Source organism: Leptodactylus fuscus, chromosome 3, assembly GCF_031893055.1.
Source record: "Leptodactylus fuscus isolate aLepFus1 chromosome 3, aLepFus1.hap2, whole genome shotgun sequence".
In the NCBI taxonomy this organism is placed as follows: domain Eukaryota; kingdom Metazoa; phylum Chordata; class Amphibia; order Anura; family Leptodactylidae; genus Leptodactylus; species Leptodactylus fuscus.
Genome location: NC_134267.1, coordinates 19,970,877 through 20,035,272, shown reverse-complemented (window position 1 = coordinate 20,035,272; position 64,396 = coordinate 19,970,877). Strand labels below are relative to the sequence as shown.

The following is a 64,396-nucleotide window of genomic DNA, read 5'->3' as shown; positions in this document are numbered from 1 at the left end:
CCGTTGAGATGGCACCAGACAGGATTTCTCCATGTTCACGAGCCATCCAAACCGCCGAAGCAGGTCCATGGTGACCTGTAGGCTGGAGAGATTGTCCGTTCTAGAGGGCGCTTTGATCAGCAGATCGTCCAGTTATGGAATCACCACTATCCCCCGAGAACGGAGGATAGCTATGAGAGGGGCCAGCACCTTGGTGAACACCCGTGGAGCGGTAGCCAAACCAAAAGGAAGAGTGACAAACTGGAAATGTCGCCAACCCACCGCAAACCGTAGAAAACGCTGATGGCCCTGAATGATGGGAATATGGAGATAAGCGTCTCGGATATCGATAGACGCTAGAAATTCGCCCATTTCCATGGAGGCAATAACCGAACGTAGAGACTCCATTCGGAAATTTCGAACTCGAACAAACCTGTTGAGCATCTTCAAGTCCAGGATGGGGCGGAGGGAGCCGTCCTTCATTGGAACAGTAAATAGGTTTGAATAGAACCCCTGGAATCATTGAGAAATGGGCACGTGCACAATTACCCCCTGCTCCTGAAGCCTGGCAATTGCTTTGAGAAAAGTGGCTGCCTGAGCGGGGAAAGAAGGTAAAGAGGAATGAAAAATCCTTTCTCCTGGGAGGTCGGAGAACTCTATGGAGTAACCCTTTGAGACCACCTCTCGAACCCAGGCGTCATCGACCCAGGCGAGCCACAAGTCCTGGAAGGCAAGCAGACGTCTTCCCACTCGAGAATTCCCGGATGGGGGCAGCCCTTCATACAGAGGAGGGCTTGGCAGTTCCCGACCTTGCAGGATTAGAACGGGGATGCCAGGCTGGTCTGGGCTTAAAAGAGGGCTTCTTAGAGCGCGACTCCCTAGCAGATTGTTCACTAAAGCAGGACGAGGAGCCCTGAAAAAAACAACCGCTGGGAGCAGCTAGAAGACTAGGCAGGCTGCCGCCTAGAACGCCTCTGAGGTAACAGAGCGCTTTTGCCTCCCATAGCTTCAGAAATAAGTTGCTCCAAACCTTTCCCAAAAAGACGGCCCTGTTCATCCTGAGAAAAAGGTAACGGAACCACAACCTTTTTAGAGGCAGGCTCCGCGTTCCAGGAACGGATCCAAACCGTCCGATGCATTGCCACAACATTACCCGCTGCCTTTGCTGAGCGGCGAGCCGCTTCAAGGGACGCATCACAAAGATACTTAGAAGCATTAATTATCTGATCCACCAGAAGCAGATTGTCATGCAGAGCAGATTCATTGGCCAAACCAGCTTTCAACTGTTTGCCCCAAGCAATACCAGCCTTACTAACCCAGGATGCTGCAAAAGCGGGCCGCAAGGTGGATCCTGCTGCCGCAAAGGCCGACTTAGCCAAGGGTGACCCCATATTTTTGCATAAGAAAACGAAAGGTGAGTAACAAGAAATCACATTGGGGGGAGGCCACCAGGGCCACAAAAAGGAAATCATCCATGTAATGCATGATCGACCGAGAGCCCGTTTCATAACGTACCACCCACTCCAAAAAAAAAAAAGATGAACATCTCAAAAAAAGTGGCACGAAATTGAGCACTCATCAAAATAGTAAAACTAGCTACCACGCACCCCAACATGTCCGATTTTGCCAACAAGGCCCCCTGGGCAGCCTTGCGAACCACTGTGACCAACCTGTCAAAGGATACATAAGACACAATAGCATCCTCCTTAGGAATTCCGTCTTTTGGATAAGACAAATGGTGAATAAGTAGTAATTTCCGAGTACAATCCCTAAGGGGGAAACCCTCAAATTCGGTAGAGGGTAAGAACCAAAAGGGCCCCGCATGCGACTTAAGTCAACGTCTTCCTGAATTTTTACTCTCAGCACCTCAGGGTGGTCCCCAGCCAATTCTGAATTGGAAGACAGAACCCCTTCCCTACGAAACAGGAAAGGAATAAAAATCTGTCAGGATATTTATCGAGCCACAGCCACATCTGCTGTACGCTCACTGGTGGTGCTCCCATCCCCTTGCCTAACCGTTGGCTTTGTGGGTTTAGAGCATTTTGCCACTGCATGGTTGCCGCCACAGGTGGAGCACTCTTGTGGCCACGACGACTGGACCGGATAGACCTGGGAGAGCTGCTGGACGAAGAGCTCACGCAATCGGGCGACCGCTGGCTACGAGACCTGGATCCCTCAGACCTCCGACTCCTTCTAGATGACCGGGAACGATGGCGATCCTTTCCTTTATCTTGTGGTGTCTGTGCCTATGACTCTCCGATGATGAAGAGGTGACAGAAGAAGATCCCCTGTCCCTCTTGGCGGATGACCTGGTCCTCTCACTCCCTCTGGGAACTCTCATCTCTGGAAAACACAGCATGGCCTGGAAAGGTGGAATAGGGGACACAGAGGAGGAGGAATCCCCCCCACGCAAAGCACTAGTCAGCGGCAAAGCCGGCCCCTGGGATTCATCAAACGCAGCAGAGGCAGCTACGGGTACTGAAGATGATGCCACTACAGATTCTCTACCACCCATAGCAGCTAAAGCGTCCAGCACAGCAGAAGGGCAAGCTAAAATGGCCCCCGAAGCGTTATGCTGGAGGGGGCGGGGCTTAAACGCGACAGGAAAATAGGCCCCTCAGAACGAGAGTAAAAAAGTACGCCTGTGACCTCTCCCCGCCACCTCCTAACAGGGGAGGCGGTGCTCGGACTCAGTCTTACTGGTGGCCTAAAGCGCAGAGACGTTCTACTCCCAGTCGGAGGAGACACTAGCGTCTACGAGGCCTCCTGCCGCACGCTTGATAACAGGCGTGACGGGAAGGCCTCACCCTCCTTGTTCCAGCCATCCCAGAGGGCCGCTACTAATGAAGACTCGTCACCCATACCTCAAGAAAAAACACCCGGCCATGTCTACGATGTATACAGGGTGGCCATAAAATAACCTCAGGTGTTAGGAGTCGTGTGCAGACTGACTCAAGGACAGAAGTGCCTGAAAATTTGTATGTGTGCAAATCAAGGCATGGGGAAAGAATGCCGGGAACGCCACAGCTGCCCTGAGAGCTTTTCATCATTTGAAAAACCTGCATACAGGTGCTGGCCCAATGTCTGTAACGTCGCTGAGACAAATGATGAAACGTTTTAAGGCAACTGGGTTACTAAGTGTGCAACCAGGCCGCGGCCGACGACCTGTACGCACCGACGTCGTGGAGGATATTGCTGCAGCTGTTGAGGAACAGAGCGCCAGTAGTCATAGCGGTAACTGCAGTGCACGCAGTGTTTCCAGGCAATTGGGCCTCCCATACAGTACCGTGTGGAAAGTTCTGCAAAAAGCCTTGCGGGCATACCCATACAAAATTAGCCTTCATCACCAACTGCTTCCTCGTGACAATGACACCCACATGACATTTGCATTAATGTTTCTGGCCAGAGTGGAAGTGGATACCAATTGGCCATGGAATATCCTGTGGAGCGACAGCGCATTTTTACCTGAATGGAACGGTCTACACACAGAACTGTCGCATATGGGCCACCGAAAACCCGCGTACACTTGAGGGGGTTCTGCTGCATGGTATCATAGGCACCAATTTCTGTTGCTCCCACCAAATACCATCATAATAAATTAATTCAATTGTTACTCCAATTAAATATAAATAAACACACAACACAACAAATTTCTTTAGTGGATAATAATTGGCCACGGTGTTTATTAAGGTAACTTTATAACAAGAATTCAACTATAAATAAATAAATTAAATAATTAAAAACCAATATAAATAATTTAATAAATAACCAAATAAATAATCATATTAATAAAATCAAAGTCCAATCAGCATAAGCTGGTCGACTAACCACCTTCAATAAACACCATGACGATGATTTCACAGATATATTTTTCTATAGGGTGGGAGGGCTGAGGTCTTGCTTGAAGATCTTGACGCGAATGGCCCGAACAGCTGATTTGCCGGCTTTTTATTTTCAAAATTCGCGCCAAAATGCCACAGACCTCCAATCAGCTGACGGGATCCACGAACAGCTGATTCCAGGCCACGCCCACTTCGAAAATTCTCGAAGACCCCATCAGCTGAGGTGGATGACCTTAACTTGAACCCTGACACCCTGAGGTTAGTGAAAATAGGCGGGAAAATACCTGACAGAGAATTAAAAGGGGAAATATTAAATGACAGGAACATTAAAATTATTTAAAATTAAACTTTAATAAACTATTTCTATGGTGCCATGATACCATGTGTCCCCCGAGCAATTATTGCTCTGGGGGGCCCTGTCATTCGTCCAAGGTGACCGTTTGGTGTGGATTCACCTCATTTGGTGTGGGTTCACCTCATCGTTCATGATCGGACTGTTCTTTTTCGAAGATTTGGGCCCAACTGGGGTTGCTACCTGTTCCGTCACAGCAGCGAGGTACCGGACAATGCTAGAAACAGTGGTCGTTCCCCAACTCCAACAGCGGCAGTGTCTGCAGACGATCCCCTTCATGCAGGATGGAGCCCCTCCTCACATCGCAAATCCTGTGAAGAACGCTCTTCGTGCACATTTTCCCGCTGACAGAATTTTGAGCCGCTTATTCCCTACAGCGTGGCCACCGCGCTCTCCGGATCTCACTCCTTGTGATTTCTGGTTGTGGGGACACTTATCGGGGGAATGTCGAAACCCTGCCTGACCTCAAAGACCGCATCACGTTGGAAGTGCGCAGCATCTCACCAGAGATATTACACGCAAGCGTCGAGCACGTTCTGCATAGGATGACCATGCTCATCATGCATGATGGCGGCCACATTGAACAGTCATGTTAGTCAGTAGTCCAAATGGGACATCCCCAAGTATCGACAGACGGGTTTTGCGCCGCGTGCTCACTATACAGCGCCACATTATCCCCTGGTGGGGAATTTTGGTATTAAATTTTTTTCATGCCGTCCATTTCCCCATGCCTTGATTAGCACACACACAAATTTTCAGGCAGCCTGCACATGACGCCAAACACCTGAGGTTATATTATGGCCACCCTGGTACAATAAAGTATTTTGAAGATCATTTATCATTAATATCTTTTTTTATTCCTTGATTAATTTTAAAATGTGTACATGTGTAATAATAGTATGTTTTTAGGTTTTTTTTGTTTTTTTTTGTACCTTGCAACTGGTGAGAGCTTTGCTTCCCTACACTTCTAGTTCCTGCTGGGGAAGTCAACAGTATGCTACATTGTGGGACATCTTACATCAGTGATGGCGAACCTATGGCATTTGGGCACAGGCAGTTCTATATACTGCTGGAAAGCCTGTTGGCTTTCCCGATCTGTGCCCCTGGTAAAGAGCTAGCAGTGCCGGTACCGTAGCTCTTTACAGTCAGAAGGGCGTTCCTGACAGTCTGTCAGAAACGTTTTTCTCCACAGCAGCGCCTATCGTGCTGTACAGTGTGAGCCGGAGGAACGCCCCCCTCCCGATAATACTAGTCTATGGACGAGCAGTGTGAGCAGAGGGAGGGGGGAGTTCCTCCCCGCTCACACTGTACAGCGTGATAGGTGCTGCTGTGGAGAAAAACGTACCTGACGGACTGTCAGGAACGCCCTTCTGACTGTAAAGAGCTACGGTACCGGGACCGATAGCTCTTTACCCGGGGAACAGACCGGGAAAGCCGACAGTATGCTGAATTCAGTGCACTGTCGGCTTTCCAGCAGTATATAGAACTGCCTGTGCCCCGGATCATGAAAGGTCCTCTTTAACTACAAAAAATATTTCTCTGTGATCCTCATGGACATTGGGGCATATGGCCAAACCAACGACTCCACAGTATTCGAGAACTCTGCTATGGGAAGGAGGGTATACTCTGGAGGATTACAGCTGCCACAACCAAGACCATTTCCTGGAACAGATGGACCTCCAATGCCCTGTGATCTTGTTGCAGGTGAGGCCTTCCAGATGTGTGGAAACTTAAGGCCAAAGCTTGTCATGTGTGAACTATTGAAATGGATCTTTTACTATTGTCTTTCCAGATGACACGTAGAATGTACTTACGGCATACTAACTACAAAATGAAGAATCTTCATTCGGCCCATCTAATTGGTATCACAGGGAGGTGATGAAGTGGAGAAAGCCTGTGTTGTACGGCACAATTTCCTATTTCCAGAGAGCCTCTTCCAATGAATCCAGAGGAGATGGACTCTACCCTGAAAAGTCTTTATTCTTCAGGAACACGGTACTGTTTTATATTTTTTAACATTAATTTTAGAATTTAACTTTCATGTTAATTTTGGATATCCTTTTTTGCTATAATATTGTCTTTTTTTCCTAATAGTATGTCTTTGGAGTGTGGGAAGAAACCCACACAAACACGGGGAGAACATACAAACTCCTTGCAGATGTCGTACTAGGCAGGATTCGAACCCAGGACTCCAGCGCTGCAAGTACTTGTCTTGTCTTGTGTTTTTTTTTGTTTTTTTTGCAGCTCTCTAGACCAACCTATGTTTAGCGAAATGTGCAGTGACTTCACGTGACGCTTTGGTGTTCAGGTGGGAAGGAAGAGAGGTGCAATTTATTTAAGCTATCTATATCTATACTGGGACTTTGTGCCTGTGGCTCCTGTCCAGAGTGGAGGAAATGGTGAAACCTGAAGTGTGGGAGGAGGTGGCTGCCTGAAAGGGCCAGAGGAAGACCATAAGCTGCAGCCATTGTGTCGTCATCTCCTGAAGATCCAGGAGCTCCTCAACCCTGGAGAGCTTGTAAAGCTTCTACTAGCGCACTGTCAGGACATTCTCCAACTTGACATCACTATATCGCACCTGCTACCTCGAACATGATGGGGACAGAGATGGAAGCTGAATGGTGAAGCGAGGAATGGACGGATCCGGACAATGTACTATACCTCCCTCCACCTGGTATAGTACTTGGAATCCAGAACAGTAAGGAGGTATGTAAGAGCAGGAGAAAACATGGCCGCCTCCACTGCTGTTGTATATATACCTAACCATCCCGTCTGCACTTGTGCATGCTTTGTATACATATGGATTTTAACGGGAGCATGTCTCCGAAATAAAGTTCACAACTTTTAATATAAAGAAGTCTCAGAGTGCTGGATATCCACTGCCATTTCCTCGCTACCTTACCAGAAGGCTCTCCGTGCACTCCTTAGATTCTTCTTGCGGTCTCGGCACATCCGACAAGTAAGCTAATTGGAACATTATTATTTTTTTCATATATTGCATGGCTGTGATCATCTTTTTTTGCAAGGACTCCGCTGTACACACTGCTGGCCACTAGGGGTCTCCCTTCCTCTTTCTTTGCCTTCCACTTCCTGTACTGTGTATTCCGTCTCCAGCAGTAGAAAGATCTAGACGAGATACAGGAAGTGGGGGTCCGTGCGCAGAGTGTACACCCTGTCTGTCCTCCGCTCCAGGCTCCGGCAGGTAACTGGAGACCTCTCTGTTTAACCCTTTACAGTGCTAACTAAGCAGCTCTTCCTCAGATAGTTATGGAAATCTGTTATTTACACTGTGCACTAATCCCCCTCCCATCTGCCTGCTGGCTGTCTCCATTATCAGCAGCCTACAGACTGTGGACAGCTCTCCTGCTTTCTCATGTAAATTTCCCCCAGGAGAAATCTGCCCCCTGCAGGCTGTGAGTTATCAGCTGATTCCTTATTGTACTGACTGTCACAAGAAGCATTAGCCCCAGGAATGATCCATGACTTGGCTGCTGTGAATTGGCTTGTCCTCACTGCCCTCTGATTGGTTAGTCTTCAATGCACTATGGCTGTCCTCACTGCTCTCTGATTGGGCAGTCGTCAATGCACTTTGGCTGTCCTCACTTCTCTCTGATTGGTTAGTCGTCAATGCACTCTGGCTGTCCTCACTGATCTCTGATTGGTTAGTCGTCAATGCACTATGGCTGTCCTCACTGCTCTCTGATTGGGCAGTCGTCAATGCACTCTGGCTGTCCTCACTGCTCTCTGATTGGTTAGTCGTCAATGCACTATGGCTGTCCTCACTGCTCTCTGATTGGGCAGTCGTCAATGCTCTCTGGCTGTCTTCACTGCTCTCTGATTGGCTTAGTTTCCACTTTGGTTTTTGCAGCATGGCACGTGAAGAACTACAGTTTATTGACTTCTCATCGCATGTGGCGGTTTGGTTTTCAGTGTGTGCTACGAAGCATACACTGAGTTACCACAGGCTGTACAGTGCTGTGTTGTCAGGAGACTGCCATGTACAGCGGATGAGCTGCAGGCTGGGACAGTATGGTGAGAGGGGCTTAGCCCTGAGTTGCATGCAGGAGGACTGTGGTGTTGGCTAGCACATGGCCATATATTACTGGCCACTACTACTGTACATACATTAGGTCAGTGACTGTCTGCCCTCTTCTGCCAATATGCACATTGTACATGTGGGAACTGGAGAAGATGGATCGGGCACTGTTATAAATCTGGTGTAGTATAACTTTGCACTAACTGGATAGACACCTGATAACTTGCACTTTTTTTTCCCCAACAGAATGCCAGCGTGTGTAGTCGAAGGATGTTCACCAGCATCACGAGGTGCAGATTCCGGGGCCATACTACATGTGTTTCCCAATGATAAAGATATGATTAGAAAATGGTTATTGGCAACTGGACAGCAATTCGAAGATCTGGAGGATTTCATAAGTCGAATATACAAGGGGAAAAAAAGCGATACGTACAGAATGTGTTCAAAACACTTCAGCCCTGAATCGTACATGTACAAGCCTGAAAGCAAGAAAAGGAAATTGACCCCGAACGCTGTTCCAAGTATATTTACAAAGCCCACCGATTCTAAGGACCCTTCCTCTGAAGGCTTGCCGCCATCCAAAATAAGAAGAAAAAATATACCCAGCACAATTTCAGGCCACTTAAAACCCGGTGATCGCTGCCCAACCTGCTCCCAATTGATTCCACACGGTTTGTCTTTGCCGCCCAGTGAAGACGTTGCAGAAAAATCAGTCACACAGGGCAACAAAGCAAAAGGACTTCATCCAACCTATGGAATCCCAAGCCAATATGGTCAGGAAAATGTTCAGAGTATCGGTGTAAAAATTGGAATAATTCCGCACGGTTCATCTTTGCAGCCCAGTGCAGGAAATACAGAAACATTGATAGAACATGGTGGCAACGCAACAGTATTAAGCCATAGAGCTACAAGCCAAGAAACCATTCAAGGTTTTATTAGAACGAAACAATCTGATGAATTGGTTCCAAATATTACTTGGCATCCTGGTGAAGGTATTGCAATAAAATCGGTGCAACAGGACAGTAACGCAGCAGTACTTCCCCCAGCCTATAGAACCACAAACCAATATGTACAAGAAACCATTCAAGGTCTCACTATTAAAACGGAACCTGATGAATCTCAAAATTTCACAATTAAAACTGAACCCGATGATTTTGTTCCACTTGGGACTTCTTTGCAGTCCATCGGAGGCATCTCCGAAAAATTGGTCGAACAGGACGGCAAAGCAGCAGTACTTAACCCGACCTGTAGAACCACAAACCAATACGAACGAGAAACCGTTCAAGGTTTTACTATTAAAACTGAACAACCCGATGAAACGCAAGGTTTCACTATTAAAATTGAACAACCTGATGAATTGGTTCCACTTAGTTCTTCTCCGCAGCCCAATGAAAAATTGGTCAAACAGGACGGCAAAGCAATGGAATTTCATCCAAATCCAACCTATGGAACTATAAACAACTGTCTTCAAGAAACTGTTCAAGGTTTTGGTGTTAAAATGGGAGAACTCAAAGAATCTCAGACTTTTAGCTTCAAAACGGAACAACTTGACTATTCACTTTCGCATGGTTCTTCTTTGTGGCCCGGTGAAGGAATTGTGGAAAAGTTGGTTGAACAAGACAACAAAACGATAGAATTTAATATGACCTATGAAGCTACTAATGGTTATGTTGAGGAAACTACCCAAAGGGTGAGCATTAAAACGGAACAACCTGATGAATTTCAGAATTTAACTATAAAAACGGAACAACTCGATGCATTGATTCCGCAGGGTTCATCTTTGCAGCCCGGTGAAGGAATCGCGGAAACATCAATTGAACAAGACAACAAAGCAACAAAATGTAGTCTGAGCGACGAAACCACTTATGGATACGTTCAGGAAACTGGGCAAGGTGTAAGCATTAAAGTGGGACAACCCAATGAATTTCAGAATTTTAATATAAAAATGGAACAACCCGAAGAATTTCAGAGTTTTAGTCAAAAAACAGAACAACTGGATGAACCTCAAGAAACATCCAACGAGATCCAATATTTTTTGTCTGAGACTGGTCAGGAAAAAACGTAAGAAACAATGGCGGATTATATTTCACTCATCAGTATGTTCTTTCTTGAGGAATTCGTTGATCGAACGCCAATGATATTCGGGGCAAATAATGAAAATGGCTTCATAAAGAAAGTACAGCTTTCCAGTTCTTGACAAGACTACAAAAACGACCACAAACAAATTTGCCTCATTTGTCATCCTACAGACCTGGAGTTCCACCATAGTGCCTTATTGACGTACAACCTATAAGATATTTCACTTGGAAAGGAGCACGTGAGCACTTAACTACTCGCTAGGAAGTGTAGGAGCTTTACAGCTTCTGCCTGACCTTCCACGTATGAAGTAGTCGGGGTCTGACTGTGGAAAAATAGAGGTGTCCTAGTCAATGGTTTGGCCTACCAACTCTTCAGTCCTGCTTTTGATATTGCACAAAGAACCATCGGCTGATTCTTGATGGTCCTTGAGGGCCCCATCTGCAGGGACGACCTGCAGGGCCACATCTCTCTCCAGTCAAACTTTGATTTGTTTGGTCGGATTGTAGTACAATCGGGACTTTAAAGGATTCTACCTTTAGAAAGGCTATTAGTCTCTTACCTTTAGATGTGATCTCCGCTGCGCCGTTCCTTAGAAATACCGGTTTTTACCGGTATACAAATTAGTTCTCTCGCAGCAATGGGGGCGTCCCCACTGCTGCTCGAGAACAGGCTCCAGCAACGCCTCTATCTTCGGCTGGATCCTCCCCTTCTTTCGTCGTCTTTCTTCGGCGTCACCTCCGACGCCTGCGCCGTTGGCTCTGCCAGTGAGACACTAGTAGAGCCGACTGCGCATGCTGGCCAGCAGCCATAGTTCCGAGTCCGCAATTGCCTCGAAGTCTTCACCGAACTGCTGATACTTACCTGTCTGTACAGACCCTTCGAAGCCTGGATGACTTCACTCGCGCGTTGGAGGGCCGTACAGATGTTACTGAGCATGCACAGTACGCTCTGTTCGGCGAAGACTTCGAGGAACGTACTGCGCATGCGTGCAATTGCGGCCTCGGAACTATGGCCGGCATGCGCAGTTGGCTCGACTAGTGTCTCACTGGTAGAGCCAACTGCGCAGGCGTCAGAGGTGATGCCGAAAGAAGGGGAGGATCCAGCCGAAGATAGAGGCGTCGCTGGAGCCTGTTCTCGAGCAGCAGTGGGGACGCCCCCATCGCTGGCGCCCGCCCCTATCGCTGTGAGAGAACTAATTTGCATACCGGTAAAAACCTGTATTTCTAAGGAACGGCGTGCCGGAGATCACATCTAAAGGTAAGAGACTAATAGCCTTTCTAAAGGCTATTCTGTCGTCTTATCCACAAAAAAAGGGTTTTAATGGTAGAATCCCTTTAAGGCGTTAGTTGGTTGAGTGTGGGTTCGGATACCGGAGTCCTAGAAGATCCTTTGTGCTTGGAAACCTCACACCACTGGCCGTTCCCGATCTACTAGGATACATGCCACAAAGTTGTCTTTTGACTTGTGTTTTCTATTGATGCTGTAAATTATTTCATAGTGTGAACTATACCCTAGCGGTCTGTTCCATTTTATTTTTTTTAAATATATGTAAATATTATTTTATTAAGCCAAAAATGTCTTAAAAAAAGTTTCCTGGTGCCAAAACACAGGCAGCAATAAAAAGTGACGTTACAAACAGGATATTGGATAGGTCATTGGTAGGGGTGTCTTGCTTTAATTGCTTTTTATCCAAATTTTTATAGGATGTGAAAAAACAAAACTGAATTGTCTCTTGATTTTTTTTGACCCGCTTAGGGGGCGTTCACACTACCGTCGGTGTCCGACAGGTAGTGTCCACTTAAAATCTGGCACTGACATTAGGAGCGGACACTAGCTGTGTCCGTGACACCTGTCATTTATTTAAATGGGCATCGGGTGCGTTCTTTTGCACTCCATGCCCGTCCTTTCCTGTCCGCAGGTAAAGATGTCCAACTTCTCAAGCGGACAGAGGAACCCTACATGTCAGGTTTTTCTGTCCGCTTGAGAAGTCGGACATCTTTATATGCGGACAGGAAAGGAAGGGCACGGAGTGCAAAAGAACGCAACCGAACACACACACATATAGACGCACACACGAAAATACAGACATACGTCTCTCACATTCTATAGTCGCCATTAGTTGCAAGTAAAGATTTATTATTTATATCATCCTCTATACATTATCCGGTCCATATATTGTGCACACGTGACATCATGTGTGTATATGACAGTGTTATTGTATATACTCCTATATATACACGAGATATCTGTGTGTACTGCTGTACATACATACTCTATATATACACAAGGCATTACATAGATAGAAAGCAATAGACAGGAGACGGCACCAGAGATTTCATATCCATTGTGCTGACAGCTGCAGGTCACTGTATTGGCCTCTGTTCACACATGCATCTATGCCACAGAGCTCTGATGACATATCCCACTGATGCCTCATTAAAATGGCGATGGTAGTGATTCCTGTCGCTATGACAGGAAGAATAGTATTGGTTGCTGTGGTTCCTGCCAAATCTGCCAGTGTAGGCTCTGAACTCTGATGGTGGTGTGAATAGAGCTCTAATACATGCTGTATGGTTAAAGGGGTTCTCCAGCCATTACTAGCCATAGGATCAGCTATTAATATCAGATCAGTTGGGTTGGATCCCCAATACCTCCACTGATCAGCAGATATTGGGAGCTACCAGCATCAGAATTACACAGTGTACAAAGTTAACTGAAGTTCCAGCGGAGCCCGATATCAGCTGATCAGTGGGGGTATCAGGGGTCAGACGCCACCAATGTGATACTGATGACCTGGCCTTATGTCTAAGGCTGAGTTCACAAGGGATTTTTAGGGCTGGATTTTGACGCAGAATCCGCGTCAGAATCCAGATCAAAATACCACCTCCCATTGAAATCAATGGGTTCCTTTTTCCACGAGCGGTTTGTTGCCGTTCCCAGAAGAGAGAAGGGATATGCTCTTTCTTCAGGCGGATTCTGCGGCCGGACGTCCACCTGAAGACACTTCCGACTAGGCCCATTCATTTGGGCCTAATCCAGAGCAGAGTGCTGCGACTGGATACTGATGCACTGCAGCGGCATCCAGTCACAGTTGCCCACTTTTTGATCCGGAATCTGAGGGCGGCCTCCGCGACAAATTCTGGACCAAAAAAAACCCCGTCTGAACTCAGCCTAAGGGTTGGAGATCCCACAATACAAAATGAGACCTTCAGTGGTGAATGACACAAACCCTGTTACACCCTCCATAGGGGGTCACCCGCCCCCAAGTGGACAACTCGCTTAGATATTGTCCAAAGATAGCACAAACATGGCTACCTCTTCCTAAAAAGAGCACCACTCTTGTGCACAGGTTGTGTGTTGTATTGCAGCTCAGCTTCATCCACTTAAATGAACTGAGCTGCAATACCAGGCACAGCCAGATGTGGTGCTGTTTTTGGAAGAAAGCAGACATATTTGTCAAATTCGGGACAGATGTAAATAAGAACGGTTCAGTTCCAAGACGCACCCTCTTATACGGAGCACATATTGCTATCTGTTTTTGGGAAAGTTGGGTGACAACTTATATGAACAGCTTCAACTATCAGAGACATCATCCAGATTGCCAAGGTTAAAGGAAGATTACATGCAAAACTTGTATATTGTGTTAGCGGGAGGGGAGGAGCATGACACAGGAAGCCTCCATGTTATGCTCCACCCCTCATGTCCTGTCCATGTCACTTCCACCTGGAGAATTCTGGAAATCTGATGAATCGTGGAGTGCTATGAGAGGGAAGGAGGGGGCGACACATTTCTTCACATATCTTAGACAGTTGAGGCTGACATATCAGTCAGCACCCAGCTTTCCCAGAAACTGATACCACTAAGAATTAACTGAATAAAATCTGACATTAACCATGATAGATTTTTTTTTTTTATGCAAGAGTCCCCTCAACGTGTCTGTAACTTACATATCCCCCCTCCCCCCTTCTTGCTCTGCTCTATGTCATCCGCCTGTTGGTCTTCCTGGAATTATAGGACTAAGTTGATAACTTGGTGTTACCATTCAATTATCAATAGCCAAAACTGATTGGATGGTGATTGTAGCTTAGGGTAACACCCACTTGTCAATTTATTATTAGCTTTCCAGGAGGAATAACAGAGGAACAGTGTAAAAGCTTCTATGTACTTGTTATATGGCGAATCCATGTATGTACTACAACAGACATGTCAGGGAAGGTGACGGGTCCTCTGTACAGTTAGTAACAGTGCACACTATGATTGTAATTACACGCAGCATGGCTGCCATGAGGTTAGTGAAGGGTTACGGCTGTAGATATGTCAGTTCTAAATAAAGAGGGGGTTCATCTACCCCAGGGGAAGAGGAACACCCATCTATTAGGTAAGGTGCTTATCTATAGCCAGGACCATGTCCACGTCCTATTTCCCAGAAAAGGAGGATTTTCTTTATTAAATCTAGAAGCGGTGATGGGATCTCTAGACCTCCAGAGCAGGGGCCACGAGCGCTCCTGACATTTGGGGTTACTGATAGTAAGAGATTCTCTGTGGATTAGGAAATCTGACAGCCGCTGTCCTTCTGGGGCTTTATATCCGGCTCCTTCATAGGCTTCACCTCATCTTCTTTCTTTGGTTTGGCCTGGAGAAGAAATAAAAAAAAGTGGAATATCAATGGTGAGAAGATGGAAACATAGACCTTGTACATAACAGTAGTATTACATATAGCAATTCCAGACACGTCTATATGGGGTTATTACACTGTGGGGTTATTACACTGTGTAACTGCTCAGAGTCTCTGCACTCACTGACAGTATATAGAGATTGCAGACACCTCTATACCTGCTTATTACACTGTGCTCAGAGTCTCTGCACTCACCGAATAATAGTATGAAGAGATTAGTCACCTAGTTTTATATACTGCTAGAGAGCCAACAGTGCACTGAATTCTGCACACTGTCGGCTTTCCCATTATGTGTCCCGGGGCTAGAGATATTGCTGCCATTACCGATATCTCTTCACTGTCAGAAGGGCGTTCCTGACAGTCTAGCTGGGCTGTGAGGAACGCCTCTCCTGACACTACTGTCCATAGCTCTGTACTGTCAGAGCGGGTTTTCCTGAGCAGTGAGGAACGCCCCCAGTACTAGTCTATGGACGAGTACTGTCTGGGAAGAGAGTGTTCCTCGTCATTCAGCATCATGGCTGGTGCAGTAAGGAACACCCGCTCTGACAGTACAGAGCTATGGACAGTACTGTCAGGAGGGGCGTTCCTCACAGCCCAGCTAGGCTGTCAGGAACGCCCTTCTGACAGTGAAGAGATAGCGGTAATTGTACAGATATCTCTTCCCCTGGGACCCACTTATTATATTCTGGTGACTGTAGAGACCCTGGAGTATAATAGTGAACCTTGCAAATATCTGTGATATGGGTCCCATGAGTTTCGCCCATCACCACATGAATCAGGAGAGACCTCTCCTGTATACATAGATATGGCGCAGACATGACATAGAAGAATCTTCATCTTACACCGTCGTCCTTTGGCCTCTTTGTAAGGTCGAACCCTGCCTGTGTCTCGGCCGTCCACTGCGGGCTCATGGCTGGGAACTCAAACGGCACCGGCTGTACCAGACCATAGTTTGCCTTCAGCTCCAATTCTGGCGCCTCCGGAGGAACTTTCTGGAAATAGCTGGAATATAAAATGTATATGATGTTGGCCAATGATGACATCACTGCTTTTATAGTGGACGGAGGCGCTACTCAGATCTAAGCCCTATGACTTACATGAATCCATTCTCCCGCTGACATTTCTCTAGCGTATTCTTAACTTGTGTGCCCAGTTTCCTGAAGAAGAGGTGTCCCGAGGGTTTGGCTGTGGTTCCGGGGCCTTTGGTTTGTCCATATTCTTTGCACAAAGCCTCGGCCTTGCCATAAACTTCATGGGAAAGAGTAAGGTAAAGTAAGTTAAATACAACCCTTAAGTGACCATAACGACACTTTATCAACAGGACAGGGGAAATAACTGTCAAATCGCTGAGGACTTGAATGCCTGCCTGCATGGGTATTGGAAGTGGCCCCATAGAGCTGATCTGTTTGGGGGCCGCCTGTCAGCTCCCTGCCTATCCTAGCAATAGACCACACAACCCCTCCAACCAAGTATGTAATGTATGATTGCTAGGATAGAAAATTGTGTAAAGAGAGGGGAGGAGGGGGATGCAGCTGCAGCATGGCTCTTTCTCCAAGACTGTATGCTGTGAGAGGGGAAGAAGTGCAGAGATACTGCATTAGTGTTACAAAGTCAGTACACGGTCTGCTTTGGACTGTTTGTTAAGGTTCCCCAAAAAATAAAGAGATTACAGGATTTCCCAGAATCCAGCAATGCTGAAACCACAGTAATCATTGTCCCTTGTGTTCCCCAGAGATGAGGAGCATCAGAAGTGTTGGGTAAACTTATATGTCGCTTATAAGACTGACACACACAGAAGAAACTAGACTCACATTTCTCAGATTCTTGCAAGGACCTTATTGCTTCTCCACACTTGTCACTGGCAAGGAGAGTCTGACCATGGTAGCAGAAGGCCTGTGGGGGGCAACAGTGGTTAATACCAAATGTATATCAGGAGGCTTTTTCACCCTCTAATAGTCACCCCTCCACTTATTTCAGCCCAATTGGAATGTTTTTCTCTATCCCCCACGGTTCCTGAGTAATAAGTTCTAATGTCAAGTTGTTGGTGTCAATGAGGAGCAGGCAAGAGGTTTGTGTCTATCAGCTCCAATCAGAGGTAGACGGTGTCAAAACTTTTTGACTTATCAGGCACCAAAACTAACATCACCGTTTGCTCATGAATGGTGTGGACTAGAGAAAAAATTCCAACTGTGCCAGAATCAGGAGAAGTTATTAAAGGATGAGATAGAGGTGGTAAAAGATCCTCTTCAAAGGTGTTGGCCTTAGGAGAGGATGAATGTCAGATCCAGCACCCCACTGATCGGCTGTGCTCAGCAGCCACTTTTACGGACACTACACAGTGGACTGAGCCAGAGGCAGACACTGAGCAAAGCTGAGTGGAGTCCCGGTTATAGGCCGAACTGATATCGATGGCCTACCTTAAAGGGATTCTATCATTAAAATCACATTTTAGGATCACACTTAGGAATAGCCTTTGGAAAGGCTATTCTTCTCCTACCTTTAGATGTCTTCTCTACACCACCATTCGGTAGAAATCCCCAGTTTTCTTCTGTATGCAAATGAGTTCTCTTGCTGGGCGGTCCCCAGCGCTCAAACAGCACCAGGGGTGTCCCCAATGTTGTGAGAGAAATCTCCAGCGCCGCCTCCATCTTCTTCAGGAATGGCCTCTCTGCTAGTCTTCTTCCGGAGCTGGATTCAAACTTCTACGCATGCGCAGTCGTCTCTGCCATCTGGACTCGGGCAGAGCCGACTGCACTTGCACGCAGCCATTATTTTATGGCCGCTTACTCCAGCTTATTATGTAAGCGGCCACAAGAAAATGGCCGCTTACACCAGGCGGGCATGCGCAGTCGGCTCTGCCCGAGGCCCGATGGCAGAAACGACTGCGCATGCGTAGAAGTTTGACCCCAGCTCCGGAAGAAGACGCACAGAGAGGCCATTCCTGAAGAAGATGGAGGCGGCGCTGGAGAGTTCTCTCGCAGCATTGGGCCCGCCCCCAGTGTTGCAAGTTAACTCATTTGCATACAGACAAAAACCAGAATTTCTACCGAATGGCGGCATGGAGAAGACATCTAAAGGTAGGAGAAGAATAGCCTTTCTTAAGGCTATTCCTACGTGCGATCGAGAAAAAATGTGATTGAATCCCTTTAAAGACAGTTCATCAAAATGCTGGACAACCCCTTTATTTGTATGCTTATGCAGGGGATTTGGAGCTCTGTGTCAGTGCAGGATTTTTCATGCAGTCCTGCCAGGATATCCGGGCTATTATTCGGGATCGTATACTTACATACGCCATGTAGAAACACATTTTCAGCTGGATATAACTTCTCCACTTTGCTATGTACACCGGGTCCAGACTAGAAAGTGTGTGATCTACCAAAGAAGGAAATTAAGTGGTTAAAAAAAACCAGGAAAATGGTGAAATGTCACAAAATTATAAGGGGGGCGGCTATGGGCCCTCCAATGTCACCTACAAGAAGGGCCACTAGGTGTGCAGGGAGACCACAGGAAACAGCTGAGCGCTCACATTTGGCTGTTTCTGGCAGCCCCATAGATGTCTATGGAGAGGGGCTGACTATGCATGTCTCACTCTGCAGCCCTTGACTTGGGGCCCAGACATCACCCCCCACAATTATCAAAATAATAGTCATTGCTCGTAGCTGGGACAAGATGATAGGAAGATCCTAAAGCGTTGGTCAGTAGATTTTCCTGCTCAGTTCAGAGATGATGTGGTGACTATCGCCGTCTAGTGGACACTATAGGAATGGACGCAGTCACAGCTATAGGCAAGACATCAGGGCAGACCCCTGGACAGGGCCGGGGCACACAATGCACTTACCTGCTCTCTGGTAGTAATTTGCCGTTTCGTAGGCCAAAGCTGCGATCAGACCCGGATTGTGCTTCAGTTCTATGGCCCGAGCGATGGTCACTGCACAGGAGGAGAGGACACGTCATGTGCGGGGTTACTTATAGAAATAATGTTATTTTAACACCAGTTTTGTGTCTGAAAATGGCGATGATTAACATGTGACATATCGCTATATACAGAGATCTGCCGCAACGCTGCATAATACAGACCTCAGCTGCTGCCGAACATCATCATACACACCTCAGCTGCTGCAGAACATAATAATACACCTCAGCTGCTGCAGAACATTATTATACACACCTCCACTGCTCCAGAACATCAATGTTCTGTATAAATGCCCTTAGCTGTGTTCTTTTACATAGTAATGGAACACTTTGGTGATTTCTAATAATGTACACTAGGGGGTGCTCTATCCCATGTCTATTAGTTTTGTCCCAGACTGACACAGTATTGCGGTTATATGTACAACAGTCATTATATAATACTGCAGATACAAGATGGCGGCTGACTACCGTACCTTCCTGTGCCTCCGCCTGACACTGGATGACATAGGCATCGATCACCCGGCTCTCTAAATCCCGTCCTTTCTCCACTGGGGTGATCAGTTTTGGAATATGGCTCTCCTAAGAACACAAAGTCACGGTAAGTCAGTATGTCACAACGTCAATCACAGTACAGAGCAGGAACCAGAGCTGTGACGTGTCGTAAACACGATTCTGACAGCTGTACGGGGCCCACTTCCAACACCTGTACTATACACAACACAGGGCTGGGAGCAGACAACGCCATGGCCTATGTGACACAACTGAAAATCTGTCTTATATTCTAAGTTCTTCAAAGTAGCCTCCTTTTGCTTTGATTACTGCATTGCACACTCTTGGCATTCTCATGATGAGCTTCATGAGGTAGTCACCTGAAATGGTCTTCTAACAATCTTGAAGGAGTTCCCAGAGATGCTTAGGACTTGTTGGCCCTTTTGCCTTCACTCTGCGGTCCAGCTCACCCCAAACCATCTCGATTGGGTTCAGGCCTGGTGACTGTGGAGGCCAGGTCATCTGGCGTAGCCCCCCATCACTCTCCTTCTGGGTCAGATAGCCCTTACACAGCCTGGAGGTGTTTGGGATCATTGTCCAGTTGAAAAATAAATGATGGTCCAACTAAACGCAAACCGGATGGAATAGCATGCCGCTGCAAGATGCTGTGGTAGCCATGCTGGTTCAGTATGCCTTCAGTTTTGAATAAATCCCCAACATTGTCACCAGCTTGGCCCCCCCACACCATCACACCTCCTCCTCCATGCTTCACGGTGGGAACCAGGCATGTAGAGTCCATCTGTTCACCGTTTCTGCATTGCACAAAAACACGGTGGTTGGAACTAAAGATCTCAAATTTGGAAGCACAGATTTCCACTGGTCTAATGTCCATTCCTTGTGTTCTCTTCTGCTTGTTGCCTGTCCTTAGCAGTGGTTTTCTAGCAGCTATTTTACCATGAAGGCCGGCGGCTGCACCAAGTCTTCTCTAACCAGTTGTTGTAGAGATGTGTCTGCTGCTAGAACTCTGTGTGGCATTGACCTGCTCTCTAATCTGAGCTGCTGTTAAGCTGCAATTTCTGAGGCTGGTGACATGGATGAACTTATCCTCCGCAGCAGAGGTGACTCTTGGTCTTCCTTTCCTGGGGTGGTCCTCATGTAAGCATGTTTTTTCTAGCACTTGATGGTTTTTGCAACTGCACTTGGGGACACTTTCAAAGTTTTCCCAATTTTTTTGGACTGACTGACCTTTATTTCTTAAAGTAATGATGGCCATTCGTTTTTCTTTACTTAGCTGCTCTTTTTTTGCCATAATACAAATTCTAACAGTCTATTTAGTAGGACTATAAGCTGTGTATCCACCTGACTTCTGCACAACACAACTGATGGTCCCAACCCCATTTATAAGGCAAGAAATCCCACTTATTAAACCTGACAGGGCACACCTGTGAAGGGAAAACCATTTCTGGTGACTACCTCTAGAAGCTCATCAAGAGAATGCCAAGAGTGTGCAAAGCAGGAATCAAAGCAAAAGGAACCGAGAATATAAGACAGATTTTCAGTTGTTTCACACTTTTTTTGTTAAGTATATAATTCCATATGTGTTACTTCATAGTTTTGAAGCCTTCAGTGTGAATCTACAATTTTCATAGCCCAAACTTTTGATCTGTACCATATATTATATATCACACACATTGGAGTAGGAAACAGTGCCCCTAATGTCTGGGTCTAGTATTGCAGCTCAGCTCCATTTATGAGTATGAACTAGCATGCACAACCCCTGGACATTATATACTTCTGGACACAATTGTAGCAAACCCTCAGCTGGGAAAATGCAGGTTCTCATCCTCTCCCAGCTGTCATTTCTGTGCACGTTGGCATTACGTTGGCATGACACCGTATTTACAGAAGCCACAGTGGAGCCATTTTTGTTCATATTGCACAGATCCTGTATACAATGGATCCCACTGAGGTATATAATATATCCAGGAGATTTGGGGTTTTGTTTGAGCTGGAATAGCAGAGGAGACGTCGCCATTCTCCATCAGTCTTGGTCACTAGCCACGCACTCAGGGACTGTCCAGGCAAAGCCTTACCTTTAAATGGCTGAAAATACCAGCGGCAATCTTCAGACTTTTATGGACTTCTTTGGCTTCATCTTCTGTAATGCTGCAACAGCAGAAGAGATGTCATGTTATATAGTGAATGGTGTGACAATGTGAAGCAGACCGGGTCACTTCCCCCCCTGTTTAAGGGTTTTTATAGGACTTTTCAGTGACACCCAGGACCCTCACAGATCAGCTGTATGAAGCAGCAGCTCCCACTTCACAGGTTATAAGACAATCACGTTCATCAGTCTCAAGGCCTAGTCACAGCTCAGTCCCATTCAAGTGCGATACCAAGCATAGCCACAACACAATGTACAGCAGTGTGCTCTCCAAAACGCTGCAGCCCCTGTAAATAGCTGATCGGCCAGACCCCTGCTGACCTATCCTAAGAATACCTTTACAGGTTTCATTTACATCCTCCTGAGATACACTACAAGACTGATCTGTGACTGCTATGGACCAAGGAGGTCAGGCAACTACCCCACACACAGTGGTCACATGATCACAGGGACTGCAGCAGTGCCACTTCCTATACCTTGTACATTAAAAACTAAAAGAAATAAGAACAAAAGACAATGTGTTATCACAAGGCCAGATAGCCGATACTCACTCTTCCTTCCCGGCCAGCCGTGAAGCATACTTGCTGTACCAAAGACCCAGGTTAAAGCCCATCGAGATCAACTCAAAAACTGCATCTTGTTGAGCACTGCAAAGAGCAGAGAAAATAATGATACACAACGGCAGGAACGCCTGATACAGAGCAACGAATCCCCTGCGTGGACAGAGAGTTACATGACAAATTTCTATCTGCTTGGTGCCACCACTAGGGGGAGCTTGCTGAAGACAAGTTTCTATAGCTCCCATTGAACTGTATGATGTATGTAAGCTCCCTCTAACGGAGGCTGCAGACAGATAAAATATTGTTCTCCTGTCACTAATCTGCTTATTTATATCGGGAGAGAGTTTTTAAAAATGGCGTCTTCTCAGAAGCTGAGCTGGAGGGTCTCTGCCGGTTTACACATCAGGGACCCTGCAGCAGTGCCTGTGATCAGTGACAACACTGATCACAGGCACTTATCCTCTCAGGTGCCATGACATCTGAGAGGTTGTTTTACATTGACTTTTACCTTTCTGGGGTTTTTAGCAGGACCTGCACAAAACCTGGCAGAGATTTGGTATGGCCACTACCTTACCGACCCACAAAATGCAGGTAACCTGTCAATTTTACCACTTAGTGAATGCAGTAAAAATAAATCTTGTAAGAAAATGATGCAACTGCTGTTTTTTCACAATTTGACCCCTTCTTAAATTTTTCCCCTTCCCATAATACAGAATAAGAAATGGCGCCATTGAGAAATACAATCTGTCCTGCAAAAATTAAGCCCTCATAAGCTATGTCAGTGTCATAACATTATGATGGTCACACCCAGAAGCAGGTGGTACCTTGGCACGTTGCCCTGCAAGGTGTCGGTCCATTTGAAGTTCTGTATGTAGCGCAGTTTATTGTCTTGGGTTCCTCCATCCAGCGAGTTAATAAAGCCTAATGTTTAGGGAAAAGGAAGCAAAAAAAATCATATAAGACTCCGACATCCAATCAGCCTGCACCTTATTAGTAGGTTTCTATTTGAACTCCTCCCACAGATGGGTGTAACTATATCGAGTAGATGGCACAGGAGCTGTAACGGTCAAGATAACCCTGATCCTGACTGCTGTGGTCAAACAACAATGGAGAATCCTAGGGGGCCCACCCGTCAGTGCCCTGGGTTGTAATAGTTATATGGCTATTACTCCAAATTCAGACACACTGATGAAAAAAAAATCATCTGAGCTGCATCTACAACCAGTGGACGTGTGGTATGTCCATAGGCTTATGGTACATACCAAAGATATGAACTTGTATGTGCCCCAAAATGGTGTCATTGAAAAATGCAGCTAATCATAAAAAAACAAGTCCCCATAAAGCTGTGTTATTAAAAAAAAAAAAAAAAAGTTATGGCTCTTTAAATAAGGAGACACAAACAGGCTCAGTCCTGGAAGGGTTAATTGGCATTTTTGGGGGGCTTTGTTGTGTGTGTGGTTTTTTTTTTTAATTTGTGAGCCACATAAAAAAAAAAAAAAAAAAAAACTCCAATCCCTCAGTTTTTTCACTCACCAAGTAGTAAGGAAAAGTAGGCGTCCGAGGCGGTCTTCATCATCTCCGCGTTACAGGTGGCGTCCGTGAAGAGTTCCAGGAGTCGTGCTCTTGACGTTCGTAAATCACTAGAAATGCGTATGAGAAATGTAAGAAATATTGTCAGGAAATTTACTGACATACACCTGACCGGTGATGGACATTGTATTTTTAGAATGGGCGGAGCTTTGTTTTTCAGGTTACAGATCTCCATATCCCCCTGCTCCATTCACACAACCATAGAGATCCTGAAGGATCAACAGCATGATTGTAATCAGCAGGTCGATCACTGATGGTCCACCATAGATCGTAGGCCATGTGCTACTTTTTCAACTTTCTCTGTATCTAAGGATGGGAGCCACCAACTATGTACCCAGCTGATCAGCCTTGTAGACCACTTTAGGCCTGTGGCCTACAAAAGGGCAGGTCACAAGTTTAGGTTGGTGCAATGACATCAGCTCGCCTATTACTTTTGGGATAATGTAAAATGTAGATTTTTCACCACCAACTCCAGCACTTTTCATCCTTTAATAGTCCCCCTTCCACTGATTTTGGCACAGTTGGGATTTTTTTTTCTCTAGCCCCCAGTGCAGTTAGTTTTGGTGCCAGATATGACAGGTTCTGTTCTGTCAAGTGGGCGGTGTTAAGCAGGAGCAGGCAAGGAGGCTGATTCTAAGTTCCTGATTGGACAGTATCAGAGAGCTGTGAACACATCCCCTTGTCGTCTGCCTGACACCCCCTAACTGGAAGTAGAGAGCTTGTCATATCTGCCACCAAAGCTATCTGCATGGATTGCTCAGGAATGATGGGGGCTGGAGAAAAAAAATCTGTGTCAGAATCAGTGGAGGGGTGGCTATTAAAGGATAAGAGCTGGGGGTGGTGATGAAAGGTCCTCTTTTGAGAATACATGGGACACTATGGAGGCACTGTTATTTTTGGGGCACTAATAGTGTTGCAGTACTATTTTTGTCCTGGGGCATTGTCTGTACACATTTGTTTCTGGGACTCTTAGTCACATTGTCCGTCCACTAATACCATCCACATTTAACAGGACTGGCAAGCTTTATGGGCCACATCATTATGGTACCCCCAAATTTTGTAAACCCATTTGCAGAGATTGTTCTTACTCACCTGCACATCTTCGATGCAGCTGGGGTGGAGGCGACACCGTAGAAGTTAAAGGAGACCGGCGCTGTGGCCTTCAGTGGGTTACGATGGAACCAGTGAGTCATTTTGCCGAGTTTGTTCCTTTACCAAACCGTAAATCTCCTGAAGAAAAATGTTGGCGTTAGAGGGAGACCAAGAAAGATCTGTAGGCACCAAACCAAAAGTGGCAGCTAGTGGGCGCTATGATGGTCAGCAATGCATTGGGGGGGAGGGAGCGATGACTCAGAATGTGAGATATATGGGGCTGTGTCTACGAGATCCTACTCCACGTCACCATCTTCCAGGTCTGATAGAACGGGAACCAAAATGTGCCCAATGAGTGGCGCCAAAGATGGGACACTTGGTGCTAAGTGAGTGGATGGGTGGCTACTTGGACAAGAGACTGAGAGCACTCAACGGAGGTAGGGGCAGATGCCCCTACTCAGATGACCTCAGTTCAAGAGACCCCAGTGAAAGGTTCCCTTTAAAAATTGTAAGAGATGGTCGACCCCATTTGACGGCCATATTGGAAAAATGGAACAAAACCAAGAGAACGTGTTGTATTTCAAGAAATTCTGGGATTTCCCCTCCCCCCATGACTTTTTCAGAAGCCCTGTATTATGTAGATGTGAATGACGCCCTTGTCAGCGGGGGGCGTTGGTTATTATAGTGGGCCGGAGACATGGCCGTGCCGGGGTCCTGGGTACACGCACACAATGTCTTTACTGTAATCTTTTCCTTTTCTTCTTCCTGGATGAATTATGACAAAACTCAGCACAAAGCCGCATTGATTCCTCCGCTGGTCGTAACGTACACTGGGCCTGGTATGACGGGACGGGAATGTCCCCGACGTTACAGAAAGAGATTATTCAGGACTTGGATTATAAATATTAAACAGACAAAATATTATTAATTCCATAAAATTCTGCCGGGACCCCGGAGTCAGCACCGGCAAATGTCACTATGGACTCAAAGGGACCATAACATGTATAACGTACTTCTCATATGTACAAATATGCCCCCTCCATGCAGTGGTGCAATGGATCATCCCCTGTGGCGTAACTACAGGGGTAGCAGCTGCATGGGTTTTTGTTTATTTTTCTTAATAGGCCGTTATCGGCTTGAGTTACTCCTGACAGTAACAGGCCCTATTTACTTACCGATTCTGTGGCTGGGGATCAGTAAGTGATGCCAAAGGCCCCACAAACACTATTATCATACTCAGGAGTCTTTTCAGACCCCCGAGTATAATGATCGGAGGCCCGGGAGAGGTAAAAGAACATAACAAACTGTGTCACTTACCTCTCCGGGCTCCAGGCAGGCTTCGGGCCTAGTTGTGTGTTTACATGAATGGGGCCTGCATCCCGGGTCATGTGACGTCCGGACGTCATTGAAGATGGCCGACGCCACCGAGGACTGCAGCCAAACCGGGGATAGGTAAGTGACAGTGGTTTTTTATGTTTGTGTCTGAAAAGACCCCAGAGTATAAAAATTTTTCATGGGTGTCCACAGTGGGACATAATACTGTGTGCAGGGGCCACTGTGGAGCATAATACTGTGTCCAGGGGCCACTATGGGGCATAATACTGTGTCCAGGGGCCACTATGGGGCATAATACTGTGTGCAGGGGTCACTATGGGGCATAATACTGTGTGCAGGGGCCACTATGGGGTATAATACTGTGTGCAGGGGCCACTATGGGGTGTAATACTGTGTGCAGGGGCCACTATGGGGTATAATACTGTGTGCAGGGGCCACTATGGGGTGTAATACTGTGTGCAGGGGCCACTACGGGACATAATACTGTGTGCAGGGGCCACTATGGAGACACAATACTGTGTGCAGGGGCCACTATGGGGCATAATACTGTGTGCAGGGGCCACTATGGGGGATAATACTGTGTGCAGGGGCCACTATGGGGCATAATACTGTGTGCAGGGGCCACTATGGGGCATAATACTGTGTCCAGGGGCCACTACGGGACATAATACTGTGTGCAGGGACCACTATGGGACATAATACTGTGTGCAGGGGCCACTATGGGGCATAATACTGTGTGCAGGGGCCACTACGGGACATAATACTGTGTGCAGGGACCACTATGGGGCATAATACTGTGTTTGCCACGAGGCCCCACCATTCCTAGTTACACCACTGATCATCCCATCATTAGTACTGACAACTCTATTACCGGAGACTGGCCTGGATTTTAGGTTTTGTCCCGCTGTCCCTGGTGGCAGAAGGAACGTCGGAGCTTCATCTCATCAGTGTCAGCAGCTGAGTACAGCTGTGAAGTATTAGATTTATAAACCATAAGGACAGCAGGAGCCATGACTTCTGTCTTGTGGCTGGATATGTTTCACATCAACTGTAGAAAGTATATAAGAGAACTAGAGGGGTCTACAAGGACCTTCACTGCCGGACCCTGCAACGGAAAAATCATGTAGCTGCCCCTTTAAGATGTCTACACCCAGGTCAGTGGAGTGCGATGTGTATGACTTATGTCTGCTTCACGTGACTGTTCACACAATGCCTGCAGTACCTGCTGTCATCTGACCTGTATTTCCTGATTATTCTTATCGTCATGTTACTGTAAATGTCACACAGGCTTGTGAGATCCATAGGTGACATAGTAAGTGGCCTGTAACAGGACTATATGGTCCAGCATTATGTACAGTCTAACCTGGATAATATGGCAGTTAGAAGATGGGGCTCTCTAGGACCCAGGGCCGCCTGGTCAACTAGTGAAAGTGATGATGTCACTGGTGATGTCACATGAAGAGGGTAAGCGGCCAAGAAAAATGGCCGTGGGCATGTGCAGTCGGCTCTGCCTGATGGCAGAGCTGACTGCGCATGCGTAGAAGTTTGAACCCAGTGCCGAAAGAAGACGCAAAGAGAGGCCGTTCCAGATGAAGATGGAGGCGGCGCTGGAGAGTTCTCTCGCAGCATTTGGGTACGCCCCCAGTGCTGCGACAGAACTCATTTGCATACCGAAGAAAACCGGGATTTCTACCGAACGGCGGCGCGGAGAAGACATCTAAAGGTTCTTAAGGCTATTACTACAGCAGAAAGAAAAGGTATCCAATAATAGGATCCCTTTAAGGAGCTCAAATACCAGGAGAACATGCTGGCAGTTGTAGTGCCAGAGATTGCCGACCCCTGGTCTAATAACTACATATGGGAAAGTCTATGGGACACAAACCAGTGGAATTTCTAGGCTCGGCCACCCAAAGACAACGTACAATATAACAGATCTGACCGTATCATTTACTGCGGCCATAGGGTCTGGCAAGTAAGTAAATAGTGAAGGTGCACCCAAGGGGCAAAGTGACAAGCGAGACTGAGGTGATCAGTATTAGGGGAGGGGGTAAAACCTGACAGGTGGGCTATCATAAAGCCTGGTCTCTTAAAGCAGCACAGCCAAACCTGAAAATCAGGTCACGAATGATGTCACCGCCGCAGAAGTCCTGAAATAGTAACTGTGCTAAGTATATACCAATGACATCACCGCCCCGAGATTCACATTTCTAGGGAGTTACAGTGAGGATAGACCATGAGGCCGGTGGTAAATCCCATGAGCTCCAATCATAGAGAGACTTCACATGTCACAGATCTGAACGGCTGCTAGAAAAAGAAAGTCTATAATACAAGTCCGCTGTATATGATAGAAGGTCACCTATCAGCAGAATTCAGAATGCAGCTCCGGAGGCACCTGAAGAATAGATAAACTGGTATATTGGTATATATTCGGACCCAAATGATGGAGAGCGAACACTAGAGTAAACCCGCCATAAAATCAAAATAAGGACGAGGTTTACATCTGTATTATCAATTCTGTTTCATCAGAAGGAGAAAACCTAAAATAAGGGAGCACCCAATAGGTCACATGATGGACACCGTCGGGTCAATCTCTTTTAGAACCTTCCCCAGTCATCTAAACATCCATCTAGTATAATACAATAGAAGATAAGAAAGGAGGGGGATGCAGCTGCAGTTTTTCTGCATCAGCATGCTGTGAGAGGGAGGGGGAGCTGTCCGCTTAGCAGTGAATTTATAGAAAGACCTAGAGAAGGGCAAAGACAACCTTTTTGGCTACTAAACCTAAGGCCAGCAGCACACAGGATTTTTTTGGGTATGGAAAATGCAGTTGGTATGTCAGCCATGTTTCCCAGACTGTACAGACTGTAGACTCAAGGGACTACTGCCCCTTCATGATAACAGTACAAGACAGTAGTCCCAAGTTAGGCATAGGCAGAAATCCTCAGAATCGTAGATAACTATAATACTGTGAGTCCAGGTATATGGACAGGGTGCAGGACAGGAAATACAGCGATTATATGGACTGAAATTAAAGGGATCCTATCACTCAGACACAATTTTTTCTAGGTACCACGTCGGAATAGCCTTAAGAAAGGCTATTCTTCTCCTACCTTTCGTTGTCTTCTCCACGCCGCCATTTGTCTACAATCCTGTTTTTTCTCGGTATGCAAATGAGCTTTCTCGCAGCACTGGGGGCGGCCACCAACAATCAAACAGCACTAGGGGTGTCCCCAATGCTGCCAGAGAACTCTCTCCAGCGCCGCCTCCATCTTCTTCAGCAGCGTCATCTTCAGCCTCTTCTTCCAGTGGCGTCTTCTTACTTCTAGGCCTCAGGCAGAGCAGACTGTGCATGCCCACAGGCCACGAGAAAATGGGCACTTGCACAGTATTGTAAGCAGCCATTTTCTCGTGGCCTGTGGGCATGCGCAGTCTGCTCTGCCCGAGGTCTAGAAATTACAAGCCACCGCTGGAAGAAGAGGCTGAAGAGGACGCTGCTGACGAAGAGGGAGGTGGTGCTGGAGAGAGTTCTCTGGCAGCATTGGGGACGCCCCCAGTGCTGTTTGTGCGCTGGGGTCCACCCCCAGTGCTGCGAGAGAGCTAATTTGCATACCAAGAAAAACCAGGATTGTAGGCGAACGGCGGCATGGAGAAGACAACGATAGGTAGGAGAAGAATAGCCTTTTGGTACCTAGAAAAAATTGTGTCTGAGTGATAGGATCCCTTTAAAGAGGACGGATACAACCTCTTCTGACTCCACCTCATTGCACTGCATCTAATTCCGGTACAGTTGGAATTTTCTCTCTAGCCCCCTCCGTTCCTGAGCAATCTGTAAAGTTATTTTCAGTGCCTGAGATGTTAACTAGACTCCCTGATGTTAAGTGGGTGGAGTCCATTGGGTTGTGTTTCTGACACTATATGCCTTTGATTGGAGCTCTGAGTCACACCCCCTTGCTTGCTCCTCCCTGACACCATCCATTTGACATTAGGGAGTCTAGCTATCATATCAGGCACCGAAACTAACAGCAGTGATTGCTCAGGAATGGTGGGAGCTAGAGAAAAAATTCCAACTGTGCCGAAATCAGTGGAGAGGCGGCTATTAAAGGATGGAAAGATCTGGAGGTTGTGTATGGTTCTCTTTAACAATGGTGACATGCATGGCTCTGCTACATCTCTAGGTGCGGTGTACTGTGTGTGATCTTTACTCGGCACGTGATGTGATGTCATCGCTGGTTAATTATAGTCGCGTTCACTAGGATGTTGTAAGAACAAGTCACCGCCAAGCAAAGCACTTTAGGTCAACACATTTAGCACTTAGCACATAATACAATAGTATAAGTGATAGATAAAAAAACACGTCAGACGCCTGGCAGACCCGGACAGCAGTGTGCGCCACGGCCCGGCCATTCACTAAGCCTTTATACAAGCTGTCTGAGATTAGAAAACCATGGCTGTATTCTTCTAGAAACATCACTGTCCCCGTCATGGGCTGAGCTGCAATACCAACGACAACCTACAGATAGGGGTGGCGCTGTTTGTGTCACTTTCTATTAACCACAGTGCACAAGCTTTTTATTATTCTGAATATGACATCCCTAACCACCATTGTTATTCTTTGGGTTTTGATTCTTCACCATCTTCAAAACCTCTGCCTTCTGTCCCTGAATTTATACAATGGTGTCTCTATTCAATGACAGCAAGCAGAGATCTTAAAGGGGTTTTACAGAATCCAAATTGAAGTTTCATAACCTTGACCTATCCTGCACTGTGTACTTCTTGACAAGACTAGGCCCATGCTTGAAGTGTTGGTTGGACGTCGGGTTCCTCTGCTTTTTTTTTTTTTGTCTCACAACAGACAACGTGTATATGTGAACAGACCCTAAGGCCTTATGTACTTGGCCATATTATGGATATATGAGCCCATATTATTGGTGGCTCTGAGGCGGAGTCTAAGATCGGTCCACAGCAGTCTCCTTTCTGGTCCGATATTAGACTCCGCTTCCTCACAGACGAGCCTCTGGCAGAACCAGCGTTGATTGGCCGAATGCTGTACTCTGTATGGCATTCGGCCAATCAACACTGGTCAATGCATTCCTATGGGAAAAAGTCAGCTCCCGCATATCGCAAGCTGACAAGGATCTCGACCAGATAGAGCCCCAAAGAGCTGTGTAATTGACATTCCCACCTAAATAAAGGTAATCCCTAGCTAACCCTGCCTGTACATCTATCCCTGTCTCACAGTCACATAGTTCACAGTCTCATATGAACCGGATATTAAATCCACTGTTCGTATACATTGGAGGTCACCTGAATTAGCCAGCCAATTACTTTTTATGATTTTTTTTTCGATGCCTCTGTTGTCGTAGTTCCTGTCCCACCAACCCTGCACAGTTATTGGTGCAAAAAAAAGCGCCAGGGAAGGTGGGAGGGGATACGAATTTTTAGCGAGTTTGCCAACTTGTGTTTGACTGGAATCGAACATCTCGAACAGCCTGATATCTGATCGAACATGTACTCGGTCGAACGCTGATCGCTCATCTCTATTAACCAACAAAACAATGAAGAGAAAGAAATTGATCCTGATACCACCAGATGCAAAAGAATTAGCAATAATACCATCGAACAACAAGGAATAGACCACCATAGGAATAACTAATGATACCTATGTCCACCAAGGGACGGACCATGGAACCGGCGTCCAACAAGGAATGGACCATGGAACCGGCGTCCAACAAGGGACGGACCATGGAACCGGCGTCCAACAAAGGACGGACCATCGAAGCGGCGTCCAACAAAGGACGGACCATCGAAGCGGCGTCCAACAAAGGACGGACCATCGAAGCGGCGTCCAACAAGGGACAGACCATCGAACCGGCGTCCAACAAGGGACGGACCATCGAAGCGGGGTCCAACAAAGGACGGACCATCGAACCGGCGTCCAACAAGGGACGGACCATCGAAGCGGCGTCCAACAAGGGACGGACCATCGAAGCGGCGTCCAACAAGGGACGGACCATCGAAGCAGCGTCCAACAAGGGACGGACCATCGAAGCAGCGTCCAACAAGGGACGGACCATCGAAGCAGCATCCAACAAGGGACGGACCATCAAACCGGCGTGCAACAAAGGACGGACCATCGAAGCAGCGTCCAACAAGGGACGGACCATCGAAGCAGCGTCCAACAAGGGACGGACCATCGAAGCAGCGTCCAACAAGGGACGGACCATCGAAGCAGCGTCCAACAAGGGACGGACCATCGAAGCAGCGTCCAACAAGGGACGGACCATCGAAGCGGCGTCCAACAAGGGACGGACCATCGAACCGGCGTCCAACAAAGGACAGACCATCAAACTGGCGTCCAACAAGGGACGGACCATCGAAGCAGCGTCCAACAAGGGACGGACCATCGAAGCAGCGTCCAACAAGGGACGGACCATCGAAGCAGCGTCCAACAAGGGATGGACCATTAAACCGGCGTGCAACAAAGGACGGACCATCGAAGCAGCGTCCAACAAGGGACGGACCATCGAAGCAGCGTCCAACAAGGGACGGACCATCGAAGCAGCGTCCAACAAGGGACGGACCATCGAAGCAGAGTCCAACAAGGGACGGACCATCGAAGCAGAGTCCAACAAGGGACGGACCATCGAAGCAGAGTCCAACAAGGGATGGACCATCAAACCGGCGTCCAACAAAGGACGGACCATCGAAGCAGCGTCCAACAAGGGACGGACCATCGAAGCAGCGTCCAACAAGGGACGGACCATCGAAGCAGCGTCCAACAAGGGACGGACCATCGAAGCAGCGTCCAACAAGGGACGGACCATCGAAGCAGCGTCCAACAAGGGACGGACCATCGAAGCAGCGTCCAACAAGGGACGGACCATCGAAGCAGCGTCCAACAAGGGACGGACCATCGAAGCAGCGTCCAACAAGGGACGGACCATCGAAGCAGCGTCCAACAAGGGACGGACCATCGAACCGGCATCCAACAAAGGACAGACCATCAAACTGGCGTCCAACAAGGGACGGACCATCGAAGCAGCGTCCAACAAGGGACGGACCATCGAAGCAGCGTCCAACAAGGGATGGACCATCAAACCGGCGTCCAACAAAGGACGGACCATCGAAGCAGCGTCCAACAAGGGACGGACCATCGAAGCAGCGTCCAACAAGGGACGGACCATCGAAGCAGCGTCCAACAAGGGACGGACCATCGAAGCAGCGTCCAACAAGGGACGGACCATCGAAGCAGAGTCCAACAAGGGACGGACCATCGAAGCAGAGTCCAACAAGGGACGGACCATCGAAGCAGCGTCCAACAAGGGACGGACCATCGAAGCAGCGTCCAACAAGGGACGGACCATCGAAGCAGCGTCCAACAAGGGACGGACCATCGAAGCAGCGTCCAACAAGGGACGGACCATCGAAGCAGCGTCCAACAAGGGACGGACCATCGAAGCAGCGTCCAACAAGGGACGGACCATCGAAGCAGCGTCCAACAAGGGACGGACCATCGAAGCAGCGTCCAACAAGGGACGGACCATCGAAGCAGCGTCCAACAAGGGACGGACCATCGAAGCAGCGTCCAACAAGGGACGGACCATCGAACCGGCATCCAACAAAGGACAGACCATCAAACTGGCGTCCAACAAGGGACGGACCATCGAAGCAGCGTCCAACAAGGGACGGACCATCGAAGCAGCGTCCAACAAGGGATGGACCATCAAACCGGCGTCCAACAAAGGACGGACCATCGAAGCAGCGTCCAACAAGGGACGGACCATCGAAGCAGCGTCCAACAAGGGACGGACCATCGAAGCAGCGTCCAACAAGGGACGGACCATCGAAGCAGCGTCCAACAAGGGACGGACCATCGAAGCAGAGTCCAACAAGGGACGGACCATCGAAGCAGAGTCCAACAAGGGACGGACCATCGAAGCAGCGTCCAACAAGGGACGGACCATCGAAGCAGCGTCCAACAAGGGACGGACCATCGAAGCAGCGTCCAACAAGGGACGGACCATCGAAGCAGCGTCCAACAAGGGACGGACCATCGAACCGGCGTCCAACAAAGGACAGACCATCAAACTGGCGTCCAACAAGGGACGGACCATCGAAGCAGCGTCCAACAAGGGATGGACCATCAAACCGGCGTGCAACAAAGGACGGACCATCGAAGCAGCGTCCAACAAGGGACGGACCATCGAAGCAGCGTCCAACAAGGGACGGACCATCGAAGCAGCGTCCAACAAGGGACGGACCATCGAAGCAGAGTCCAACAAGGGACGGACCATCGAAGCAGAGTCCAACAAGGGACGGACCATCGAAGCAGAGTCCAACAAGGGACGGACCATCGAAGCAGAGTCCAACAAGGGACGGACCATCGAAGCAGCGTCCAACAAGGGACGGACCATCGAAGCAGCGTCCAACAAGGGACGGACCATCAAACTGGCGTCCAACAAGGGACGGACCATCGAAGCAGCGTCCAACAAGGGACGGACCATCGAAGCAGCGTCCAACATTCTGATATTGTTCCTAGAAACCCTCCATAGATCTGCGTACAGGTAGTCATATGACCACAGCAGCCAATCATAGACAGCAGAGGGGATTACATGGTGGTCCTGGCAACTGGATAGAAATTGGTAAATATCCCCTTTAAGTAGCCATGATACCCATCATTAACCCCTTCCTATCTACACTTGGCACTAAGAGCGGATTGGTTGCTATAAAAGTCACCTATTGGCGCCGTTTTACGTTTTTATGGCTATTTTGAGGCCCCGTATCTCTCCGGAGGCTGCGGGGACATTGTTATAGATTAGTTTATTACACTAGTCACCCTATTATTACATGGATAAGCCTCACTGCAGTCTTCTGTGGCTTTGACACTACAACTCCCAGCATGCCCTGGCTGCTACATTCATAGAGTTAGCCAAGCCGGCATTCTGGGACTTGTAGTTCCACTACAGCCAAGCCCAGCAACAAGTGGTCGTGTAGTGAGACTATAAGGAGCCAGCACACATGATGTCAGCACTCACCACACCCCGGGGTCAGCACCGTGTGGCCCTTCAGTCAGTCTGTGGCCCCCAGTCCCCCCCAGCTCCTAGGTAGCAGTCTTTCAGGAGTAGTCTGTGTCTTCCTGGTTGTGACATAAGGAGGAAGTCTCCACCCTGGTCATGTCTGTGGGAGGAGGAGGAGGAGGCACATGATGGCCGCCGTCACATAGGTAAACATGCCGAGGGCTGGCCTGCACGCATGCGCACTGGCTTCTCTCTGCCTCCCATCTCACACAGCAGTGGGCGGTCACCTCAGGGCACACACCTCTCTGTCAATCATCCGCAAAGCCCCGCCCCAATGACGTCATCCTCCAGTCGGCAACTTATTGAGCCTGCGCCGATGTCCAAGCTCATGCCGTTGTCAGGGTAACGGCGCGGTGTGTTGAAATGATCTATTGGTCGTGGGCGTGTCCGTTCTCTTGAGCCAATAGGAGGGCAAAGGGGCGGGGCTAGCGATGACAGCGAGGCTTGGCTTAGGACGGGAAGGGCGGGTCCTGGGGATGGGCGGCGGAGCTTCCTGTCCCTCGATGTGATGGGCTTGGCCGCGGAGGAGGGACAGCAGCAGCAGCAGCAGCAGCAGGAGGCAGCGGGGCCGGTGCCGGTGCCGCGACGTGTGTCCCTTCCCGGACGATGCGCAGCTGAGTGGTGGCGAGCTGGTCCCCGGGGGGCTGGGAGTGTCCTGCCCCAGCCATGAGTGACCTGAACAAGACCCTGCACAAGTGGAACGCAAGCTTCAAGAAGGGCACGGACTTCGACTCGTGGGGGCAACTGGTGGAGGCCATAGATGAGTATCAGATGTAAGTGGGGCGCCCCCTGGCTGTGGGCAGGTGGGACTGCAGGAGGGGAGATCTAGGGGTAACCCCCTCCCCTATACTGCCCGATTACAGGTGTCACTAAGGGAGGGGAGATCTAGGGGTAACCCCCTCCCCTATACTGCCCGATTACAGGTGTCACTAAGGGAGGGGAGATCTGGGGGTAACCCCCTCCCCTATACTGCCCGACTACAGGTGTCACTGCAGGAGGGGAGATCTAGGGGTAACCCCCTCCCCTATACTGCCCGACTACAGGTGTGACTGCAGGAGGGGAGATCTAGGGGTAACCCCCTCCCCTATACTGCCCGACTACAGGTGTGACTGCAGGAGGGGAGATCTAGGGGTAACCCCCTCCCCTATACTGCCTGATTACAGGTGTCACTGCAGGAGGGGAGATCTAGGGGTAACCCCCTCCCCTATACTGCCCGATTACAGGTGTCACTGCAGGAGGGGAGATCTGGGGGTAACCCCCTCCCCTATACTGCCCGATTACAGGTGTCACTAAGGGAGGGGAGATCTAGGGGTAACCCCCTCCCCTATACTGCCCGATTACAGGTGTCACTGCAGGAGAGGAGATCTAGGGGTAACCCCCTCCCCTATACTGCCCGACTACAGGTGTGACTGCAGGAGGGGAGATCTAGGGGTAACCCCCTCCCCTATACTGCCCGACTACAGGTGTCACTGCAGGAGAGGAGATCTAGGGGTAACCCCCTCCCCTATACTGCCTGACTACAGGTGTCACTGCAGGAGGGGAGATCTAGGGGTAACCCCCTCCCCTATACTGCCCGACTACAGGTGTCACTGCAGGAGGGGAGATCTAGGGGTAACCCCCTCCCCTATACTGCCTGACTACAGGTGTCCCTGCAGGAGGGAGATCTAGGGGTAACCCCCTCCCCTATACTGCCTGATTACAGGTGTCACTAAGGGAGGGGAGATCTAGGGGTAACCCCCTCCCCTATACTGCCCGATTACAGGTGTCACTGCAGGAGGGGAGATCTAGGGGTAACCCCCTCCCCTATACTGCCCGATTACAGGTGTCACTGCAGGAGAGGAGATCTAGGGGTAACCCCCTCCCCTATACTGCCCGACTACAGGTGTGACTGCAGGAGGGAGATCTAGGGGTAACCCCCTCCCCTATACTGCCCTATTACAGGTGTCACTGCAGGAGAGGAGATCTAGGGGTAACCCCCTCCCCTATACTGCCCGACTACAGGTGTGACTGCAGGAGGGGAGATCTAGGGGTAACCCTCTCCCCTATACTGCCCGACTACAGGTGTGACTGCAGGAGGGAGATCTAGGGGTAACCCCCTCCCCTATACTGCCCGATTACAGGTGTCACTGCAGGAGAGGAGATCTAGGGGTAACCCCCTCCCCTATACTGCCCGACTACAGGTGTCACTGCAGGAGAGGAGATCTAGGGGTAACCCCCTCCCCTATACTGCCCGACTACAGGTGGGACTGCAGGAGGGGAGATCTAGGGGTAACCCCCTCCCCTATACTGCCTGATTACAGGTGTCACTGCAGGAGGGGAGATCTGGGGGTAACCCCCTCCCCTATACTGCCCGATTACAGGTGTCACTGCAGGAGAGGAGATCTAGGGGTAACCCCCTCCCCTATACTGCCCGACTACAGGTGTGACTGCAGGAGGGGAGATCTAGGGGTAACCCCCTCCCCTATACTGCCCGACTACAGGTGTCACTGCAGGAGGGGAGATCTAGGGGTAACCCCCTCCCCTATACTGCCCGACTACAGGTGTCACTGCAGGAGGGGAGATCTAGGGGTAACCCCCTCCCCTATACTGCCCGACTACAGGTGTCACTGCAGGAGAGGAGATCTAGGGGTAACCCCCTCCCCTATACTGCCTGACTACAGGTGTCACTGCAGGAGGGGAGATCTGGGGGTAACCCCCTCCCCTATACTGCCCGATTACAGGTGTCACTGCAGGAGGGGAGATCTGGGGGTAACCCCCTCCCCTATACTGCCCGACTACAGGTGTGACTGCAGGAGGGGAGATCTAGGGGTAACCCCCTCCCCTATACTGCCCGACTACAGGTGTCACTGCAGGAGAGGAGATCTAGGGGTAACCCCCTCCCCTATACTGCCCGACTACAGGTGTCACTGCAGGAGAGGAGATCTAGGGGTAACCCCCTCCCCTATACTGCCTGACTACAGGTGTCACTGCAGGAGGGGAGATCTGGGGGTAACCCCCTCCCCTATACTGCCCGATTACAGGTGTCACTGCAGGAGGGGAGATCTAGGGGTAACCCCCTCCCCTATACTGCCCGACTACAGGTGTGACTGCAGGAGGGGAGATCTAGGGGTAACCCCCTCCCCTATACTGCCCGATTACAGGTGTCACTGCAGGAGGGGAGATCTGGGGGTAACCCCCTCCCCTATACTGCCCGATTACAGGTGTCACTAAGGGAGGGGAGATCTAGGGGTAACCCCCTCCCCTATACTGCCCGATTACAGGTGTCACTGCAGGAGAGGAGATCTAGGGGTAACCCCCTCCCCTATACTGCCCGACTACAGGTGTGACTGCAGGAGGGGAGATCTAGGGGTAACCCCCTCCCCTATACTGCCCGACTACAGGTGTCACTGCAGGAGAGGAGATCTAGGGGTAACCCCCTCCCCTATACTGCCTGACTACAGGTGTCACTGCAGGAGGGGAGATCTAGGGGTAACCCCCTCCCCTATACTGCCCGACTACAGGTGTCACTGCAGGAGGGGAGATCTAGGGGTAACCCCCTCCCCTATACTGCCTGACTACAGGTGTCCCTGCAGGAGGGAGATCTAGGGGTAACCCCCTCCCCTATACTGCCTGATTACAGGTGTCACTAAGGGAGGGGAGATCTAGGGGTAACCCCCTCCCCTATACTGCCCGATTACAGGTGTCACTGCAGGAGGGGAGATCTAGGGGTAACCCCCTCCCCTATACTGCCCGATTACAGGTGTCACTGCAGGAGAGGAGATCTAGGGGTAACCCCCTCCCCTATACTGCCCGACTACAGGTGTGACTGCAGGAGGGAGATCTAGGGGTAACCCCCTCCCCTATACTGCCCTATTACAGGTGTCACTGCAGGAGAGGAGATCTAGGGGTAACCCCCTCCCCTATACTGCCCGACTACAGGTGTGACTGCAGGAGGGGAGATCTAGGGGTAACCCTCTCCCCTATACTGCCCGACTACAGGTGTGACTGCAGGAGGGAGATCTAGGGGTAACCCCCTCCCCTATACTGCCCGATTACAGGTGTCACTGCAGGAGAGGAGATCTAGGGGTAACCCCCTCCCCTATACTGCCCGACTACAGGTGTCACTGCAGGAGAGGAGATCTAGGGGTAACCCCCTCCCCTATACTGCCCGACTACAGGTGGGACTGCAGGAGGGGAGATCTAGGGGTAACCCCCTCCCCTATACTGCCTGATTACAGGTGTCACTGCAGGAGGGGAGATCTGGGGGTAACCCCCTCCCCTATACTGCCCGATTACAGGTGTCACTGCAGGAGAGGAGATCTAGGGGTAACCCCCTCCCCTATACTGCCCGACTACAGGTGTGACTGCAGGAGGGGAGATCTAGGGGTAACCCCCTCCCCTATACTGCCCGACTACAGGTGTCACTGCAGGAGGGGAGATCTAGGGGTAACCCCCTCCCCTATACTGCCCGACTACAGGTGTCACTGCAGGAGGGGAGATCTAGGGGTAACCCCCTCCCCTATACTGCCCGACTACAGGTGTCACTGCAGGAGAGGAGATCTAGGGGTAACCCCCTCCCCTATACTGCCTGACTACAGGTGTCACTGCAGGAGGGGAGATCTGGGGGTAACCCCCTCCCCTATACTGCCCGATTACAGGTGTCACTGCAGGAGGGGAGATCTGGGGGTAACCCCCTCCCCTATACTGCCCGACTACAGGTGTGACTGCAGGAGGGGAGATCTAGGGGTAACCCCCTCCCCTATACTGCCCGACTACAGGTGTCACTGCAGGAGAGGAGATCTAGGGGTAACCCCCTCCCCTATACTGCCTGACTACAGGTGTCACTGCAGGAGGGGAGATCTGGGGGTAACCCCCTCCCCTATACTGCCCGATTACAGGTGTCACTGCAGGAGGGGAGATCTAGGGGTAACCCCCTCCCCTATACTGCCCGACTACAGGTGTGACTGCAGGAGGGGAGATCTAGGGGTAACCCCCTCCCCTATACTGCCTGACTACAGGTGTCACTGCAGGAGGGGAGATCTAGGGGTAACCCCCTCCCCTATACTGCCTGATTACAGGTGTCACTGCAGGAGAGGAGATCTAGGGGTAACCCCCTCCCCTATACTGCCCGACTACAGGTGTGACTGCAGGAGGGAGATCTAGGGGTAACCCTCTCCCCTATACTGCCCGATTACAGGTGTCACTGCAGGAGAGGAGATCTAGGGGTAACCCCCTCCCCTATACTGCCCGATTACAGGTGTCACTGCAGGAGGGGAGATCTAGGGGTAACCCCCTCCCCTATACTGCCCGATTACAGGTGTGACTGCAGGAGGGGAGATCTAGGGGTAACCCCCTCCCCTATACTGCCCGACTACAGGTGTCACTGCAGGAGAGGAGATCTAGGGGTAACCCCCTCCCCTATACTGCCCGACTACAGGTGTGACTGCAGGAGGGGAGATCTAGGGGTAACCCCCTCCCCTATACTGCCCGATTACAGGTGTCACTGCAGGAGAGGAGATCTAGGGGTAACCCCCTCCCCTATACTGCCCGACTACAGGTGTCACTGCAGGAGGGAGATCTAGGGGTAACCCCCTCCCCTATACTGCCTGACTACAGGTGTCACTGCAGGAGGGAGATCTAGGGGTAACCCCCTCCCCTATACTGCCTGACTACAGGTGGGACTGCAGGAGAGGAGATCTAGGGGTAACCCCCTCCCCTATACTGCCTGACTACAGGTGTCACTGCAGGAGGGGAGATCTAGGGGTAACCCCCTCCCCTATACTGCCCGACTACAGGTGTCACTGCAGGAGAGGAGATCTAGGGGTAACCCCTCCCCTATACTGCCTGACTACAGGTGGGACTGCAGGAGAGGAGATCTAGGGGTAACCCCCTCCCCTATACTGCCCGATTACAGGTGTCACTGCAGGAGGGAGATCTAGGGGTAACCCCTCCCCTATACTGCCCGACTACAGGTGTCACTGCAGGAGGGGAGATCTAGGGGTAACCCCCTCCCCTATACTGCCTGACTACAGGTGTCACTGCAGGAGAGGAGATCTAGGGGTAACCCTCTCCCCTATACTGCCCGACTACAGGTGTCACTGCAGGAGGGGAGATCTAGGGGTAACCCCCTCCCCTATACTGCCTGACTACAGGTGGGACTGCAGGAGGGGAGATCTAGGGGTAACCCCCTCCCCTATACTGCCTGACTACAGGTGTCACTGCAGGAGAGGAGATCTAGGGGTAACCCCCTCCCCTATACTGCCCGATTACAGGTGTCACTGCAGGAGGGAGATCTAGGGGTAACCCCCTCCCCTATACTGCCCGACTACAGGTGTGACTGCAGGAGGGGAGATCTGGGGGTAACCCCCTCCCCTATACTGCCCGACTACAGGTGTCACTGCAGGAGAGGAGATCTAGGGATAACCCCCTCCCCTATACTGCCCGACTACAGGTGTCACTGCAGGAGGGGAGATCTGGGGGTAACCCCCTCCCCTATACTGCCCGACTACAGGTGTCACTGCAGGAGGGAGATCTAGGGGTAACCCCCTCCCCTATACTGCCTGACTACAGGTGTCACTGCAGGAGGGGAGATCTGGGGGTAACCCCCTCCCCTATACTGCCCGACTACAGGTGTCACTGCAGGAGGGAGATCTAGGGGTAACCCCCTCCCCTATACTGCCTAACTACAGGTGTCACTGCAGGAGGGGAGATCTGGGGGTAACCCCCTCCCCTATACTGCCCGACTACAGGTGTCACTGCAGGAGGGAGATCTAGGGGTAACCCCCTCCCCTATACTGCCTGATTACAGGTGTCACTAAGGGAGGGGAGATCTAGGGGTAACCCCCTCCCCTATACTGCCTGACTACAGGTGTCACTGCAGGAGAGGAGATCTAGGGGTAACCCCCTCCCCTATACTGCCCGACTACAGGTGTCACTGCAGGAGGGAGATCTAGGGGTAACCCCCTCCCCTATACTGCCCGACTACAGGTGTCACTGCAGGAGAGGAGATCTAGGGGTAACCCCCTCCCCTATACTGCCCGACTACAGGTGTGACTGCAGGAGGGGAGATCTAGGGGTAACCCCCTCCCCTATACTGCCTGACTACAGGTGTGACTGCAGGAGGGAGATCTGGGGGTAACCCCCTCCCCTATACTGCCTGACTACAGGTGTGACTGCAGGAGGGGAGATCTAGGGGTAACCCCCTCCCCTATACTGCCTGACTACAGGTGTGACTGCAGGAGGGGAGATCTGGGGGTAACCCTCTCCCCTATACTGCCTGACTACAGGTGTGACTGCAGGAGGGGAGATCTAGGGGTAACCCCCTCCCCTATACTGCCTGACTACAGGTGTGACTGCAGGAGGGAGATCTGGGGGTAACCCCCTCCCCTATACTGCCTGACTACAGGTGCAGCTACAAAGGGGTTTGCTAGTCCAGACACCCCTGGGATATAGGTCTGGTGTCCCTCTGGGTGTATTATGTAGGAAATACCCCACCCCAATTCATATCTTAATACTGTTGGATTCTGGTTATTCTGCTGTGACTGTTACCCCTGCTATATGTATAGATGTATAGCTGGCGGGATATAAGGGAGGGGCACAGTCTGTGTACAGGTGTAACTGCAGGCCATCTGGAGATACCCCTGTAGGGGATAATCTCTCCCCAATTCTTTTCATTATACATAGCTATCAGTTTACAGAATCCCAGACCCTGCACCCCCCTACTCTATTCTGTTTTTTTTACTGTGACTGCTAGGGGGGAGCAGACTTTATTACCTCCCTCCACTACTGTACGTGCCGGGGTCAGTCTGTCTCGCAGGGGCACCTTTTGGTCTACTTGTCCCTTCCCCAATTCTGTATTACAGGTAATTTCCCGAATATAACATGTATAAAGACTGTATGGATCATGGGGGTCCCCGCCGACCATGGTATCTTGTGGAATAGCAGTGCACGTATGCGACCAGCCGTCTGTTCACTTCTATAGGACTGATGAAGATGGCCAAGTACTGCGGGCCATCAGTCCCATAGAAGTGAATGGAGCACTTGTCACATGGGCGCACTACCGCTCCATTCACACAGGGGTCTAGGGGACCCTCATTGTCATGATCTCAGGGACCCCCCGTAATCAGTCACTTATGAGATAGGGTATATGTGACATTTACATGGTCTTCCAATTTTCCTAGTATCTAGTACCTCCTGGATATATTGGGTTCACCCCCCCCCCCTAAATTTGCTGGGGTATATATGAGGTAGAGATATAGGAAGGGGTTACAAGTCCCACATTATTGGGCACCATATCACCCCCATCCCAGCTCCCCTCCTTTCTGCTGCGGTAAGATGCTCTCACTGTGTCACATTGTATCGACTGTTTATGCCACTCATTTCCCTGTTATTTTTGGGGTGGGGTCAGCCACGTGACGGCATATTATGAATGTCAGTAGCTGAGCCGTGACCTGTGTAGACTCTATTGTATATTGGGAGTTACTTCAAAGGTTTTTTCCATCTTAGTGTCTTGTAATCCACGGGGGTCCGAACACTTGGGCCTCCTCTGATTACAAGAACTGGGGTGTCTTGCTCCCCATTCCGAATGAAGCGGTGGTCAGACAGTGTTGTTCCTCTTCATTTCAATGTGACCGGCGGAGGCTGGGCTTTGACTGTCTCTGGCGGCCCCAATGAAGTGATTAGGTCGGACCCCCAACCATCTACAACTTGTAGAAGTTACCATAATCTTCGTTGTTGGAAGAATCCCTTTATCCAGCATCTCCCTAATGTCCCAGACAGTAATAATCTATTCATCAGCGAAGGGATGAGTATCTGATCACTGAGGGTCCAACTGCTGGGACCCCTAGAAATCATGAGAACGGGTCCCCGGGACACTAATGTGAATGTGGTGCTCATCTATGGCACTGTCGGAGCCCTGTACCGGACTGTCACTATCAGTCCTATAGAAGTGAGTGGTCACACGTGCGCTCTGTCCCTAGTCACACAGAGGACTCATGTTCTTGTAAAAGCTGATGACGGGGCCCCCACTGATCACGTATCCACCCCCTGTCCTGAGCGTTGTAAGTGGGAATCCCCCTTCCATGTGCCATGACAGCTGCGGGGAGTAAAAATCCCCCGCAGTATTAAGGGCATCCCCCGCAGTATTATGGGCATCCCCCGCTCTAGGTGGTTTTTGTTCATGTCGTTTCTTTTCCTGGACTATCTGTTGTGGCCGTCACAGAGGATATCGGTAGAAACGTTGCGTGTCCTCGCACATAGACTGTGTAGGATGACACTAATATCAGACTTTTAGAAGCTGTCAGATGACTGACAGCACAGCTCATGGGCAGTATATGGGTCACAGCACCCCCAGGTGGTGGTTTGTGTGATGTCAGCCTCTGTATGTCACCAAAAATGGCTGAGGATGGGGTGGAGTATTGGTGACAATGCAGAGCTGTACATGTGAGCGGCTTCTCCGGGGTATGTGATGCATTTTCAAGTAATGACTCTGTCTCCCCCTGTTGGCATGAAGCGTTATACTGTACTATAAAGTAATGGAGGGCTGTAATAACATCTCTGAGGCGTGGTCACTCTTGTAGTCTGTGTAGTACTTAAAGGAGACCTTTCACCACTTCTAGCAACTCCAACTCTTTGCAGTCTTCAATAAACCCCACTCCAGTGATTCCGGCGCAGTTGGAATTTTTTCTCTAGTCCCCACCATTCCGGAGCAATCAGTGCAATCCTTTGGAGCAGGTAGTCATGGACCGCCCACCTGACAAGACACCTAATTAGGATACTGAGCGCTAAAATTAACAGATGATTGCTCAGGAATGGCGGGGGCTAGAGACAAAACTCCAACTATGCTTGAATCAGTGGAGGGGTGCTATTAAAGGATGCAAAGAACTGGAGTTGGTGAGGGGTTCCGTTTACGTTATTGCTGAGGTCAGGAAGGAGCAGGTAAAGTCGTTGGTGTGGTAAGTGGTCGTAGATTTGAGAACTCTGCTCCAGTTTTATGGATCACTGGCATTGAGATCCAATTCCTCCCATTGATGTGATTCCTGTCCACATCCTAACACTGCCGCTCTGCAAGCTCAGGATATCAGCCGTCTTATTTTGCGCTTATCACCCAGCTTTCCTTGAGCCCTGCACGTTAGTTCTGCCTATGCATGTATTGGTTACTGTGATGACCACTATTATTTAGTCATTCAGCTTTCCCACAATTATTTTCACTGACCACCCAGCTTTCCCAGACACTATGTGGCCATACTCTCCCAGCTCTTGCATTGCTTTGATCAGTTCCTTGTATGCTCGGCCCTGGTTTTCCCCCTCGGTGTTGTGCGGCTGCACACAGTAACACTCCATCTGCGCAGTGATTTCCTGCAGCCTCTGAAGTCCTGTCACTTGCAGGATTATTTGCTCAGGTTCCCACCCAGGCTCTCTGGCTGTTTTTGGGTGGAGACTTTCAACAGGATGTGAATAAGAGATGAAATCCATACACAGATGGGCAGCCGGCGCTGTGCGTGTATTCACACTACTTCCCTGCTATGCAGCTACTATCTGCAGCTGAATCACTCTTAAAGGGACAGCGCACACATAGAGCAGTTCTATAAAGCAACCGCTTATACCCCATAGATGGTGGAATCTGGTGTCATAAGTGCAGCGGGCAGGACATAAACGGAGGGGGATCACGAATAAAACAATATAGTGATCCATCTGTGTGTTGGAAAGTAAACTAGGTGTGAGTGGGAAGAGACGCCATGATGCCAGCCAGAGTCCTTGAGTGCTGTCTTGTGCCAAATTATTGAAAATTTATTCCAGAGGTCTATGTAATCCTAGGAAAGATGGGTGGCCGCCCCCGTGTGAGCAGTAAGGATTGCCGTGATGCTTGACGGTCAGTCAGCCATTTTGATTGTCAAGGACAGGGGTCAGAAAGTTTGGGTAAAGGAGACCCAATGTTAAACATTCTTATGAGTGCAGATCTTAGTGGAGTACACTATCGGGGTAGATTAATGGATATCCTTCACCCTGATCTGCTGGAGACAGTAACACATTTACCTTCTGTCTTTTATAGATTAGCCCGACAGTTACAGAAGGAAGCGCAGTCACCGGCCAACTCATCCGACTTCACCGAGGATCATAAGGCAAGTGCTTTTACGTCATATATATGGATATATTGCCAAAGAAATATCTGTTATACTGCCCTCTTTGTACAAGAATATGACTACTATAATACTGCTCCTATATACAAGAATATAACTACTATAATACTACCTCCTATGTACAAGAATATAACTACTATAATACTGCTCCTATGTACAAGAATATAACTACTATAATACTGCCCCTATGTACAAGAATATAACTACTATAATACTGCCCCTATGTACAAGAATATAACTACTATAATACTGCTCCTATATACAAGAATATAACTACTATAATACTGCTCCTATATACAAGAATATAACTACTATAATACTACCTCCTATGTACAAGAATATAACTACTATAATACTGCTCCTGTGTACAAGAATATAACTACTATAATACTACCTCCTATGTACAAGAATATAACTACTATAATACTACCTCCTATGTACAAGAATATAACTACTATAATACTACCTCCTATGTACAAGAATATAACTACTATAATACTACCTCCTATGTACAAGAATATAACTACTATAATACTACCTCCTATGTACAAGAATATAACTACTATAATACTGCTCCTATGTACAAGAATATAACTACTATAATACTGCTCCTATGTACAAGAATATAACTACTATAATACTGCTCCTATGTACAAGAATATAACTACTATAATACTGCTCCTATGTACAAGAATATAACTACTATAATACTGCTCCTATGTACAAGAATATAACTATTATAATACTGCCCCCTATAGTATTCTATAGTTACTTTTTATACGTTATCTCCTTTCTGTCATGTATACGATATGGCAGTAATATTTGGGGATAGGTTTGCAGTATGCTTCTTCTCCTGTAGGCTCATATGGTGTATATCAGACATTCGCTGCCCCGCGGGTCATATATTTCCTGTTTTATCTCTCAGGGATCGGCAGACTAGGTAGAGAGCACTGCTGGCGGGGGAGGGGGAATCTTCTCCGCCAAGACATTACTAATATCGCAGCTTAGAATCTGCATCTCATTTAGGTCTCTCCGTGTAGTCTATAGAACAAGAAGACAATTTAACATTCTTGAAGGATTATCTCAGACCCTGAAAGGACTAAACACAGGAAAGACACATCAAGTAATAATTCCTCTCTGGGCTTTGTAGTCCCTGTGGGCCCCTGAGGGTCGGGCCCTTGCAGAGATCGTGATAGATGCTTTGTCAGCGGGCCAGGACTTGACTGACACCTGCGGATTGTGTGTGTGAGACATGAGGTTTTGGTTTCCAATGTAAGATGCAGTTGTTCATAGAAAACCTGAGGATAAGTGAGATTTATAAGTATGACCGGTTCCTCTCGTCTTATCCTGCCGCCCACGTCTCGGGGAAAAGGAACATTATCGGTCTTATTACCGTATCGGATAAAAATCTGGTCCCTCATCTCAGCTCTCCTGTATAGTCCAGACTTCATGAGAGCTGGAAATGAATATAAGTAGTTGATGACTTATGGGAGAGTGTTGTGGGCATGCTCTGTGACATGGGAGGAGGAACAAAGCCTTTTCTGATCTAAAATGTACAAGAATATAATTATAGAAAATTATAGTGGGCATGCTCTGTAACATGCTAGGAAATGGTTCAGTCTCTTCCTCCATCTTATATTCTGTTAACCTTGTGGTCCTATGTTTCAATAATATTGCCCCTTATGTACATGAGCATAACTGCTTATTTGGGAAATTGTAGTGGGCATGCTCTGTGAGTGGTTTGGAAACGGTTGAGCATCCTCTCCCTCCTATTTACTTTCAATGGAGTTATTCTGTCTGATGATAATACTGCCCCCCAGTACAAGAATAGAACTACATGTGTGGGAAATTGTGGGCATGCTCTGTGAGGGGCTTGGAAACACCTCAGCATCTCCTCCCTCCTATCTGCTGTCAACAGTGTGATCTTGTGTTGTGATAATACTGCTACTATAAACAAGGATATAACTAATAGGAAATTGTTGTGGGCATGCTCTGTAACATGCTAGGAAATGGCTTAGTCTCCCTCTCCATCTTATAGTATGTCCTGTCAGTAGTGTGGTCCTATGTTACAATAATACTGCTCCTTATGTACATGAGTGTGACTGCTTATTTGATTGATTGTTATGGGCATGCTTTGTGACATTCTGGAAGGGAGAAGGTGCTGAGCTGTTTCCTATCTTCTGTCAATGGCGTCATCCTGTTTTATGATAATCCTGTCCCCTATGTACAAGAATATAACACAGCTTATGGGGAGTTGTGGGCATGCTCAACAGTGTGATCCTGTGTTATAATATTGCTACTTATGTACAAGAATATTACTACTTATGGGAATTTGTTGTGAGCATACTCTGTAATGTTCTAGGAAATATCTGTCTCTTCCTCCCTCCTGTTGAATATTAATGGTGAGATCCTGTGATCCGGCATTACAGTAATGCTGCCTCCTATGTATAGTAATATAACTGTATAGGAAATTGTGGGCATGCTCTGTGGTCATCTAGGAAACTGCTCTGCTCCTCCTCCCCCTCCTCCTTCTTCTTATCTACTGTCAATGGTTTGATCCTGTACAATAATACTGCCACCTATGTACAAGAATATAAGCACTGATATAGGAGACTGTTGTGGGCGTGCTTTGTGACATGTTTTGGGAGGAGAAGCTGAAGGAACAGTATAGAATCCATTGCCTTGGCTAACCATGAGATGTCTGCTGTCCCTGCTACTTTCATATGCAGGCTGGGGTGCCTGCACCCTATGGATGCTAGCTGGATAGAAGTAGTGACCCCACACACCCTGTTGTTGCGTTTGGGCTCATTTTCACCCAAGAACTGTGACCCTCAGAACTGAACATGTGGTGGAGAACCATTTGCGGTGCGACCACTGGGGACCTGAAACGTTTTGGCAAGCTATTGTGGCAATTGAGACATTCCCTTTAAGTCCTTGTCGGAGGAGAATCCTGGTGGAAGTTATTAAACACCCGCACTCTCACTTTCTAAACACTTTGCCGGGTCTCATGAACTTTTGCACACAGTTAATGCTCCGCACACCACCAGAGCTCCGAGCCTTTATGACTTTCCAGGGGTTTGGAGATGTGAAGTGCTGAATGTATATGGAAAGTGGATCAGATCTTGGCGCGTCCCCAGCAGGCATTATTCATCTGTGCTCAGCGAGGCAGCCGCACCCTGCCGAAAATGTGGAGCTGACGGCTCGCCTGAGAGCAGGGGCGCAATGTAGGACTGTGCGGGGACAGAGCCTGAATATATACACTCACCGGCCACTTTATTAGGTACACCTGTCCAACTGCTCGTTAACACTTAATTTCTAATCAGCCAATCACATGGCGGCAACTCAGTGCATTTAGGCATGTAGACATGGTCAAGACAATCTCCTGCAGTTCAAACCGAGCATCAGTATGGGGGAGAAAGGTGATTTGAGTGCCTTTGAACGTGGCATGGTTGTTGGTGCCAGAAGGGCTGGTCTGAGTATTTCAGAAACTGCTGATCTACTGGGATTTTCACGCACAACCATCTCTAGGGTTTACAGAGAATGGTCCGAAAAAGAAAAAACATCCAGTGAGCGGCAGTTCTGTGGGCGAAAATGCGTTGTTGATGCCAGAGGTCAGAGGAGAATGGCCAGACTGGTTCGAGCTGATAGAAAGGCAACAGTGACTCAAATAGCCACCCGTTACAACCAAGGTAGCCAGAAGAGCATCTCTGAACGCACAGTACGTCGAACTTTGAGGCAGATGGGCTACAGCAGCAGAAGACCACACCGGGTGCCACTCCTTTCAGCTAAGAACAGGAAACTGAGGCTACAATTTGCACAAGCTCATCGAAATTGGACAATTGAAGATTGGAAAAACGTTGCCTGGTCTGATGAGTCTCGATTTCTGCTGCGACATTCGGATGGTAGGGTCAGAATTTGGCGTCAACAACATGAAAGCATGGATCCATCCTGCCTTGTATCAACGGTTCAGGCTGGTGGTGGTGGTGTCATGGTGTGGGGAATATTTTCTTGGCACTCTTTGGGCCCCTTGGTACCAATTGAGCATCGTTGCAACGCCAAAGCCTACCTGAGTATTGTTGCTGACCATGTCCATCCCTTTATGACCACAATGTACCCAACATCTGATGGCTACTTTCAGCAGGATAATGCAATGCCATGTCATAAAGCTGGAATCATCTCAGACTGGTTTCTTGAACATGACAATGAGTTCACTGTACTCCAATGGCCTCCACAGTCACCAGATCTCAATCCAATAGAGGAGCATCTTTGGGATGTGGTGGAACGGGAGATTCGCATCATGGATGTGCAGCCGACAAATCTGCGGCAACTGTGTGATGCCATCATGTCAATATGGACCAAAATCTCTGAGGAATGCTTCCAGCACCTTGTTGTATCTATGCCACAAAGAATTGAGGCAGTTCTGAAGGCAAAAGGGGGTCCAACCCGTTACTAGCATGGTGTACCTAATAAAGTGGCCGGTGAGTGTAGATCGCTGTCTCTGGAACTTTCTACAGACTGGTGGTCTCGCTGCCTGCGCTGTATCGAAGTATTATCTTCTAAGTAAATCCCTCCTGAAGTTACGGATGTCTCATCACTGCACCTCCCCTTAAGTTTTTTTTTTTTTTGCAGTGCTCTGTGAGCCTGGAGTCCAGACTGATACAATGTAGCAAACTAGCCTTGAGATTTGTGTATAGCTCACAGAGCATTGTCTATATTGGATACAGCAGCTTTAAACTAAGAAGTGGAGACCATTGTATCCAGTCTAGGCAACGCTCTGTGAGCTCAGCACATCTGCATCAGCTGCATAAATCTCTCTGCTAGTTTGCTACAACGTATCAGTCTTTATCCAGTCTAGACAATGGTCTTGCAAACCTGGAGTCTAGAATGATACATTGTAGGAAACTAGCAGAGAGATTTATGCAGATGTGTAGAGCTCACAGAGCGTTGCCTGGACTGGATGCAGCAGGACTCCAGGTCCACAGAGCACTGTGCAGACTGGATACAGACTGATACATTGTAGCAAACTGGCAGGGATTTGTGCAGGTGTTGCTGATGTGTGGAGCTCACAGAGCATTGTCTAGACTGGAGAGAACGGTCTGACCGCTGGGCCCCCCTAGTTCACGAGCGGTGGCCAAGCATCCAGTGTATGGGACTGCTGGAGATAGCAGAGCACTCCCTGGAATGGAGCATCTACATGCATGCTCGACTGTGACTCCATTTAAATGGGGGCATGTGGTCTTTTTAGTTGGTGGTCCCAGCAGTCAGACCCCCATCGAGTAGTCAGTTATTGCCCTTTAGGGTGTTGAGAGAGTGAACTTCTTTTCTTGTCTCCTTCCCGTCATTTTTGGGGTTAACTTGCGCCAACAAGTGTTGCCATAGGGACATTTTCTGGTTCTTCACTGGTCCCTCAGGGTGGCTTTTAGTAGTGGAATGGTCTGGTATGTCACTTTTGCAGCATAAGTAGGGTTAATGTGACTCCCTAGATGACCTGTGGCTCTATTATTAGTCAGACTAATGGGAGTAGCAGAGCTGAGCGTGTGAGCAGTCCTCTGTGACTCTGCAGGTTCCCTTGTATAAGGCGCGTGACAGGACCAACAACGATGTCTTGTCCTCCTGCTATCTCTTCTGCGGCTGACGGCCTGTCTGTAGGGTCTATACAGTATATCGGATATACAAGGGTGAAGCGGCAACAGCGGACGCCGCTTATCTTGAAAGATCCTGCAGTATAGCTAAGGCTGACTTATAGGGTGTTTCCTTGGTCTATATGGGCTATACCATTAATATCTGGATTGTGGGGTCCAACAACTTGAACCATCCTCTAATTGGGGTGGTCTACAGCTATACAAGGTGATGACACTTTGGACATCATACTACAAGAAGTAGAAGTGCGGTACGTATCACGTCCTAACCTCTAGTCACACCCAGAGCTGCATTCAAATTGCCAGCTTCCCATGATGTTACTTTTATACTTGGAGAGACATCAGGATCCCATTAGATCATATATTGCCCTGTGGTATATACACTCACCGGCCACTTTATTAGGTACACCTGTCCAACTGCTCGTTAACACTTAATTTCTAATCAGCCAATCACATGGCGGCAACTCAGTGCATTTAGGCATGTAGACATGGTCAAGACAATCTCCTGCAGTTCAAACCGAGCATCAGTATGGGGAAGAAAGGTGATTTGAGTGCCTTTGAACGTGGCATGGTTGTTGGTGCCAGAAGGGCTGGTCTGAGTATTTCAGAAACTGCTGATCTACTGGGATTTTCACGCACAACCATCTCTAGGGTTTACAGAGAATGGTCCGAAAAAGAAAAAACATCCAGTGAGCGGCAGTTCTGTGGGCGGAAATGCGTTGTTGATGCCAGAGGTCAGAGGAGAATGGCCAGACTGGTTCGAGCTGATAGAAAGGCAACAGTGACTCAAATAGCCACCCGTTACAACCAAGGTAGCCAGAAGAGCATCTCTGAACGCACAGTACGTCGAACTTTGAGGCAGATGGGCTACAGCAGCAGAAGACCACACCGGGTGCCACTCCTTTCAGCTAAGAACAGGAAACTGAGGCTACAATTTGCACAAGCTCATCGAAATTGGACAATTGAAGATTGGAAAAACGTTGCCTGGTCTGATGAGTCTCGATTTCTGCTGCGACATTCGGATGGTAGGGTCAGAATTTGGCGTCAACAACATGAAAGCATGGATCCATCCTGCCTTGTATCAACGGTTCAGGCTGGTGGTGGTGGTGTCATGGTGTGGGGAATATTTTCTTGGCACTCTTTGGGCCCCTTGGTACCAATTGAGCATCGTTGCAACGCCAAAGCCTACCTGAGTATTGTTGCTGACCATGTCCATCCCTTTATGACCACAATGTACCCAACATCTGATGGCTACTTTCAGCAGGATAATGCAATGCCTTGTCATAAAGCTGGAATCATCTCAGACTGGTTTCTTGAACATGACAATGAGTTCACTGTACTCCAATGGCCTCCACAGTCACCAGATCTCAATCCAATAGAGGAGCATCTTTGGGATGTGGTGGAACGGGAGATTCGCATCATGGATGTGCAGCCGACAAATCTGCGGCAACTGTGTGATGCCATCATGTCAATATGGACCAAAATCTCTGAGGAATGCTTCCAGCACCTTGTTGAATCTATGCCACGAAGAATTGAGGCAGTTCTGAAGGCAAAAGGGGGGGGTCCAACCCGTTACTAGCATGGTGTACCTAATAAAGTGGCCGGTGAGTGTACATGTATATGGCGCACCAGTTATATATTCATGTGCTGTATGTGCGCTCCAAATATTTCATACTTTTTTTTTCCCCCTCTTGCAGAAAACAATTGGAAAAATTGCAACATGTCTAGAGCTCCGCAGCGCCGCCCTGCAGGTAGGTGTCTATATTATTTTTTTTTTTTTTCCACGTAATTTTTGTGATTATTTATTAACGTAACATCCTGAACTGTTGAAGTTTTTCACATCGGCCATCAAATTTTTACAGGAAGGTATTTGATAAAATTAAAGCTACCTTCATTCTCCACTAGGGGGAGCTCCTCACATAGATTTATACGACTCATATTAAAGGGGTTTTTTGTTTCTTTAGATTGATCTACCCACAGCATAGGCCACGAGTATCCAATGGGACTGAAAGCGGCCAGCTCCTTTATAAGTAACAGGTCCAGAGTTGCAGTACCGCGGCGCCACCACTAGAGCTGTGACTGGAATATGAGCAGAGTCGCTTCCTGCACCAGGAGTCAGTCAGATCAGCTGATTGGTGCAAAGGGCTGAAAGCTACTAGTGGAGTGCAATGGGGAATGCTGCACTGCCCGTCCACTAGTAGCTTCCAGTGCCTGGAGTTTGCTGAGCAGCTGATCTGTGCGGGGGCCGGGTGTCAGACCCCACAGATCACATGCTAATGACTTATGCCTTGGAAAAGTCATCAATATGAAAAAATTATTTGGGTCTGGAAAACCCCTTTAAATGTTATATCTCTTGAGCTCCCTCTAGTGGTGGCTGCATGCAGATAAAATTACTTTATAGTGTGTTGTGAGGATTTCACACGGCTTTGTTTGGCAGTGATGACCAGACCATGGTGATGTCACATCGTTGGGGGTTAAAGGGGTACTCCGCACTGTGTCCCTTTTACTGGTTTTCCCCTGCACAGTATGAATGTCGCCATGCTGCAATTCCTGGCACATCAGCAGGCCGTGTAGGGAACCTAGACGATGCCACAGCGCAAAACTAACACTGAGCCCCTTAAATCGTAGAATCGGTGGGTCCCAGAGGTCGGAGCAACTGGTTAAGGGACCTGTAAAGTCCAGGTTTCCAGGCGGCACAGACACCATGTCCCTTGGTTACACCTCCTGTCATGGTGGCTGTGTGATAAGCGGAGGCTCGTATACATTGACTGAGCGGTTTATTCCTGGCTGCCGGCCTGTAGTCACTGACAGCTGTGAGATACCTGGCAGCGTGCCACCGCCGCAGAACCTGCCGGGACGGCCTGAATGAATGGCCCCCAGTGTAACCCCAGTCACAGCGTGAAGGGCGTGGGCTCCAGAAAAAGGCAATATTGTGCTGAGCGCGGCCGGGCCCGCAGTATATTATTATAGTATAACATCTCCGGCGTGACCGTATATCAATAGACCCGCACCTCCTCGTCTTAAAGGGGAATCCACCCCCAAAACAGCAGCTTATAATGGAGAGCGGGGTCCCATGTACATAATGGCGTGTCTGTGGAGCATGCTCAGTACAGCTCTATGGGCCTCTGCCTAGGGGCAGCCATTGCCGATCCACTCATTCTCGCTCTTTCCTCTCCGCAGTCCACACAGTCTCAAGAAGGATTCCAGCTGGAAGATATCAAGAAACTAGAACCTAGTAAGTGTGATGTAGCAGAGCTGGGACTGCGCACTGGTGGTGCAGAGGAACCGACCGCCATGGCGTACAATAAGTCCTGGTATACGTATATGGTAGCGTCGAGCCCGATTTTGTTAACCCCTTCTTTTTTTGGTCATTTTAGTCCTGGACAACCTTCTGACGTTCAACAAAGAATTCCCCTTTGATGTTCAGCCGGTTCCTTTAAGGTAAGTGCAGGCTCCGGCCTAGCGGGGGTAAAGTATCTCAGGCCCTGGAGGACCCGACCTGTCCTGTGTTACCCATTGATTGGAATGGACGTTGTGTAATACTTTATTTCCCCTGCGGAGGCGCTGGAGGGAAACTAAATACCCACTGCCAGGTTTCCTCATAGATTACAGCTGATCACTGGGGGGCTCGCTGTCGGGGGACACTTTGTAATCCGCTTATTTTTAAGGGACCCTTCTAATAAGTGGGGGTTGTTTAGAGGAGACCCCCTTTAACACTTTATGAGCATAGTTGCCCCTTAGTCCCGACATGCGGACCACTGCCTTGTGAGAAGACAGACCCTTTAACCCCTTGCTGCCCTGCACTGTAATACTGTACTATGGCCGGGTGGACCTCTGTGCTGTGCCGCAGTGACGGTGCCCGTACAGATGACTAGTAGGCCGATCACTCCCTTACATGCTGCAGGGCACATGGGGGGGGGGGGGGGGGGTCTCATGGATTAAGGAAGGCCCTGAGGTCTCCTATTATCTCTGAGGGAATGGTTTGTACGGGTGTTCAGTGACCCCGCTGTAGCGTCGCTATTCAGAGCCCTCCATGACCTACATAGACGACTCGGGCCGGGATTACAGCAGAACATCTGTCGGGGATCACGTTCTCATTGTCCTCCCCTGATTAAGATGATACGTGTGGTGATCGGTATTATCTGACCAGACGTCACCCACGTGACCCCGACACACTGCGGGCTCCACCCTATAGGCCCCTCCACCAGCCCCAGGCTCGCTGCGGCCTACATCTCCTTACACGGATGACCTCAGGTCCTTTTAATCCACCGTAGACCCCTGCACTAGTTTTTGCGTAGAATTAGGGGGGGTGGGCGCCCCATTACATATATTCTTGATAGAAAACCTTGTACTAGTTTGTGTGTCTTCATGGCAACTTCCTACCATGACGCGGCGGCCATTTTGGACTCTCAGTCACCTGACCAGATTGGGTTATTCTGTTTTCTAGGAGGATTTTAGCTCCGGGAGAAGAAGAGAATTTAGAAGAGGAGGAGGAAGAGGAAGGGGGCGCTGGGGTGGGCTCTCCAGACTCCTTCCCACCGCGAGTACCTGGTAAGAATGGCCTACGGTCTGTTCTTGGTGTTTAAAGGACTTGTCCAAGATTAGGAATGAATTAAAGGAAAATATCGCCACATCTGTCGATGAGGCCTGAGCTGCAATACCATACACGACCAGATGACAGGTGTGGTGCTGTTTGTGGAAGAACGCAGGTGTCTTACTTACAAATACATTGCTTTTCTTATGTCTTACTGAGTTTGTTACAAAATGGCCGATACTCCAGTCACAGCTAAAGCTGCATTTAGAATCTTCCTGCTTTTTGGAAAGGAATTGATGGTCTATCGCTAGAGTATACCATCACCTCCTAATCTCTGGTGGACCCCCATAATCCTACAAGTGCTATGGTGACCCCACCCAACGACAACTGTGACACGGGCTGTGTTATGGGTTGTCAGAAGAGCTGCTGTGCAGGAAAAGCCCTTCAGGACCCTCATTCAGGAAATTGGGGGGGGGGGGGTCCCTATCCTAGTGATATGACCTCTCTACTTATAGTAATGCCCCTTTAAGCTGTTGAATCGCATGACTGACCGTACACCATAGAGAAACAGACAACCATGAAAATTGTGAATGCAGCTCTGGATGTGACTGGAGTATTACATGTACTGTAATTGGAGATCATTACAAAATGAGCACAGCAACGTACAGACTTCACCTCTGATATTGTACTTTGGGGTCCCCATGTTTGTAGAGGTCACGGCTCCCCTCGGATACCCCACGTATAACCGTACAATGTATTACTGACCTGTACACAGCTCGGAGCCGCCTCTTCTGATAATTCTGCCTCCTTGTGTTTCCCTCCTGTCTGTGCCCCGCTCTTGTCTGTGGTTGTGCTCCCGCCGGTGTGCTTGGCGCTGACTGTCTCCCGTGCATGGCCGGCTCATTTGCATGTGCCCCGCCCCCCTACCTGCCGTTACAGGAGCCATCCAAGGTACGAACGTCTTATCACACTGTAACGCTACTTTTATTTTGCTTGGTTATGTCTTATTTTTGCTCTGACACCTTCACATCAGTCAGGTTATTAAAGTAGGTCTCCAACTTTGTATAGAATTTCTTAGAGCTTTATCTGGGTCACCACTAGGGGGAGCCGAGGAGCTTACTGATTTATGGCACTGTATACACTTGTAAACTGAGAGCTCCCCCTTATGGTGAGGTGCACTGTAAGTGTTTTATGACACACATGGCATGGCCAGCAGTCTGTATCTGTAGACGTGATGGGATTTCAGTCACATCTGGGTGACACCCCTAGATGACCTATATTCTTGGAAAACCCTCTAGTCTACTAGCAATAATTACATAGCATTGTTTTACTGTAGGCCGTAAACTGAGACTGTGGGTGTAGTTGCTTTGCTGACATCTAGTGGCCGAAATAAAGAAATGCAGAAATGCAATTATCTTCTCTCTTCTAAACATTATTTTCCCTCACATTGATATCGCCCCCCTGCCCCTTACTATGTATATCCTATACTAATCTCTCTCTTACCATCCCAGGAACGCTCCTACCCAGACTGCCCTCTGAGCCCGGCATGACCCTCCTCACCATCAGAATCGAGAAAATTGGTTTGAAGGACGCCGGTCAGTGTATTGACCCCTACATGACGGTCAGTGTGAAGGGTGAGTGTCCAGTGAGCAGTGACATCACACACACCTTTTCTACTTCCGTGTTGTTCCCTACACACCACACACAGCTTTGCTACTTGCACATTTCCTCCCTGAACACTCAGGTCTGCTGTCTCCATGTTTTCCACACCCACAACTCTGCTACCTCTTTGTTTACCCCTCTACACACACAACACTGCTGAGCCCATGTTTTTCTTCCTGCGCACACAGCTCTGCTATCTTGGTACTCCCATCAACAATTCTGTTGCTTTCATTTTCCCCATACTCGCTCAGCTCTGCTGCATCTCACTTTCCACACGCTGGCTCTCTTACTTCCATCTACACACACACACACACACACACACACACACACACACACCTTTGCTACTTCCATGTTGTTCCCTACACACCACACACGGCTTTGCTACCTCCACATTTCCTTCCTAATCACTCAGGTCTGCTGTCTTCATGTTTTACACACCCACAGCTCTGCTACCTTTGTTTCCCCTTCTACACACACAACACTGTTGACCCCATGTTTTTTTTTTCCTGCGCACACAGCTCTGCTACCTTGGTGCTCCCATCCACAATTTTGTTGCTTTCATTTTCCCTACACACACTCAGCTCTGCTACATCACAGTTTCAACACACACAGCTTTGCTACAGCCACATTTCTTTCCTAAACACTCAGGTCTGCTTCTCCATGTTTTCCATAGTCACAACCCTTCTACCTCTGCTTTCTTCCTTCCATATTTACCACACACACACACACACACACACACACACACACACACACACACACACACTTTGCTCTGCTACATCTACCCTTCCCACCTCCATGTTCTTGCCCTACAGGCAGCCCTCACAGCTTACATATACAAAGCCATTGTACAAGCCCTGCCCCTTTTACTGGTGCTACCCCTAGAGGTGTTTACGGGACCCCCAGTGCTTTATACTATCTGACAGTATGGCTGCTGCAGCCTTCAGCCCCCACATTACAAATCCACCTTTCCTCCCATCTGGTATAAGGCTCTGCCGTGGTGTAGCAGAGCTGAGTATGTCCTTTGGCATTAACAGTTTTCCATTAGACTGTACATAAACCTGTAGAGTTATCAAGAAATGGTGACTGAACCTATCCAGCTCTGCTCCATCTCTCGTGATATAACACACAGTGATTTACAGATCGTCCCCTGTAGTGTAATGTTACAGTGATGGCAGCGTCCGGCCTGCGCTCTAATCCCCCCGTTCCCCCGGGAGCTATATAACATGGCTGCCCCTTTCTGGGAATCCTTCTCTCCTGCTCCAAGCTCCACAGCTGTTGTCGATGTTGTCATCTGGCGCGCTCGCTGCTCCACACCTTTGGATCCAGATAGACGCCGCGTGCTGCTGGAGCAGTGCATTGTGGGAGACGGCCATGTCTTGTAAGACCATTGCACAACATCTAGAGCCGGCTCAGTCTCTCTGATGCGGAGCGCTTTCTTTGGGGGAGAGCCAGGACCAACGTGATGTCCCTTTTTGTTTTGGCAGATATAAACGGCATTGACTTGACGCCCGTTCAGGACACGCCCATGGCGACTAGGAAGGAGGACACCTACGTCCATTTTAATGTTGAAATTGAAATCCAGAAACATGTTGAGAAACTTACAAAAGGTGAGAGTCATAGAACTGTGCGATGTCTCCTGCATGAGCAGAGGCGCAGCTCTATGGTGGGGGAGGGGGGCTGCTGGATTTAACAGAGTGGGACAGTAGGGATCACCTATAGGATGACCATAATGGGGCAACCCAGAGCTCACACTATACAATGCTCCAAAGCTGCATGCTGATCCCTTCCTGTTATCACAAGACTTCCATCATGTTGCAGCGCCCCCAGCTGTCCAGTATAGATATAGCACATAGCCTTCTAATCTCTGCCTTGGGGTTTATTTTATTGACCCTGTGTCTGCCAACTCCAGCTCTTTAACCCTTTAATAGCCGGCCCAGTACTAATTCCAACACAGTTGGAATTTTTTCTCTACCCCCGCCGTTCTTGAACAATCACTGCGGTTAGCTTTGGTTTCTGATATCATACCTAGACTCCTTAATGTCAAGTGGGAGATGTCAGGCAGCAGGCAAGGAGGTCTGGCACTGTCTGCCTCTGATAGGAGCTCCGTCACGCCCCCTAGCCTGCTCCTCACTGATACCACCCACTTGACACCATCAGACACCAAAACTAACAGCAATGATTGCTCAGGAATGGCGGGGGCTAGAGAAAAAATTCCAATTGTGCTGGAATCTGTGGAGGGGCGATGATTAAAGAAAGTGGTGTAAGGCCCTTTTTAACTCTCTTGTAGGTGTGTTCCCATCATAAGAGGTAGAATACTCAAAGTTCGAAGATTTTCCAGCAGTTTGTGTTATTACATCCAAACAATAAAATAAAGATGGATTTTTCCCTCTGAAGGTTCATTAACCCTTTGTGTCCTTGTTTCCAGGGGCAGCTATTTTTTTCGAGTTCAAGCACTACAAGCCGAAGAAGCGATTTACAAGCACAAAGTGTTTTGCCTTCATGGAGATGGATGAGATCAAATCGGGCCAGATAGTAATAGAGCTGTGAGTGACCCCGATACTGGTGTGACCTATAACATATTTATGTACATAGTACTGGAAAACCTTAGAGGGCTCAGTAGTGTCAGCTAAGTACGGGGTTAATTTACATCATATTATATTATTTACTATTATACTCCAGAGCTGCACTCACTATTCTGCTGGTACAGTCACTGTGTACATACATTACATTACTTATCCTGTACTGATCCTGAGTTACATCCTGTATTATACTCCAGAGCTGCGCTCACTATTCTGCTGGTGCAGTCACTTTGTACTTAAGATGAATTTTTGTTTTTCCCTTTTATCCGCAGCTACAAGAAGCCGACAGACTTTAAGCGGAAGAAACTGCAGCTGCTAACCAAGAAGCCACTGTATCTCCACTTGCACCAGACGTTGCACAAGGACTGACCACTCTGCCGTCTTCCACCTCTCCTCCCCCCATAGAGGCGTCTCTGGCGGGCGATGCTCCTCCGGGCTGTTTTGGTGCCCACCCTGCAGCATGATGGCTTATGTCCCACAGCAATAATACCCGAGCAGCCGGACTCGCGCCATCCGCCCTCATTGGACTCCGGTGACAGGTTTACTTCTGTATATATCTCATCACTGCGGTCTGGTCGACTACCGCAAGCGTTTGTTTTTAGAATTTTTTTTTTTCAACTTTCTAAAAATTCTGCATTTACACAGTAAAATAATTGCCGTGCAAAAGGAAAAAAAAACCTAAATCCTGAATTTTATATGAAGACTTCAGCGCTCTTCAGAATTGAACAAAAAAAAAATTCTATTTTCCGGACCTGATGAAGATTTTTCCATTTTGTACATTTTTTTTATTTTTCCATCCACTTATAATTTCCCTCATGTTTTGTATCCGATCACCTTCCCCCTATAAAGTGATTTGTACCTGATTCTGTGTATTTTTTTGGGTGCTTTTTATCTTTGCTGTTTATAAATCGATAAAACTGTAAATTTCAGGATTTTTTTTTTTTTTTACAGAAAAAAGTTAAAAATAAAAAAAAATCTCATTTACCCGCAAAATACAAAATCTCGTTAAGCTATACTGAAATATAATGTCACTGGTGCCAGGCTAAATGTTAGATCACTAAAGGGTTAAGGCATCAGAGATTTGTGCCAGGAATAGTTACCTGAGCCATAAAGTTAAAGGGATTCTACCATTAAAAACCTGTTGTTGTTTTTTTTTTTCTCCCTAAGACGTAGGAATAGCCTTAAGAAAGGCTATTCGTCTCCTACCTTTATATGACTTCTACATCCCGCCGTTCAATTCAAATTCCTTTTTGCACCGGTATGCAAATGAGTTCCCTCGCAGCACTGGGGGTGTCCCCAATGCTGCGAGAGTACTCACCAGGGCCATTTCCATCTTCTTCAGGAACAGGGTCTTCACCACGTCTTCTTCCGGGGTTTGGCTTCAAACTTCTAGGGCAAAGCCGACTGCGGATGCCCGCCAGCCACAAGAAAATGGCAGCTTATAATACTGTGTAAGCGGCCATTTTTCTTGTGGCCACAGGCATGCGCAGTCGGCTTTGCCATAGTCTCAAGGAAAAGGATGATTGTATTCCAGCAGGTGGAGATGGTGCGGTCTGTAGCTGCCCATGTGATGGTGTACTGAGGGATCTTACAGTTCTCTTTATGGAGTGATCTTCGTTTGGTCTGATGTAGATTATACAGCCTGGTCGCGGTTGGAAGGAAGGACCTGCGATACCTCCTTCTCACACTTGGGGTAAAGCAGACGGTCACTTACAGTGTTGCCAAGTCCCATCAAGGTCTCATACATGGGATAGGAGTTGTTCTCCAGCATGGACAGTATCCTTCTGTCACCCACCACCTGTACTGGGTCCAGGGGTCTCCCTAGGACAGAGCTGGCCCTAACCAGCCTGTCAAGTCTATTTCTGCCCCTGGTTGATATACTGCTCCCCCAGCAGGCCACACTGAAAAAGATGGCTGATGCTACCACAGAGTTGAAAAAGGCTCTAAGAAGTGGCCCCTGGACTCTAAAGGCCCTCAGCCTCCTGAGCAGGTAGAGCCTGCTGTGGCCCTTTCTGTCCAGGGGATCAGCCCAGTTCATTTTACTATTGTGGAGACACCCAGTTACTTATAGGTGTTCTTAGGATTGTTGGGGGGCTTTGGCAGTCATGACCCCCTTTAAAGAAATGTCCACCATTACCTTGACTTGGATATAGTTAAGGGCTCAAATGTCTCATGAAACCAATTCAATAAGACATCTCAATCTGATAGCAAAATTCTTGACAGCCCGCAATTCACAACACAACCACTGGGTGGCTGCCAATAGTAGTGCACAGGATTAATGAATATTGCAAAATCGCACTATTTTGAAAAGCTGATCATCTGACATGTCTAGTCAAGAGGAAAGATAAGGAAGGACACCGCCATAGTAGTGTAAATGTATGCAAGTAATAAGTCCTCTGTAGCATAGGGGATACATTACTGGTCAGTGGGGGATGGGAGCGCTGAGATCAGTGATCGGGCCCTACTGGTCAGTAATTTATTCCCTCTCCTTTGGTTAGAGGTTACATTTTTGTGGCTTAACCCCTATAATATGTATATTTAACTTAAAAAAAAAAAAAAAAATGTCTTTCTCACTGTGAGCACAGGAACAAATAGTCTCCTACAAAATGGCGGCCAACAATGCGGGAAAGTAATCAAAAATAGTCCACAGCAACCAAGGGATGTGCGAGACATGGCCGCCAGGATGTGATGGCTTGCTGTCTTTTCCCTTGCCGCTCCTCTATTGGATGAAGGCAGCCACTGAGCGCAACGTATGAAACTCTACCCATGGAAGTGGCCGCCATTCCATCTTCCGCTCGTTGCAGACAGAGCAAGTTTGGCCACATTTTACATTTTGTGCTTGACTTCTCCCCGTTCCTAGTTCCTGCCTTCATGTCATACACAAGAGTCATGTTGGTACCGCGTCTACAGGCCGCGCTGGTGAATGTTTTCGTTTGTTTAGGCTTAAAGGGATTTTCCAGTACTAGAAAAACATGGCTGCCTCCTTCCAACAACAGCACCACACTTGTGCAAAGGATGAGCGTGGTATTACAGCTCAGCCCTATTAATGGAAAAATCTTGTATATCGTATAGGACAGTAGACCTGCAGTAGTGATGGGGGCCAGGACTCCATGTCAAACACCAGACAATGTACAGATTGGATTGTCTAGTCCAGATTTCACCATACTGATGGGTGCAGAAGGATTGCTGGAGTAATGTAATACCGTCATGGCAGAACCAGCCAGCGCCATCCATGTCTGTGTGACCATATCTACAGAGACGGAAGGTCAGTGAGTCCTGCTTCTCCCCCTACTCATAGAGAGAGCCTGTGAGTCCTGCTTCTCCTCCTACTCATAGAGAGAGCCTGTGAGTCCTGCTTCTCCCCTCTACTCATAGAGAGCCTGTGAGTCCTGCTTCTCCCCCCTACTCATAGAGAGAGCCTGTGAGTCCTGCTTCTCCCCCTACTCATAGAGAGAGCCTGTGAGTCCTGCTTCTCCCCCTACTCATAGAGAGAGCCTGTGAGTCCTGCTTCTCCCCCCTACTCATAGAGAGAGCCTGTGAGTCCTGCTTCTCCCCCTACTCATAGAGAGAGCCTGTGAGTCCTGCTTCTCCCCCTACTCATAGAGAGAGCCTGTGTGTCCTGCTTCTCCCCCTACTCATAGAGAGCCTGTGAGTCCTGCTTCTCCCCCTACTCATAGAGAGAG

At 48.6% G+C, this 64,396-nt stretch overlaps 2 protein-coding genes across 2 annotated transcripts; one reads left to right on the top strand and one right to left on the bottom strand.

Annotated features, from left to right (window-relative positions):
* Positions 1-12,403: 12,403 nt before the first annotated feature.
* On the bottom strand, positions 12,404-35,347 carry BROX (BRO1 domain and CAAX motif containing). The gene is made up of 13 exons (XM_075267082.1): positions 35,141-35,347; positions 24,771-24,908; positions 23,622-23,728; positions 22,913-23,009; positions 22,080-22,175; positions 21,458-21,530; positions 19,349-19,454; positions 18,802-18,891; positions 18,250-18,335; positions 16,775-16,856; positions 16,061-16,211; positions 15,806-15,965; positions 12,404-14,921 (listed from the first exon to the last, which is right to left on the bottom strand). Exons 2-13 carry the CDS (start codon positions 24,869-24,871, stop codon positions 14,835-14,837), a joined length of 1,236 nt encoding a protein of 411 aa, XP_075123183.1. The 5' UTR covers positions 24,872-24,908; positions 35,141-35,347; the 3' UTR covers positions 12,404-14,834.
* Positions 35,348-35,664: 317 nt separating this feature from the next.
* On the top strand, positions 35,665-61,576 carry AIDA (axin interactor, dorsalization associated). Its single transcript, XM_075267081.1, has 10 exons — positions 35,665-35,955; positions 46,212-46,281; positions 53,636-53,689; positions 55,119-55,173; positions 55,316-55,379; positions 56,386-56,489; positions 57,984-58,106; positions 59,619-59,741; positions 60,560-60,677; positions 60,986-61,576. Exons 1-10 carry the CDS (start codon positions 35,849-35,851, stop codon positions 61,080-61,082), a joined length of 915 nt encoding a protein of 304 aa, XP_075123182.1. The 5' UTR covers positions 35,665-35,848; the 3' UTR covers positions 61,083-61,576.
* Positions 61,577-64,396: the final 2,820 nt, after the last annotated feature.

What these genes read in the sequence shown, in the direction of transcription:
- BROX (XM_075267082.1), bottom strand. Translation starts at nt 24,871, where the DNA reads ATGACTCACTGGTTCCATCGTAACCCACTGAAGGCCACAGCGCCGGTC. An exon ending in TTGCAGGGCAACGTGCCAAG is followed by an intron (nt 22,176 to 22,912) that starts GTACCACCTGCT and finishes TGCTCTTTGCAG; the next exon opens with TGCTCAACAAGATGCAGTTT. An exon ending in CAGCGGGAGAATGGATTCAT is followed by an intron (nt 15,966 to 16,060) that starts GTAAGTCATAGG and finishes TTTATATTCCAG; the next exon opens with CTATTTCCAGAAAGTTCCTC.
- AIDA (XM_075267081.1), top strand. Translation starts at nt 35,849, where the DNA reads ATGAGTGACCTGAACAAGACCCTGCACAAGTGGAACGCAAGCTTCAAG. An exon ending in TATCAAGAAACTAGAACCTA is followed by an intron (nt 55,174 to 55,315) that starts GTAAGTGTGATG and finishes TGGTCATTTTAG; the next exon opens with TCCTGGACAACCTTCTGACG. An exon ending in CATGACGGTCAGTGTGAAGG is followed by an intron (nt 58,107 to 59,618) that starts GTGAGTGTCCAG and finishes TTGTTTTGGCAG; the next exon opens with ATATAAACGGCATTGACTTG.